This window comes from Phacochoerus africanus, chromosome 12 (assembly GCF_016906955.1).
Source record: "Phacochoerus africanus isolate WHEZ1 chromosome 12, ROS_Pafr_v1, whole genome shotgun sequence".
Lineage (NCBI taxonomy): Eukaryota > Metazoa > Chordata > Mammalia > Artiodactyla > Suidae > Phacochoerus > Phacochoerus africanus.
Window position 1 is genome coordinate 28,949,122 of NC_062555.1, and position 65,603 is coordinate 29,014,724.

Genomic DNA, 65,603 nt, shown 5'->3' on the forward strand with positions numbered 1-65,603 from the left:
GCTCCACCTGGAGGACGTGAACGTCAGCGTGGCTCAGGTGAGGCCAGATGTTCAGCCCCAGTTCAGGTGGGGCGGGGGCGGAGGCTGACAGGATGCAGTGAGCCCTCGGGGAGGGGCTGGAGGAGGCTCGGGGTGACCAGACACCTTCCTCAGGCCCCAGTTCTCCCCAGCCGGCTGCCAGCCCATGGTGGGGGTGGGTGTAAAGCCCCCTCCCCCGCAGTTCCCTCCCAGGTTCCCAGCCCTGCTGTCCCCAGCTTTCTTTCCAAGCCTCTCTGCTCCCTGCCACTGACCAGTGATGGGTTTCTAGGCGGGGAGGCACCCACGGGGGCAGCGCTGCAGGTGGAACATCGGGGGCCCATGCTGAGCTACGTTCTGGGGTAGATGGCCCCGTTCTGAGCCCAGGAGCCCAGGGGCGTGATCTGGGAGAAGCTGCACCACTGGTTTACATGGGGTGGGGGTTGGCGCGCAGGGGGCACTGAGCCAGCCATCAGGGCTGGGTGTTATTTTCGTGGGTGGGGTCTCCCAATGAACTCGGCAGTAATATCTCTGTCATAGCCAATCCTGGTGAGAGGAGTGACCGCCCAGTCAGAGGATTAAGACTCCAGGGACTCTTCTCTGAGGGGTTATTGGGGGCTGGGGAGCCAAGGGTGGGGTGAGGGCAGACGGGCTGGGAGGTGGGTCTCAGACGGTGACAGCCCCTGGGAGAATTGCTATCACCACGATCGCTAAGCGTCCCATCGGTGGGAGAAAGTGTGCAGTCCCGGCCAAAGAGCAGGACGGGCCAGCCTTTCTCCCCCACGCACCTGTTCCGGTCCTCGGGGTCATTGAGTCTCCATCCCACCAAGGCTGACCTTGCTGCCTCTGCCTCCTCTCTCTGTGCCCCTCCGGGTCTGCCCCACAATGCCTGCCCCATAAGCCTGCCCCCGTCACACCTCCCCACCCCCTGCAGTCCCCCTCCTCCACCATCGCTCCCACCCCATCACTCCCCCCCCCCGCCCCTGCTGCCCCCCCAATCACTCCGCCCCCATCATTCCTGGAGCTGAGCCCTCCTGTCTCTCCAGATTGCCCGGCCTGCCCTCTGCCACACGGCCACCGTGCTGCGCTGGTCAAAGCTCAAAGTGATATTTGCTGAGAAAGACACCTGGACGATCCTCAGAGCCCTGGTAAGTCGGGGTCACCCGCTGTCCTGCTCTTGTACCTAGAGCCCGGGTTGGGGGACCCAGCTGTCTTCGGCGTCATCTCTCTGCAGCTTCTGGGGTTTGCAGCCACAGGGTACAAAAATGAGGTGGCTGCTGGCCATGTGCTCCATGCCCAGCCCCTAGATGCGCCTCCTGCCCGCCCCTGCGTCCTGTCTGAGTTGGGGGTCCAGGCACACAGGTAGATCACTTCGGAATATTTAGGAACAGCTGAGAGAGGAGTGTAGTTCCTAGTGCAAGGAGGGGCACTCGGCCCAGTCTGGGAGGTGAAGGAAGGCTTCCTGGAGGAGGTGTCGTCTGGAGGGGGGAGTGAAGGTGAGGGAGCACCCAGATGAAGGGAAGGCAGCAGGGGTGCTTCCCTACATGGGGTGAGGAGCAGGGACCAGGCCCATCTCATCTCCTAGGATTTGATGAGAAATGAGGGTGCAAGCGCCTGGCATGTCAGGAGCCCCAAGTGGCTGGGAAGCATCAGAGCCCGAGCAGAAAAGCCACATGCCCACGGGCCACGCAGAGACATTAGCCAGAGAAGCAGGCAGGCCTGGAGGGCCCAGGGTCGTAGTCGGCTCTGGCTGTGCGTCTGGGCACCGTGGATGCAGCGTGGCCTTGTTAGAGCACATGTTTGATAACTTACTGCCATAAGATGGACTATATGGGAAATTTCATCCAACTCTGCAGACTTCCAAAATCAATAGATAGAGGGAGTTCCCACTGTGGCACAACGGAAACAAATCTGACTAGGAGCCATGAGGTTGCAGGTTTGATCCCTGGCCTCACTCAATGGGTTAAGGATCCGGCGTTGCCGTGAGCTGTGGTGTAGGTTGCAGACACGGCTTGGATTTGGTGTTGCTGTGGCTGTGCTGTAGGCTGGCAGCTGTAGCTCCGATTCGACCCCTAGCCTGGGAACTTCCATATCCCTCCAGCGCGCCCTAAAAAACAAAAACAAAACCAAACACAAACAAAAAACCCAAAATCGATAGCTGGAGAGCCCCAGCTCCGAAGGAGAAATGCAAGTACATTTTAATAGAATCAGTTTGTAAATACGTGTATCACATGCTGTCACGTGACTGGAAAACACGGCAGAACGTGACCGTGATATGAGTGCAGCCATGCCTGACCAGGCACCTTTAAGGTGATGTGACATGAGGCCTCTTGCCTGTGAAGACACCTGTCACAAATGCAGGTACAGGACTCCTTGTTAGGACACAGACAGCAGCCTGAGAGGTGTTGCTATGGAGATGTGATCTCCAAAGTGATGAACAGTTTTGGGTGTCGTTCCGAAAAAAGTACAGTCTTGCTTTGATTTATATCATAAATGTGTCCCTAGAAAAATCTGGCATGTGTTTGAACCATGAAAAAGGAATCTGTTTCTAAAAGACAGTCAAATTCTGAGCACAGACGATTAGAAATAGGGTTTGATCGGCAGAAATATGCAGTGGGACAGTAGGAATGGGTGTGCCTCCTCTCATCACCTTGATGACCAAAACCAACCCCCTCTCCCCCACCAGATGGCACAGCCTAGAAGGCTGAGACCGGCTGACTGCGCCATTGAGGGAAATTGGGCTCAGGGTTGCCACGTCTCCCACTTTGTAGGAAGTCCTGATGCTAGGTGAAATTGCCCACCTTAAATTGGCAATTAAGATAGAATGTTTAAAACACTGTGCGAAGTAAACCAACAAAATCTGCAGGCTGGTTTTGGCTCCTGGCTGCCAGTGTGCAGTTCCGGCCCCAGGAGCACAGAACAGGAAGCAGGAGATTGGACCGTACTGTATGGTGGAGGTTTGGAATGACAATGCAGAGTGAAAAGGAGAATAGCTGTAGCTGGGAAGGAAAAGCAGGAGACAGGGTTAGGGCTGGTGGCCTTCACAAAACGAAGGATGCATCGTCCCCAGAACCTTCAAGGGAGGCAGTCTGGATGAACACAGAAGTGGGTGTGTGCCCAGCCGGGGAGGAAGGTAGAAAAATACTTAATTACGGGAATTCCCATCGTGGCACAGTGGGTTAAGAATCCAACTGCAGGAGTTCCTGCTGTGGCTCAGCAGTAACAAACCTGACTAGGATCCATGAGGATTTGGGTTCCATCCCTGGCCTCGCTCAGTGGGTTAAGGATCCGGTGTTGCCTCAGGCTGGGTGTAGATTGCAGATGTGGTTCAGATCCCACATTGTTGTGGCCTTGGTGTAGGCCTGCAGCTCTGACTTGACCCCTAGCCTGGGAAATTCTATATACCAAGGATGAGACACTAAAAAGACAAAAAAAAAAAAGAATCTGACTGCAGTGGCTCGGGTTGCTGTGGAGGTGCAGGTTTGATCCCTAGCCTGGTGAAGTGGGTTAAAGGATTTGGCATTGCTGCAGCTGTGGTGCAGGTTGCAGTTGCAGCTCAGATTCAGTCCCTGGCCTAGGAACTTTCTGATGCCATGGGTTTGGCCAAAAAACAAAAACAAAAACAGAAAACCCCAAAAAACCCAACACTTAATTACACATGGCACTAGGGTCCCTGTTTCAACCAAGTGCTGTAGACACAGTGGGTTCTCCTGCAGCCTTTGACCTTGAGATTGAAGATTGTCAGCCAAGGTGTAAATCAGCAATCTAGAAACAACGAGATAGGAGGGAAAACGTGGGAGCCAAAGTTTGGGATGAATCCATTGGAGTTGCTTGCCCACCCCCAGGGCTCCATCCATCCAGGAAGCCTTCAGAGTAATAAGGCATCAGGGGTTGGGGGCAGTGTGCCCTGATGACTCCAGCGTGGTCTCAAGACTGCTGGGGGGCGAGGGCGGAAGAACTGGCCACGGGCACCATGCCCACGCAGCACCGCCTCCTGCAGCTGGAGAAGGAGGCGAGCAAGGCCCTCTGGTTTCTGAAGCAGAGCGTGACCCTCTTCAGGAGCCCGCAGGCCCCCATCCGCCAGATGGCCGTGTGGTTTGCAGGTAGGGCGCTCAGAGCCCTCCTCGCGGGGCCCCCGTGTCCTTGACCCTGCATCCTTCAAACAGCCGAGGAGCTGGGACAGCGTGCAAATAGGGCCTGGGCTGGTGACCTTGGAGGGGTCTGCACCTGCCCTGCCCTCCCCTCCCCGCAGGAAGCTGCTTGCTGGGCTGGGAGATATTCCTGCCCACAAAATGAGCCAAGTCCTGGGGGCCCAGAGACTGTTCCCCTCCCCCCAGCCCCAGGAAAGCCTCCTCTGGGCAGATGCTACCCTCCCCTTCCCCAGCCCAGCTTGCTTGGGACCTTTGACAAGCGGGGACATCACCTTGACTTCATGGAGTCTGGACCGAGGCTGGCAAGGCTGGCGGCCAAGGCCAGTGGTGGGAGGGACAGACAGAGGGCCGGAAAGGCGGGTGTTTGGGGCGGAGGCACTGGGCCAGTAGGGCCCTCTGGTCCTCTTTGGGGCCAGTGAGGTGCTGTCTGCGTCCCGCAGGCCAGATCCTCCAGACCCTGAGTGACGCCGAGGCCCGGGAGGTGGAGGAAGCCTTCACAGGTCAGTGGCGAACCCCCCCCAGCTCCGGGGGGCAGGTGTGGGTGGGGAAGGCTCAGAAGCAAGGGCCAAGGGGCAGACAGCTCGCCAAGAGCGCCATGGGGGGGTTGGGGGAGGGCTCCCCCAGGCCTTTGGCTTTGGGGTTCTCTCTGGTCCACCCACACCCCCAAGCCTTTGTGCTCCAGCAGGTCATCAACCGGGAGGGTTCCTCAAGCTTTTTACAGGAGGGACAGCAGCCTGGCATCCCCCGATCCTTGGAGCGCCCCCCTCCCCTGCCCCTGGCACCAGTCCCTGCCTCTAGGTTCCCCAAGGCTGGCTGAGTCTCCTGAGTCAGAAGCCTGCGCTCAGGGGCCCTCTCTGGGAGAGAACGGCAAACCCAGGGCTGGGGAGCGGACAGGACCTCAGGGTTTGGTCCAGGAGCAGGGAGGGGCCATGTCTCCCGGAGGCTGTGGTGGGTGTGTGGTTCTGCTCCAGGCCCGGCCGTGTGCGCTCCCGGAGGGGATTCTTGCTCTCATTTGATCAGCTGCAGTCCCCTGCCCCTGCCCGGCCATGTCTGTGTCACAGCCCTAAGGGACATGCAGGAGGACCCCGACCCCGCCGTCAGCTGCCTGGCCATGCAGACCTTCTACGTCCTGGAAGCCAAGGAGAAGAGGCCAGTCGCCAGCTCCACCTCCTGCTTTTGCATCAGGCGGCCGTGAAAGGGCTACTTCTGAGCCTGAATCCAGGGCCGACGAGACTGCAGCCGCCGTGACCGTGGCCTGGTGCCTGAGCCCTGTTGGGGATGTGGGGGTGTCCCCACAAAGCTCTGTAATAAAAGGAGAAAGAAGCGGTTGCTGGCAGGAGGTGTCCCTTGTCTGTCCCCAGAGTCCGTCCGTGCCACGTGGGGCAGTCGCCTTCCTGGCCATGAACTTCTGGGTCCAGGTTCTGCCCCTCCCTCCATGCTCTTCCCCGACTCAGCCCGGGGCCCTGAGGCCCTGAGACTCTTGAACTTGAATTGCATGCTGGGAGGAAAGCAGGCTTGGGATGGACGGGGTGTGGGCAGCGTTCCCCGGCCGCAGGCGACGGAGTCCACACTGGCTGGTTTAAGCAGGAAAGGGGTTTATTAAAGGGCATTAGTCAGCTCAGGAAATACCCGGGCAGATCAGAGAGTTTGGATGCTGCCCGCCAGGCACAGGCGGCTCGATAAAAAACACGGGTGTGGCTGTTCCTTGGTGCAGCCAGGCCACGGGCCAGGTGACAGCGCTCAGGCCTGGACACAGGCAGTTAGGCCACTGATCCTCCTGAGAGCTGGATATTCCTTCCTGACATGCGGAGGGGCCAGCTGGCGAGTGTCCACTGTCTCATGCTGGAAGCAGCCCTACCCAGTCCGTCCCAAGGTCCTGGGGCAGCTCCGAGTCCAGGCAGGGTCATTGTCTGTCCCCGCTGCCACCACTGCCCTCACCTCGGAGCTGGGGTGTGTCCTATTACCCCTGACCTCAGCAGGGGCCCTGGACAGAGCTCTGGGTGCGGGGACAAGGAGCCAGTGACCTAACGAGCAGGTCCCTGTGGTCACACCTGCTGACCTTCGTGAGCTCTGGCCACAGCAAGGCAGATGCCCAGCCTCTGTCACCTGCCCCTGAGCCCTTGCGTCTCCACCCCTCCATGCCTGCCTCTCAGGGGTGGCCACGCTCCCGTGTTATCTGAGCCTGCACAGCAGCTGGCGTCACTGTCATCCTTGCAAAGAGACCTCCGAGGCAGCGTTAAAGCCCACACTGACCTCTGCATTGGCCAGAAGGCTCTTCCACCCATGGCCCTTGTCACCGGCTGTCACTAGAGGCCTTATGGGCTGCATCTGTTGTAGATGGAGGTGTGTGGACAATGTCACAAGCCTCAGTCCCTTTGTCGCCCTCCAGAGCAGTCTCACTTTGCTATAACCAACGACAAAAGAGATGTCAAGGGGCACTGGTACAGGACCCGCTTCAGAGACTGTTCTAACACCCCCACCAATCACTCCCTGGCCCTGGTGGAGCCAAGTTGAAGGGCACAGGGGCAGAGACCAGCCAGGGCAGTGAATGGATTCTGGGGCCTTCTTGTCCCAGGATCATCTTGGCCACGCCTGAGCCTCAATTCTCTTCATCTGTAAATTGTGAGAGTTGGGAAAAACTATATTTTAAGATGCCCCCCAGCCCTGGCAAATTTTGAGAGGTGCCTGAGTTCCCGGAATGGCGCAGCAGAAACAAATCCGACTAGAAATCGTGAGGTTGCGGGTTCCATCCCTGGCCTCGCTCAGTGGGTTAAGAATCCGGCGTTGCCGTGAGCTGTGGTGTAGGTCGCAGATGTGGCTTGGATCTGATATTGCTGTGGTGTAGGCTGGCAGCTGTAGCTCCAGTTTGACCTCTAGCCTGGGAACCTCCATAGGCTGTGGTGCAGCCCTAAAAAACAAACAAACAAAAAAATTCTGGGAGTTCCTGTCATGGTGCAGTGGTTAACGAATCCGACTAGGAACCATGAGGTTTCGGGTTCGGTCCCTGCCCTTGCTCAGTGGGTTAACGATCCGGCGTTGCCGTGAGCTGTGGTGTAGGTTGCAGACACGGCTCGGATCCCGCTTTGCTGTGGCTCTGGCAAAGGCCGGTGGCTACAGCTCCGATTCGACCCCTAGCCTGGGAACCTCCATATGCCATGGGGGCGGCCCAAGAAATAGCAACAACAACAACAACAACAACAACAAAAGACAGAAAAAGACAAAAAAAAATTCTGAGGTGCCAATTCCTTCTGTCCAGGAAAGTGCCTGGGAACTTATATCCTCAACAGAAGTTTTCTTCTTCATACTCATTTGTTTTTCCAAGTTCTCTTTTCTTTCTTTTTTCTTTTTGTCTTTTTGCCTTTTCTGGGGCCTCTCCCATGGCATATGGAAGTTCCCAGGCTAGGAGTCGAATCGGAGCTGTAGCCATCAGCCTACGCCAGAGCCACAGAAACACGGGATCCGAGCCGCATCTGCAACCCACACCACAGCTCACGGCAACGCCGGATCCTTAACCCACTGAGCAAGGCCAGGGATCGAACCCACAACCTCATGGTTCCTAGTAGGATTCGTTAGCCCCTGCGCCACGATGGGAACTCCTTTCCAAATTTTCTGTAAGAAGTCGTTATTACTATTATGATCTGGAAAGACAAATCCCACATGAGAATAAAAAGGGATGTCCCTTAACACCCCGTTCCCCACCCCCAAGTGCCTGGGCATCTTCAAGTTTGGAAAAACCACCTCTCATGGCCAGCTTCCTGGGGAGTGGGCCCCTGGGCCGACCCTGACCAGTCCAGCAACGCCTGGACCTGGGTTTCCCCCCCACACTGCCCTCTCCCTGCTGCTGGCGATGCCCAGTTGTCAATTCCCAGCTGACAATGGGCTTGTCCCCCAGGAAAGGCTCCCATGTAAAGATGGCCTGTGGGGAGGAGGCTGGTCTGGGATGGGAGAGCACCAGGGTGGGGCTCGGTGGGCAGCTGGAAACTACCAGCTCCCCAGGGCAGCAAGGCCCCTGCGCCTGCCGTGGGGCTGGGGTGTGTCTCCTGTGCTGGCTCAGGGTCCCCTCGTTTCTCAAGCTCTCCCACCACGAGGACTCGTGTCTCTTGCAGACTCACAGCCCCACTGGTGGCATCAGTCACCGGCTGTAAATCCAGATTGGTCTTGGAGTCTGACAGGGCTGCTTGGTTTTGTATTCAGAAAACAGAGCAAAGGGAGATTCTATTGTCTCAATACAAGCATCATAAAGGATGGCTTTCCAGTGCAGGGTAAGGGGTGGGGAAGGTGCAGACTCTGCGCCCTGGGGCTGTGGGGTAATGTGTGATGATCCAAGCTCAGCTTTAGACACTTAGTGACTCACAGCTCGTAATTCGACCCTCGAGACTGCAGTTCTGTCTTTGGTTCGTTCACTCTCTAAAAGTCTGTTCAGCATCTATGGCCACAAGGCCATTAGCGCTGCCCCAAAGAGGGTAAGTCTTATGGGAGGGAAATTATATCTTGATAATACCGTTACAAAAATATTTTCTTCGAATCTGACTAGCATCCATGAGGACGCAGGTTTGATCCCTGGCCTTGCTCAATGGGTTAAGGATCTGGCATTGTCATGAGCTGTGGTGTAGATCGCAGACACAGCTCAGATCCTGCATTGCTGTGGCTGTGGTGTAGGCCAACAGCTACAGCTCCAATTTGACCCCTAGCCTGGGAACCTCCACATGCTGCGGGTGCAGCCCTAAAAAAGACAAAAAAAAAATTTTTTTTTCTTTTTTTTTTCTTTTTTTTGGCCATGCCCGTCATGTGGAAGTTCCCAGGCCAGGGATGGAACCTGCGCCACAGCAGTGACCACGCGGGATCCTTAACCTGCTGAGCCACCTAAAGGAACCCAGGGATCTGCTGAAAGATGTTTCCTCCGTAGAGCTAAACCTGACTGGGTGGCTAATCACACACTGGGCTGATGCAGGCTGCTGTTGCCACAAAGGCATCAGAGCACTGTGGGTTTGGAGGTACAGCCCTAAGTTACAGGTGCCGATGCCCAGAAAGCCTAAAGGGCAGGATGCGGCTCCATTTTACGCTAACAGCTCTGTGTCCTGCAGGGGGAGAGGCGTGTTCTGGAGCTGTTTGCCATCTCACAGACCCAAAGATATTTTTCTGTGAAAAAGAACGGGGCTTCTAGGCAGAGCACAGAGGGTTTTTCAGGCGGGGGGTGGGGTGAAAGAACAAAAGAATATGAAGTTTGAAGACCGAGAAGCAATGATCTGGCCATCACACCGGGCGGTGGAACTGTTCCCTCCGTGACCGTTTCTGCTTCGGTCCCCTCCTCCTGAGCGGCGGGGGAGGGACAGAATTGTGTCTGGGATGCAGTCCCCACAGAGCCTCCTGCCCAAGGAAGCAGGTCAATTGACACTGGGGACAGGGACGTCCTTGCCAGGTGGGATCGCAGACGAGATGCTTCCTGAGACTTGAACTCATTTCAAGTGAAATTTCAAAACAGAGCTCATTTCAAAAAGCCCTCTGGGAGTCCCCGTCATGGCTCAGTGGTTACTGAATCCGACTAGGAACCGTGAAATTGCAGGTTCGATCCCTGGCCTTGCTCAGTGGGTTAAGGATCCGGCGTTGCTGTGAGCTGCGGTGTAGGTTGCAGACGCGGCTCGGATCCTGTGTTGCTGTGACTCTGGCGTAGGCTGGTGGCTACAGCTCCGATTAGACCCCTAGCCTGGGAATCTCCATATGCCGCGGGAGTGGCTCAAGAAATGGCAAAAAGACAAAAAACAAAACAAAACAAAAACAACAAAAAACGCCCTCTGCCTGATCCACGGGTGGTAACCCATGGCAGGGTGCCTGGAACAGTGTGTGGAAGGGAGCAGGCTCACAGGACACACTGGCGTCCTGGCCTCCAGCTCTGCACCTGTCCCAGGAGGTGACTTGGGGGTCGGGGAGGGCCCGAGAGAGCAGCTCCCTTGACACGCCTCCTCGGTGAGCGAGCCCCCAACTCGCTGCACAGGAGACCCTTCCCGGCCCAGCGGCCTGCCCCACCTGCCACCAGCCCCTGCCGCTGCCCCCCCGCCTCCAGGGGAGGGCCAGCAGCACATCACCCGCTGCCCTCAGGGCCACAGCGCAGACTCTGGTCGTTCGTGTTTTATTTACGACGGCTTCTTAGAACACACATCCAGTCTTGGAACAGAAATGTACAGCATAAATAACATCCATACACTATGTACAGTCCTCGCAGACGTACAAAACACATATACACCGGTGCTCCCGCCCTGCGTGGGCAGGGGACAGCTAGAAAAGAGCTGGTGGGCAGGGCAGGGCTTCCATCAGGGCTCTTCTCTGACCCTTGGCTCCTCCCAGGGCTGTCCCTGCTTCCTGCGAGGCCCTCGGGGCCAAGGGCTGGCCTGGGGTGTGCTGGGGGCTCCTCTGCGCACCGGGAGGGAGGAGGGGGGAGAGAACACAGATGTTTTAGAAAAACCAGAACCATCCCTGTGGACTCTATCCTTGTACATCAGAGGCAGGGCAGGGTCCGGGAGCCACCGGCCAAGCCCCAGCTCCTGAGCCTGGACCCAGAGGCCCGGCCGAGCTGCAAGGAGCGCTGCTTCCTGCCTAGGGAAGCCGAGGGACAGAGGCTCCGGGCTGAGCCCCTGGGTGGGAAGGAGCCCAGGGTCTGGCAGGGCCCAGGGTCATGCTGGGCCCAGGCGGGGGCTGAAGGACCAGGGATGAGCTGGTATCCAGCCCAGCCTCCTCGGAGGCTGCCCGGGAGCTGGGGCCTCGCGGTGGGAGAGGCCAGGAACCTGCCATTTCACAGCAGCTGCCGGCCTGCATCTCCACCACCCTGGGCGGCAGGTCTGGATGACACAGCCTCCCTCCTCACGGTGCTTTGTGCTTTAGTCAGCCTTCTGGGCAGCAGGGCCAGACGACCAGGCTGGAAATTTTCTCGGGACCGAACAGTGGCGGGGGCAGTGGGCAGGGAGACCAGCCCAGCCCACAGACGGCCCTGCCTGAGGGCGGCTCCCTGACCCCCTCAAAGGCTTGGGTGTGCCAGCCTTGCCTTCCTTGGCAACCTCCAGCTGCTGCCTCGGGGATTCGACCAGCCCAGGAGGAGGCAGCGAACACTGGCTGGGTAACACTGAGAACAGAGGCCTGGCCGGACTGTGCTGGGAAGGCCACGGGCAGTGGGGACGGAATAGGGTTCGATCTGGGGAGATCCCCAACCAGCTTCACCAGCTTTCCTGGGGCTCAGCCCAGGGACGGGATATGGGTCCAGGCTTGTCAGGCTCAGTGGGGCTGGGATGAGCCTGGAATCAGGTATTTAAGGATCTGGGGCGTGGGGGTGGGGTGGCTCCAGGGTCCCCAGCCCTCCTTTGTGGCCTGCCTGCAGGGCCAGCCTCAAGCCTTGCGGGGAGTGGGGGGGGGCAATGAGGGGCAGGGCAAACAAGGGCAGACGTAGTAGGTTGGGTCCCAGAATTAGGATAGGTTGTGAGCCAAGCCCTGCCTGGGTGAGGGCAGCCCTGGGCAGCCCCAGGTATCCCCGGTGGCCCCCCCCACCCCCTTCAGCTCCCGGGGCAGAACCTCGGGGGAGGAGGGAGCCTCCTGTGCCCGGTTACCAGGCCACCTGCCACCTGCCGCGAGCCCTGCGTTGTGCTCCAGTCACGTTTTGTGCTTCCAACATTTAGGGTGCTTGTGCGACGAGGGGTGCTGGGAGCCCCCGACATCCCTGAAGGAGCAGGAGGACTTGAGAGGGAGCACAGCTGGGGACTGGTCCCCAGACCTCGAGTTCCATGCTTCCAGCCAGGACGGCAGAGCCAGCCTTGCCGTGAGGTAGCGGACCCGTCACAACAGCAGAAACAGGCAAGGACGCCGAGCATCTCTCGCGGCCGAAGGCTCCTCTGGGCACGGGCAGGCCTCGCAGCCACGGTCCAGTGGCCCCAGGCTGGGGTGTCTGGGCCGGGCATCCAGTCTTTTGTTTCTGTAGTTTGTAAACAGTCATGCAGATTCTTTCTTCCAGGTTGTAAAGTTGAAGCTTCCGGTAGAGCTGGGGAGGGGGCCGGGGCAGGAAGACACTGCCCTGGGGCTCCCGGCACCCCTGGGGTGGGGGGGCTGAGCAGGAGGGATTTCCAGTCCTGGAGACACTGTCCCAGGCTTCGGGCACTGAGCGTGTCCCTGCTGCTTCCCGATGTCGCCCCCGTATCCCACAGAGGCCCCTCACAGCAAGAGGGGCAGCTCCCAGCGGGGGACGATGGAGCAGGGGAGGGGACAGGCTGCGTTCTTCCCTTCTCCACCCTGTGCGCCAGGCAGCCCTGTGCACTGGGGCCCCACAGAGCCACCTCCAGGAGATCCAAAAGTCACCGTGTCCTCTGAACAGAGCTGGGGCCTGGCCCCCACACCGAGGCCAGAAAGCACGAGACCGTAAGTGTCAGAAAAAGTCTGGGCAGAGGAGGGCTGGGCACAGCGTGCTGCTACCAGGATGCAGATTTAGTAACATCCCAGGAGCAGGGGGTCCTCAGCCCCGAGAAAAAAAGAAACTCAGTAAGTCCGTCCTCACGGCCGGCCCTGGAGGGAGAGCCCCTCGCCGTGCCGGTTAAGGCGTGAACGTGTGTCCCCTGAAGAACCAGAGAAAGACGGGGGACTCTGCCAGGTTGGGGTGAGACACAGGGGATGGGGACGGCTGGGCCAGGTGCACCATCCCAGCCCCTTCCTGGGGGGACAGTCCTTCGAGCTGCTTCCTACGTGGCCACACAGGGCTCTAGGAGTGGGGGCAGCGGGTGGGGGCCCCGAGGTGAGAAGACACGAGTGGCGCCGCGGGCGTGGCTGGTGTAAGGCTGCCGGATGGGCGCCAGGCCCCGACGGAGGAAGGCACTGACGCGCCAGGCGGCTGCAGGGGGGTGGCCCCAGGGCGAGGTGGGGACGGATGGGCCCAGGCTGCAGTCAAAGGGGCGCTGCCTCCTCTGCAAACGGAGGGGCAGCCTGGGAAGGCGGGGGTGGGTCCCCCTCGGGATTCCTGCGTTTCCCCCCCCCCAGAGCTGAGGGAATAAACATGTGGGAAGAAACTTCAAGTCAGTTTCCAGGAGGCGACAGCAAAAATAAAAATAAGGAAATAAATTAAATAACTGAAGTATCCTGGCCATCTCCCCAAAGGAATCTTTCTGGCAGCTCCACCGTGGCCCCATCAGAAAGGGACCCAGGGGTGGCTGGGGTCAACGGGGAGCGGCTACTGGTGGCTGAGGGGCTACGCTGTCAGCTGCAGGACCAGCGGCCTACACCTGGTTTCCATGGTTACCTGAGGGCTAGCTTTTTGGGCTCAGAGGCAGATGCAGTGGCTGGGCCAAGGATGGAGGGGATGCCTGCCTACGGAAGGAGCATGCTGCATGCAGGCTGCCTCCCTCCGCCTCAGGCCCCCTGGGCCAAAGGGCATGGCCAGATAGGCAAGAGAAAACGAGGCCACGTTGGGGAGGTGGCAGCGTGGGTGGTACTGCAGGGAGAGAAATGAGGGGAACCGCCCTTTGGCTTCACAGCTTAATTTCCTCCCCACCTCTTTGTCCCTAAGAGGCGGGGGGGGGTGGTGGGGGACAGTATCCTATGGGGGTGGTGGTGGTAGGAGGACAGGAGGGGCAGGCCACACCCTCTGTCCCAGGGCGCCGCCCCAGTGGCCCCAGCTTCCCCTCCATGCTGTCCAGGCTGCCGGGCCAGGGCCGGACCATCCTCTGACCTCGGTCCTAGGTGGAGCCGCTGGGTAAGCGCCGGGCACTCCAGAACTTCACCGTCAGGTCACTGGGTGGGGCAAGAGAAGGCCGGTCAGCTCTGGAAGGGGGCTGGCTGGCTATCCCCAAGTTAAGGATGAGCAGGATTCCCCAGCTTGCCCGGACAGCTGGGGCGCAGGGGAAGCGTGGCTTTGGACAAGGGTGGCTGCAGGGGTAGAGGCGTGCTGGGCAGAGGGAGGGGGCCTGCAGTCACCGAGGCCCCAGCAGGATTCTTATCATGGTTTTCTTTGTTGTTGCTATTTGGTTCTGTTCTGCCCAGGCCTGAATGCCGCCCCCTCTGCCCTCTGCTAGCAGGCACCCCTCTCCTGGGGGGGGTCTGTCCCCCATTCATGCTCGGAAGGCGGGGGGGCAGGTGGGGCAAGCAGGATGTGGAGGGAGAGGAGGGAGTAAAATAATCTCGTACCGTTAAGAAGCAGCTCAGATCGAAGTGGAGAAAGAGGGGAAAGGAAAGAGGGGGAGGATGAGAGAGATGGGGGGAGAGAGGGGGGAGGGGGAGAGGAGACGGGGAGGATGAGGAGGGGAGAGGGAGAGAGGAGGGGGGTGAGGGAGAGGGGGGAGGTGGGAGAGGATGAGGGAGGAGATGGGGAGGAGGGGGGGGGAGGAGAGAGGAGGGGGAGGAGAGATGAGAGGAGGGGAGATGGGGGAGAGGCCAGGGGAGGGGAGAGGAGAGGGGAGGTGGAGGGGGAAGGAGAGAGATGGAGGTGGGGGGAGGATGAGAGGAGACAGGGGAGGAGAGAAGAGGAGGAGGGGAGAGGAGCGGGGAGGGGAGAGGGAGGAAGGAGGAGGGGGGAGGAGAGAGAGGGGTGGGGGAGGTGGGGGAGGGGAGGAGAGGGAGGAGATGGGAGGGAGGGAGGGGGAGGAGATGGGGGAGGTGGGGGAAGGGGGGGAGGGGGAGGGGGAGGGAGGTCAGGGCAGGGTGGTGGCTCGGCCCTTTATGGCCAGGACTCGGCGAGGAAGGCAGGGGGTGAGTCCAGGCACGTAATTCCACAACTTTACCCGGCAGTCACTGTTAGGGGGAGAGGCAGGAGGAGGTGGGAAGGGGAGGCGGAGAGAAGGGACGCAGTGGGAACAAGAAGGAAAAAGAAGAGACCCTCTGAGCAGCTGCCCCGGGACAGCGGGCCTGGGCATCCCGGGTGGGCGGGACCAGAGCTGGGGCAGGAGGCTGGGGCCCGGGGTGGCAGGGGGGCTGCTCTGTCTGAGATGCCTGGATGACAGGGTCAAGACGGCTGTGCTTGTGCTGAGAAGGATGGGCTGGAAGATGAGGGGGCGGTCCTGCCCGGGCGGCACCCTCCCATCCCCACCCGCAGGGGCCGCTCCATGAGGGCCAAGGGCGCCCTGGGATCTAAGCCTGTGGAGACAGCTGCCACACGCCCCCTACCGCCACCGCCCACGCCAGGGGGAGGGTGGGGGGCAGGAGCAGCGCTCGTGCCAGTGCCCACCTGGAGGCCGTGAAGATGTGCCTGGCGTTGGTGCAGATGGCGTTGATGGGGCTGTCGTGGCCCTTGATCTCGCCGATGGGTGTGAAGTTGTCCACGTTCCAGACTTTGATGACGCCAGCCCGGCAGGCACTCAGCAGCATGGGGCGGCCGGGGACGAAGGCCAGGGCGCACACCCAGTCCTTGTGCGCCGTGGGGATTTGCTGCAGGAGGAGCAGCCGTGAGGGTGGGCAGCGGGGGACCTGCCCCGGCTCTAGAGCCCTCCCCAGGCAGCATCACAGGTCCAGAAACCAGGCCTGCTGGGCTGTGCAGGGGGCTGCAGGGGCCAGAGCCTGTCCTCCTGCCACCCTCCCAGGCTCAAACCTGAGAGCCTCCAGCCCTCAGAGGGGTCAGGGGACCCCAGAACCATTCTGGAAAAGGGAGTGACTGCTCAGACCCGGGGCTGGGGGCAGCCCCTTCCTGAGAGCTGCTACATGAAGGTGGATGGTGGGGTCAGGAGAGGGGGCCGGCTAGGGGGTGGGCATGGGGGGAGGGGGAGAGGGTGCTGCCCAGGGGGTGGGCATGGGGGGAGGGGGAGAGGGAGAGGATGCCGGCCATGGGGTGGCCGCGGCACAGGGGTGGGCAGGGAAGAGGGTGCAGACCAAGCAGGCCTGGGGGGGCCCTGGCCCAGGATGCAGGGTCCCCAGGCCCTTCCTGGGGGACACCTCGCCCAGCTCTCCCACCCTCCTCCTACGCGGCACCTGCATGAGCTCCTGCTGCTCCAGGTCCCACTTCTTAATGCCGTTGTCTCGGGAGCCACTGAATAGGATATCCCCCTGGATGGCCAGACACTCGATGCCGTCGTAGTGGGGGGGCTCGAAGTTGTGGGTGGGGCTGATGGTGCCTGTCACACACTCGCCCAGCTCGAACATCTGCGCAGAGAGGGTAGAGGGAGTCCAGGGAGGAGGGGAGGCCAGGCGCCCAGAATGAGGTCCCCGGGGGGCCGGCACACTAGGGTGGAGAGGGGCTCAGGAGGTGGGGGGCTGGGGGAAGGGGGACTGACTTAACACAGGGGTGACCCACCGTCAGCACATGGCTGCTATGGAGGAAGGTGGGTTTAGGGTGTCAGCCTCTTATTGAAATGTTTACATTTTTAAACAAATACCTATGCTACTACTTGTACTTTAAATAAAGGCATTCGCCCTAATCCCACCACACTCTGCCTTTTTACCTACTGCTTCCCGTCTCTGACCCTGCAGGTCTGTTTTCAGTGCTGTAACCAGGGAGCAAACAGAATCAGTGCTGCGTTTTGTGCCCTTTGTGTGTATGTGTTTCTCCTGCGTTTTTTTTTCTTTTTTTTTTTAATGTCTTTTGTTTTTTGTAGGGCAGCATGTGGAGGTTCCCAGGCGAGGGGTTGAATCAGAGCTGTAGCTGCCAGCCTACACCCCAGCCACAGCCACGCCGGATCCTTAACCCACGGAGCGAGGCCAGGGATCGAACCCGCATCCTCACGAGTGCTAGTCAGGTTTGTTAACCCCTGAGCCACGAGAGGAACTCCTGCTTTTTGTTTTTATCATGTGATTAGTTGCACAGCATCCCGTGCGGGTTTTCCCTAATTTACTTGACTGTTATTCTACCTGTAGACACTGAAGCTCTAATTTTTCACCATTTACAAAATCACGCTGTAATCTTGACCTTCCGCACACCCCTCCTTGCTCCTTTGGAGTTACTTTTCTGCATAAATCCCAGGAATCCATTTATTTTTGATGAGTCTCAAGGCACCTGAGTGCGAGGGGCGGGGCGGGGGGGGGCGGGTACCGAGGAGGAGGAGGAGGAGCCTGAGAATGACCCCTCCCCCCACCCCAGCCTCCAGGTCAAGGCTGTCCCCGTACCTTAACGTAGTGGTCCTTGGAGCCAGTTACCACCAGGTCATGCTGGCTGGCGGTCTGGGTGACCGTCAGGCACATCACAGGGCCGATGTGGCCGGTCAGCTTGCCGATGGGCTGGAACCTGTTGGGGGAGAGGCCCAGCTGGGGGAAGTGGATCCGGGGACCCTGGGGTGGGGTTGGGGGTCCGCCCCAGGGTGAATATGCCAACCTGGGTGCTCTTCCCCCTCAGGGTAAAATCGACACCCAGGCCCCGGTCCAGACACCTGCACCCAGGGAGGGGGGTGCCTCCCCCCACCCCGCCAAGCCCTCCACCCCTCTGACCCTCTCTGACCTGCTGAGCTCCCAGATGCGGACGGCGTTGCCCGAGGCAGCGTAGAGCATGGTGCCGGAGGGGCTGAGGGCGATCTGGTTGATCTGGTGCTCCCCCTGGGCGCTGGTGATGGTGCGGGTGGACGCGGCGGCACAGGCGTCCCCTGAGACCACCTGCCCTGAGGACCTGCCCCAGAGGGAGACAGGCAGAGTCAGGAGTCAAAGCCGTCCCACTGCACAAGCCAGGAAACCTGGCAAGCCTCACGCAGGCTGATGACCCGCTTCTTCCAGGAAGCCCTCCCTGACTGACAGAAGCAACAGCTTCACCTGGGGTGAGCTCCACTGCAGCCCAGGTCGGCATGGGCCGGGGCTCAGAGAGACCAAGCCCCCAGGTGGGTTTCAATCCAGGTCTTGTGGGAATCATTAAACCTCTCTGGGTCTCCTCTCTTCTGGGAAAAGGGCTGATCACTCCTATTCTGTCTACTCTGTGCATGTTTTAAAGACTTTATTTCTTTTAGGGCAGCTTCAGTTCAGAGCAAAACTGAGCAGAAGGTAGAGAGATGCTCCCGGCCCCTGCACACGCACAGCGCTGCCCTCCTGCCCCCATGCCCACCCGACATGCGGTGATGACAATGGACAAGCCTGCGCTGACATGTCCCCATCACCCAGAGCCCCCAGGCTTCACTCCTGCTGGTACGTTCTGAGCACCTGGATGAAGAAGGTGTGAGGACCTTACAGAATCCTTTCCTGCCCTAGGAATCCTCTGTTGACACTTTGTTAAGGATCGGATTCCATAGCAAATTGGAGCTTGCAGCCTACACAACAGGTGAGACGTAACCTGTTCTGCTGAGAAACAACCTGTCCTGCGGACGCCCTCATCTCGGTCTGGTCCCATCCACCTGCCTGACCCAGTCAGGCTCCGGCATCAGGACCCAGGGACCCGTTTACGCAGCTGGTGGCCAGCACCGTGTGGGGACTGCTGCCGGCTGGTCTCACCCCGACTCCCAGCTGCTCTTTCAGGCCCACAGGGCAGGCCTGGAGCGGGATGAAGGCAGCAGCCAGGCAGGCCGAGGGCTGGACCCCCGCTGCTGGCCCAGAGCCGCCCCCAGCCCGGGATCTCACCTTGTCCCTCAGAGTCAAATCCATGGCCTTTTAAAGGGCCTCCATCCCGAGGGGTCCCCGGGGCCCGGGCCCTGGCTCCCACCCCACCGCCGGGGAACGTACGTGAGGGTCCGGATGCACTTGGCCGAGTCCCGGATGTCCCACACCTTGATGTAGGAGGTGGACACGGAGAACACGAGCCCGGAGTGGCTGCAGTACTTAATGGAGACCACGTTGTTGGGGTGACCCTTCAAAGCCGCGATCTCCTGGCCCGTCACCAAGTTCCACATCTTACAGCTGCGGTCTGCGTGGGAGCCGAGGGGCAGGGGTCATGGTGGGGGCCGGGGAGGCCCATCCTGACATCCCCTGGGGTCACCACAGCTGGGGGAGGTGGTCCTGGATGCCCAGAGGAGGGGATTCCACGTGGGGTGGCGGGGGGGAACACGGCCGCACCTGCTCCCGGGGTGCGCATGCTGGACAAACTCAGACCTTGCGACCAGGGCTTCGCAGGCAAATGCCCCACAGCCACCCCAGTTTTGCCAGCACGGCCAGGGTGCCAGGCTACAATAAAGTTCCCACGCCTGCTCCGAGCTGACCCATGAACAAGGCAAGCAAAATCTTCGAGGAAAACTTGGAATCAATCAATCTGACCCAGACCCACAGCTATGTCTCTGCCACCATGCATGTGTGTATACGTGTATTAGCCGTGACCTCGCCATGTGGGTATGTGTACACGTGTTAGCTGTGACCGCGCCACGTAGGTGTGTGGACGCGTTGTTAACTGTGACCGCACAGCTGCTCTTTCTGCTGGTAATGTTTTCTGACTTCTTTTTTTTTCATGGAAGTTCCTGGACCAGGGATTGACTCCACGCCACGGCTGCAATCTATGCCGCACCTGCAGCAATGCAGAGCCTTTAACCCACGCCGCTGGGCCAGCGATCAAACCCCAAGCCTCAGCAACGACCCGAGCTGCTGCAGTTGGATTCTTAACCCACTGCACCACGGCGGGAACTCCAACCTTTTCTGACTTTGTCGTTGTGATTAAGTAACCATGACTCCTGTTGCCAAGACCATAGGAAATGCATAGCTGTGAGGGTTGGGGTGGAGGTGGGGGCTGAGATGAGCAGACAGGTGGGGCAACTGACAAGCTTCCTGGTGTTTCTAAGGCAGGTCTGGAAGTGGGTGCTGGATGGAGCCCCAAGCAGGGGACAGCTAGGAGGGGAGGCCAAGGGTAGGGAGCTCCGATTTCCGGCCAGAGACCCGAGACAGGTGGGGAGCCAGCCAACCCCACACCCTCAGGTTCCCATCTCCATGACAGCCCGCGCTGGTGAAGGAAGGGGCGGGGCACGACCCCACCTGGTGGGTCTGGGCTCTACGCACCTTTGGACCCAGTGAAGAGCAGCTCGTCCGTGGCATCCAGGCAGAGGATGGGCTTGGTATGGCCCTCGGCCATGGACACGCACTGCAGCGGGGCCGTCCTCGCGCCCTTGGCTCCTCCGACCGGTGTGATGACACCCCTTCCCGGGAGAGAGGGGAGAGGCGCCTGTCAGCCCAGGGACCATGGCCAGGCTGTGCGAAGCTCCCGGGTGAGGGGACAGGTGGAGGGGCACTCAGGCTGCCGTGGGCTCCAGCCACAGCCCCCAGGTCTGAGAGCTGCGTGGGCAGGGGCCTGACGGCCAGCAGCCTCTTAGTCGCCATCCTGAGCAGCATGGGGAGCAAGCCCCACTGGGCCGTTCCCTTCCATTGCCTGCCTGACCCGGAACCTAGGATGCACATGCTCCAGGCCCCAGCCGGCAGGGCAGAGGCCCCAGAGCTGGAGGGGCTCCTCTGAGCCATGTCGGTGACCCCAGGGAGAGGCGAGGGGTGCAGAGAGGGAGGGCCAGCTGCCATGCCCATGCAGAGACATGCAGGCAGGTGCATACACACCCCTACCCAAGGCCTTTTGGACCAGCATGGTCAGGTCTGGGACTGCCATTTACAAAGGGCTAAGCCCCTCTAGAGACCCTGCTCAGCTCTGGGGAAGAATGTCCGGGCCTCTCTGGGGAGCTGGAGGAGCCCCCTTCCCCACGAACACTCAGGGAACTGGGCCTGTCTTGAGCGGCCTGAGGACTTTGGTACATGCCAGCCTCCCGGAGGTTCTGAGAATGAGGGTTTTTTCCTCCGTGAGGGTGTTGGGGAACCAGCCCCTGGCTGAGTATGTGCACGCCTGAAAGTATGTCCTAGTTCTTTCTAAAGAGAGCACAGCCCTGGCAGTGATGCTGTGGCTGAGAGCATCTGACGTGACCACTGTCCCACCGCCCAGGACTCCGCTAGCCCTCCCCCGAGGACGGCGCTCAGACAGATCCAGCCACCCCCAGGTTTCGCACGCACATGAACAGCACCTCCCCACCCAACCTCCCCGCTTCCGAAGCTGGTTTGGTTCCAGCCGTGTGGCCTGGGGTGGGGAGCCCAAGACGGCTGCGGGGAGAGCACGTTTTCAGAGGGTAGCCCTCCTCAGATGGGAGAGGCAGGTGCGATGGGTCCCCCCAGGTGCCTGGGAGGGCAGTGGCGGGGGGCCCATTCCCAGCAGGGCTCAGGGCTGCCAGCTCCTGGGGCTCGCTCCCATGGTGGGGGCGAGGGGTTGGGGGGGAGGTCTCCTGCACTCCTACTCAGAACCAAGGTCGGCGCATGCCACTGACACAGCCCAGCACAGCCCGACCCCTCCAGCAGCCACCTGGCCTTTCACAGGGGTCCAGGCCCCCAGGCTCCCGGCCCCGCCCCGCCCACCAGGAGACCAGCCCCCAGCAGCCACACCCTCCCCGAGCCCCCAGCTCCAGCCTGGCACAGTCAGAGGCCACGAAGCGCCCACAAGGGAGGAATCAGGGTGAGAAGGGCAGGAGGGGGTCTGGGGAGCCGCGGAGAGGGGGGGGCCGCATGCTGAGGCCAGGGTGCAGGGAGGAGGGGGCCGTGAGCCATTCTCTGTGTACCTCAGGACCTCGGACAAAGAGGAGTCGCTGTCATCAGACCTGGGGGCAGAAAATTAGCTGGATTAGGGGGAGAGAGGAACACACACGAGGGAGCAGAGGCGCGGCAGCAGCGTGAGAAGGTCAGAGGGGGGTTATTCTCTGCGGGGGAGCGGAGAGGAGAGGAAGGAGGGTGGAGGGATGAGGGGGAGGAGCTGGGGAGCCGGCCTGGGAGCTGGGGACGCCCCTCAGCTAAAGGGTAGGAAGGGGCCGTGGAGATGGCCTCGCGGGTCCCAGGCTCTTGGCCACCTCGCTGTACAAGCTGGGGGCACCCTGTCCCCTAAGCGACGCTGTGTCCACTCCCACCCGTCCGGGGAGCTGGCCACTCCCAGCAGTTCCTCTGGGTCCCACGGATCCCCATGTCCTGTGTCCCTGGGGGCTGGCCCTGCATACACGTGGGCCCAATACTGGGGCCACGGGACGGAGGTCTGCAAGCCTCCAGGACTGGGATGCCAGGGTCCTTCCCAGGACTGCTGAAAGGGACCTGTAACCGTGAAGGTGTGGGAGCCTCGGTTGGTGTGGGCTGGCTTGGTGCCCTCCTCCTGCAAGGGGAGCCAAGCAGGTTCGGGGAAAGAGCAAAGGACCCAGGATGGGGCACGTCCATGGGCAGGGGCTGACGAAGACAAGGACTAGCCCCTAGGAGCCTGGGCCCCCCGAAAGGACAGCACCACCCCATCTAACCAGATAGAGAAGCTGCTAGAGCCGAGAGGAGCCCTCTGGAGGCAGCAGAGTTGGAGGGATAGGGGGTGGGGAGCTGAGCCCCGCAGTTGGGACCAGAAGCCAGCGCTCAGCCCCGCTGGGCCACTATCTAGGTGGGTGTCCAGGGCCTCTTGGAGCCTCATCTCTTAGTAAAGCAGGGAAGACGACTGTCGTGGCTGCTTTATGGTTCCAGCGAGAGCACATACGCACAGGCAAGGTGCAGCAGGAGGTGACGCCCAGCCCACTGGGAGGTGGCCGACCTGAGCCCCCTGTGAAGGTGACAGCCTCCTGCGGCGGGGGTGGGGGAAGCTCCCAAGGGCACTGGAGTGGGGCCTGAGCATTAGCGGTGGGAGGGGCATCTGAAGCTGAAGGAAGGGCCTTCAGAGGAGAATCAGAGTCAGCAGAGGGGGTTCAGGGGCAGCTCTGGGGAGGCCACCGGACTGCCTGGCCTCAGCCTGTGGTACCTTCGCACCCTCTCCTGCAGGTCCTGCATGCTCCATCAGCACAGAAAGGGCAAGAGTGCTGGGAGAGGAGCCAGGACAGCATGGCCAGGGTCTGCCTGCTGCCTCGCCTGCCCGTGACAAGGACTGGCCCCGTGGGCTCCCTGTCCCTGTGGCAGTCTCCCCACCCCCATGGCTCCTGGCTCTTACTTGTCCAGCGCTGACCCTTGGCTCTGATTACTGGTCAGACGAGAGAAGACATTCCGGTCATTGCGGGGACGAGTGGGAGGGGACGAGGGGGGCGTGAACCCCACGTCCGTGGACCTGGCGGGCGAGTGGGACAGAGCAGCACCGTCAGTAACTGCGCCTGTGCCCACAGGCACACCCGAGCAGGGTGCCAGCCCCATGTCTGTCTGGCCGTAGGGACCACGGCACAGGTCATACTACAGCCCAGCTCCCGAGGAGCCCCCGGGCGCTGGTCCCCACTGTTAGTGGGTTCCATGTTTGGGAAGTCACCCGCTCATCACAAGGTATTTCTCACCCCAGACAATACCCGCAGGCCTTCCTGGTCACTTGCAGATGTGGGGAGGACAGCAGTGAAAAACGCGAGTCCCCAAGTGCACAGGCTCCCAGCTGAGGTCAAAAGAGGTGGCCTCCGCATTCCGCATATGGGACACAGGTGGCCTTTCCACAGTCTACTTAGTGTTGCGCTTTTTGTATTTTCATGCATTTGTTGGCGATTTCATTGTTTAAAACAGCCCCCTAGGAGTTCCTGACGTGGCTCAGTGGTAACAAACCCGCCTAGTATCCCTGAAGACATGGGTTCGATCCCTGGCCTCGCCCACTGGGTTAAGAATCCGGTGTTGCCGTGAGCTGGGTGTGGGTCACAGATGCGGCTCGGATCTGGCGTTGCTGTGGCTGTGCTGTAGACCGGCGGTCGTAGCTCTGATTCAACCCCTAGCCTGGGAACCTCCATATGCTGCAGGTACGGCCCTAGAAAGCCAAAAACAAACAAACAAACAAAATGCCCCCAAGCTTGTGCCGCTGGGCTGTCTGGGGTCTGAGCTGAAGGAAGACAGAACATGACTTATGACGAAAACACAGGAAACGTGTGAGGGGAGCTTGGTGTAGGCGCAAGTTCGAGGACAGCTGGCCTGGAGCTCAATGTGAGCGAGTTGACAGCCTAGCCCGTATTAAGTAAGACCTTTAAATAGAAACTCCTAGGCTGGGTTGATGACAATGCTGTGACCAGAGGCCCCCAGGAAGCCAACCCTGTGTGTCCCAGGGACAACGCTTCAGGGAAGTCACTGCTGGTGTTCACGGTGACCTGACCACACAACTACCGCCAGCGATGGGACTGGATCTCCAGGGAAGAGCCCAAGACCCCCAGCGCTGCTCCAACACCCACGACCCCCTCTTTGGAAAGAGGCCTCTGGTCCAGCCGAGTCCTCCCTCCCTCTGGAGGGTCACATGGGGTCAGCTCAGTCCCTCTGATGGCAACTTCAGCGTGTTCTCCCCGCGGGGGTGACGGGCGGTCTGGCCCCAGGTGCACAGGTGACCTTGCCACTTCTCCCACCGAAGTTCTGTCTGAGGTCCCGGGTGCGAGCACCTCCATGGGGGGGTGGGGGGGGCTGGCAGCAAGCCCTCACCCACCGAGGCAGGTGCACGAGGTAGCCTGGAGCCCCTGCCCTTCTGCTTCGCTGTGTGACCTGAGGGCCACCACTCATCCCCGAAAGCAAAGGTGACCCTGGGAGGCATCTTGCAAAGCCTGCGGGGCCCCATGAGTGGCCAACCGGCCTGGGTCCCTTCTCAGTCCTACATCACCTCTCTGGACTGTCCTTCTCCACTCTGCCCACGACAAGACCTTGAAAAGGACTGAGCCCCAAGGACCCACGGCCCTGAGCAGGGCTGAAGCACATCAGCCCAAGGACCAAGCCAGGCTACCGCAAAGCCGTCCACACTGAGCTCACAGCCGTAGCTTTTAGCAGCGGTTGTGCCTGCCCGCTCAGGATTGTCCCCGGGGGCCTCTGTGGTCAGAGTGGGGAGGGGGCCGTGGGGGGAGCCGAAGGCAAGTGCCCCTGCTGGGCAGGTCCAGAACACGCCTCACCTGATGGGCTGTCCTCGGTCGTATGACTTCCTCCGGGTCAGGGGGGACGTCTCTGAGCCTCGAGACTGCCGGGGGCTGGAACGGAAGGTCAGTGAGGCCAGACCCCCCAGCCATGCCCGCGCCCCCCCCTCCCCAGCCTGGCATCCTCCTTACAAGGTGCTCCCTCTGGTGGGCAGGCTGATGGTCCGCGAGACCTTGTCCCGGTAGTAGGGGTCTCGGACGGAGAAGCCCACCCCGTCCTCTTTGATCTCCACGAGGGAGGCCAGCGACTTGGTGATGTTTTTGGTGGAGGCGTCCAGCGGGGGCCCCAGGCACTCGGCCGACACCGCCTTCATTTGGGCGGACAGCTTGGGCTCACCCTGGGACAGGAAGGACGGGGTAGGCCATCCTGCTTGAACACGACGGCCCAGGATAGGGAGCTGGGGGCGGGGGGGGAGTCCCATGGGGCAAAGTGCCATCAGAGGAGCCGGGGGAGGGCCAGGCTGACATCATCCAGACGCCGTCTCCTAAGGCTTCTGGAGCATCCGAATCAGCAGGGATGCCTGTTGTGCACTGGTTCAGACTTTGCAAACACAAGGCCCAGCCTGGCCTCTTCGCTGCGCCCCAGTGAGTCTGCTCCCCCAGAAGCTGTGCTCAAGTCAGGGTTCTGCCTGCAGGGCGTCCCCTCAACTCTAGTGAGTCCTGTTCCCCGGTTCCGTCTCATCTAGGAACTGCTCCCTCCCTGTTGCGTCAGTAGTTCACACACAAGACGACTAGACACCCAGAGTTACTCTTTGACTCAGAGCGGGAGGCAGGGCCGTGGGTGGGGCGGAGGGAGATTTCTGAAAGCGGGGCCTCGGGTGACGGTGACGTCACTCCACCCACATAAAAGAATGGGCTCTGGCAGGTCACCCGTCTGCCCCCACCCCCCATTCCAGGTTAGACCCTCCCTGGCACGTGCATCCCAGCTGGAGGCAATGCTGGGTTGGGGCCGGGGGTGAGGGCAGGGCCACAGGAAGGTGGGGAGCAGGCTGCGGGTGGGTGTGGGGGGGTGCACCTTGAACTTGAAGTCATCGTGGCTGGTGGAACCTTTCATGGTGAAGGACTGGGAGAAGCTAAGGAAGAAGCAAGGGGGGTCAGGGTGCTGACAGCCCGTGTCCGGGCTCCCCTGGGCCCTCCGGGAACCCCTCGCCCCAGCCCCAGGCAGGCGCTGCGGACCTGCCCCTCCACGCCCCACCTGGAAACGTGTGCATACTCACCTGCCCTCAGAGAACTCAGACACCTCCTCATCTGTGCTGGCATAGCCGTTCTCTGCAGGGGAGGGGGCCGAGTGAGGGGCACGGGAGGGCTGTGGCCTCCTGCCCACCCCCACCCTCCGGGATCGGCCTCCACAGGGAGGCAGGGAGCCCTGGCCCCCACCCCGTACCCTGCTGTACGTTGTGGATGAGAGCCTGCAGCTCGGGGTGCGCCTCGGCCTTCTCCCGCAGGGCGTCCAGGAGCAGGTGGTTCTGGGAGGAGCCGGCTATGTCTGTCTGCCTCAGCCGGCCCTCCAGCAGCCGGATCTGGGCCTCCTTCTGTGCCACCTGCAGCCCCTGAGGGCAGGGAGCGAGGCCTGGGGTCACACTTCTCGGCCCGGGCAGCGGGGACCCCATCACGGCCCTCGCAGAATCTGCTCCCTAAGGAGGCCTGAGGGGCTCCCCGCCAGCTCCCAAGCCTGAGAGGTACCCTTGCCCCTTAACGTGCCCCACATCCACGCCCTGGGACACGCTCCCCGTTACGGGCTGAATCGTGTCCCCAGAAGGCACGTGTTGACGCTGTCATACCCAGGACCTCAAAATGTGACCGGATTAGGAGGTGGGGTCTTTAAGAGATGATCAAGTTACAGTGAAGTCTCTAGGGTGGGCCCTAATCCCCGTGGAAGGAGATCAGGACACAGACACACCCAGGGGGGGATGAGCACGTGAAAGGAGAGGCAGCGTCTACCACCAAGGACAGAGGAGGACAGCCTGCCTGCACCCTGATCTCGGACCCCCACCGCCAGGCCTGGGAGAGCAGAGGCCATGGATGCTGGTTATGGCGACTCCAGCATAGGAACACCTGAGCCTCTGAGCCTCAAAGCAGAGCTGAGAGCTCCCTGGGGGCGGGTGAGGGGTCAAGGCGGCCAGTCTCCTGACCCTTCCCGGAGCTGCCCTGCAGGCAGTGGGGTCCTCGAAGAACATGGGGCCCCTGGGGGAAGGAAGCCACTGTGTGACCAGCTCTCTGTCGGGGACAGGAACCCAAGACAGGCCACAGGACCTGTCCCAGCACAAAACCCCAGCCCCCGGGGGAAGCATGTCCATCTGTCCATCTGTCTGCTCCTGCATCCCCACTGGACACACATACACACAGGGCTCCCTCCACCTCCAAGACTCAGGCCCGGCCCTGCTACGCATGGGTCACCCCCGACACCAGGGTCACCCCTGGTAGAGACCTTGTTATGAGCTGGGAGCCATGCCAAGCCCCTCGCTGCACCACCCCAGCTTTACAGCTTCAGAGTCGGGCAGGGAGGGTGGCAGCTGGCTCTCTCCTGGGATTGATGCAGTACAGCCAGGCCGCGCGTGTACTGAGCCTCCAGGGCAAGTCACAGAGGCTTAGTGCTGCAGGGCTGGCCAGGAGGTGAGAGGCTGGCGCACCTTGTCAATGGATGCCTTGAGGAAGTTGTCCAGCAGGAGGCGCGCCTCGGCCAGGGAGCAGGAGCTGATAACCACCGAGGTGTCCGTGGAGTCCAACTCCTCCTGGATCAGGGGTGGGGGTGGGGGGCAAAGAGCCCGCATCACCGGGGCTGCCCCACCGCCCAGGTGCCCCTCCCACCTCGCTGCCCGGCCCCAAGGGCACCTTGGTCTCCTCTAGCTGCACGATGGTGGCCTGGCAGTCGCCGATGCTGTCGTTGATGTAGTCAATGTTAGCTGCCAGCACCTCGATCTCCTCTGCCAGCTCCTGCAGCCCCTTCTCCTCCTCCGGGCTCTCAGCCTGCAGCCGCTCCCGCTTCCTCCGCAGCGCCTCCTGCAGGAGGAACAGCTCCTCCCTTTTCTGGGGGATGGAGGGGGCTTCAGGCTGCAGCTCCTGAAGGGAGCAGGGCAGGGGGCGGGGAACAGAGCCAGGAACTGGGAGGGTGGCAGGGAAGGGCGCACCTTGATGAGTCGCTCCATGTCAGCTTCCAGATTGACAATGGTCATTCTCTGCATGACAATGTCAATGATCCTTCGTTCCAGGGACTGCCACTTGAGCCTGGCGGCCTTGCTGAAGCTCTGGCTGGCCCCCTTCTTCTGGAACTTCTTTCTGAGGGCAGAGGCAAAGGGCCAGGCAGGACCACGCTCAGCCTCTGCAGCTGCATGGAGCCCCCCCTGTCCCGAGCCAACCCTGAACTTGCCTCTCGCACGTCTGCCCCTCCCCGCCTGCACAGACCACCTCACCTGGCAGGGCGAGTGCCCGGCCCAGTGGGCGAGGGGTGGTTCCCCGAGAAGTGGCTGATCTTGCGGTCCCACTGACGCACAATGCTGGAGACGGAGCGGGCCCCTGACTCGGCCTCAGACGAGGTGGTGCTGGCCGACACCTCAGCCCCCGAGTCCAGCATGGGTGGCTTCAGTGCCGCTCGGCCTGCCACCCGCTCAGACATGGGCTTGGCCAGGCGCCTCAGTGCAGACACCTGAGGGCCCAGAGGAGAGGGTCCAGTGGGCAGGGCGCCCCCTGAGCCATGCAAAGGCTCAGCTTGGGGGTGCCAGGCTGGGAGAGGACAGAGGCCACTCTGTCCTAACCTGGGTTTGGCACTGAGAAAGGGCCACGGGTCTGGTTGGGATGACACGAGAGACTCCACATCTTTTGTTTGTTTGTTTGCTTTTTAAAGCCACACCTGCGGCATATGGAAGATCCCGGGCCACCAAGCTAGAGGTTAAATTGGAGCTGCAGCTGCTGGTCTACACCCCGGCCACAGCAAAGTGATGAGCCACATCTGCAACCTAAGGTATAGCTCACGGCAACAGTGGGTCCTTAACCCACTGAGCAAGGTCAGGATCCTCATGGAAACAACGTGTGGCCCTTAACCCCCTGAGCCACAACAGGAACTCCTCCCCCTCTTTTTATTTTATTTAAAAAAAATTTTTTTGTCTTTTTGCCTTTTTCTAGGGCTGCACCCACAGCATATGGAGGTTCCTGGGCTAGGAGTCTAATCAGAGCTGTAGCCACTGGCCTATGCCAGAGCCACAGCAACTCAGGATCCGAGCCATGTCTGCAACCTACACCACAGCTCACAGGCAACGCCGGATCCTTAACCCACTGAGCGAGGCCAGGAATCGAACCTGCAACCTCATGGTTCCTAGTCGGATTCGCTAACCACTGAGGCACGACAGGAACTCCTCCTCCCCCTCTTTTTTAAAATAAACACCTCAGGCTTTAGACCAGAGCCTGCAGCCTGCCCCCAGCCTTGGCTTTCTTGCCAGGGTCACCCAAATCCAGCACGTAGTGAGGGGGACCCAGGCCACAGGGGTGCTGCTCTCAGGATAGGGGGCTGTAGTGGGGGGCCCCGCTCACCTCCTGGGTTTTCCTCCTCAGGACTATCTCCTGCTGCCGCTTCTGTGACTCCAGAGCCCGGATCTGAAACTGTGGGTGGGAGAAGAGGTGGGGTTCACACTCGGGCCCTAAGCTGGTTCCGCCCGGGCTGGCCCTGGAGGAGAGTGCCTGGTTTGCAGGGAGAGCCTTGTGTGGCCGAAGCTCGCTGGTAAAGGGGACCCAGCGTTAGGTCCCAGAGGCTGGAGTGCAGGCCCCTTTCTGCACAAGGGCAGGTCTCTCGGCCTGGTCTCCCCACTGTGGGCGAGGGGCCCGGGGGCAGAGGGCTGGACCTGCTGGGGCCTCTCTGCAGGCCTAGAAGCTGCCCGTTCTGGTGCTGGCTTGCTGGTGGCTCAGAACATTGGGCGCCAAAGCCCACGTGGTCAGGAGGGGTGGCTGGGCTCAAGGGGACCTTCAAGGCCGCCCTCACCTCCTGTCGCCGCTGCTCCTTCTTGAGCTGCGCGATCTCCCGGTTCCTCTTGGTCTCCACCAGCCGCCGCCGCTGCTGCTCCTCCCGCATCTGCTTCATCAGGGCTACCTGGGACAGGCAGGGGCGACGGTGAGGCCGGGCCTGCGGGCAGGGAGGCTGGCATCCTGCTCTGAGGTCACCAGGCAGCGGAGACAGCCACCAGGCAGTACTGGCTCAAGAGTTTGGTCCCCACTTGTCCGTCCGCAGGATTTGCAGCTGCTGGACCTCCTGGGCCACCTCCAGAAAGGAGGGGCCTCACCGCCAGCCCAGCCCTGCAGGTGCAATGGCTCTGCCAGGTCCAGCAGCAGCCACCACTGCTTGGAATGTCACAGTTTCTGGGGCCCTTCACCCAAAGCCTGGGTCCCGCCACTCTGGGATCAGCCCGAGTTGCTGGAGGCAAACAGTCCTGCTTGGAAGCACCAAGTCGTCTCCACCCTCAGCCGAGCCACTGACAGGCACACTCCCGACCAGATTCCCGGGATGACAGCAAAACCCGCGCTGTTTACGGAGACCACGCTACGCGGGGCCCTGTCCTCGTAATAACCACACAAAGTGTTACGACTCCTGTTTTATAAATCTGGGCTGAGCCTCAGAGAGACAAAAATGACTTGGAGTCATAAAACTAGTAATGGTGGCCAGACCCCGGCCCAAGTCGTTCACCTCGGAATCCAGCTCTCACCACATCCACAGGGATGGCCCCACAGCAGGTGGCCCAGCAGAGAGCCTGGAGCCCAGTTCTCGGAGGCCTGGCTGCAGGCACAGAAGGCACCATCGGGGTGGCCCAAGATGTCCCAGCACTGTGAGGAGTCACACTGCCCTGTGGCACCTGCCCCCCACCCTGAAGTCCTGGTGCCCAGGGCACAGAGCCCAAAGGGCACGGGGGTCAGACTCCCTTCCACGCCACGGTAGCACGAGCACCAGGCGAGGCTGTCCCTCTCCCGCCACTGAGGCCCCAGATACCCCAGGAATGTCACCAGCCTGCCCCAGGCTGGGAAGGGAGGGGGAGGGGCGTGAAGGGGGCCTGGGCAGGTGGCTTCTCCCTCAGAAGAAAGGCTGTGGGGGGTGGGGTGGGGGGATAGAGAGCTGGCGGGCCCCAGGCTGCTGGGCATTTGGGGTCCAGAAGGAATGTTCCCCCAAAGGCCTGGGATGGACTGGACGAGAGCCATCCAGGCCTTGGTTGGAAGTGGACCCAGTCCCTGCACACCGGGAGCGGCGTGCACTCCAAGCTGGCACCTCTCTTCCGGGGCCTGGCCAGAGGCTTCTTGGTTGGGAAAATGTCTTTCTGGACAAGCGCCCAACTGCCCAAGTCTGAATGTGGGGCTGAGCCCCTGCAGGTTGTCACAGGGGTGGCCTCAGATTGGCTGGGAACACTCTAGACAGTGAAGGCACAGTGCCCGAAGCCAGCGCGGTTCTGAGACCTGCAGAAGGCAGCACCTCTCTCCCCAGGACACCTCTGCAGTGTGGGGCCCGGCTCCTCAACTGCGGTGGGAGGCTCTCGGCACTGGCTCTCATGGCGGCATCTGATTAGCATCCCTGGCTGCTGCCCTCTGTCCACCCGAGAGAAACCCTGGACCCCTCCTAGGCACCTGGGATGGCAAGGGTACTCTTTTCAGCCTTTCCCAGGCAAACTAATTCACCAGGCAGAGCGGGGTCCTGGCTCTAGGGCCAGCAAGACGAGATTGAAACCTGGGACCACACAGGACCCTCTGTCCTTCCCATGCATCCTGGGCATTGCTATATTGTCCTTTCAGGCCATAGGAGGATCCTTGTCATAGGGCTCCAGAGTAGGGTCACCTCCTACTAAGATGACAGTTCACCAGCACTGGCCCGGGCCACCTCGAGAGGTGTTAGCCTCAAGGGAGACAGAGTGCGGATGCAGGCAGACCCCCAGAACTGCTACTGGAGCTGCAGTGTGCAAATCTCAACAGGGACGACCAAGGCCCCGTCTCTCCCTCCTACCGCCAGAGGGCGCCCGTGGACCCAACTCCCGAGTCCTGCAGCCTCGCCTCCGCATCTGCAAGAGGAGCGCGTCCAGGGCAAACAGGCTCCCTGGGGCCAGCACAGGCTTGCCAGGCTGAGCAAGACTGGCCGCCTCCACCCTGGCCTGGCTGATGGGCCCTGAGCTCCCAGCTCGGGCCTGGTTGGGGATAGAGGTTGCCCAGGGGAGGTGGCTGGCGTGACGGCTGAGAGTCCACCTCTCAGAATCTGGATCACCTCCCTCTGCTGCCTGCTGATCAACACCAGCCTAGCGGGCAGTGAGGACGCAGCTGTGATGGCATCCTTGCTCCCCTTTGTGGGGACTGTTCTCAGGGCCAGCCCTCTATGGCTCGCTGGGGTCCAGTCCAGGGCCTGGCTCAGGGCTGCGGGGAGCTGGGGCCAGGTCAGGACCAAGGACCAGGCAGACGACGGAGGATGTAGCGTGAGCACGGATCTGCGGGTCCAGAAGAGAATGAGGGCCCACCCGGAAGTGGAGGCAGACAGCAGATAGAGAAGCGAGTCTGAATCCCAGCGCTGCTCTACCAGGCAGGATTCACTCTCTGAGTCCCACTCTCCCAGGCACAAAGTGGGAGCACCACCCGGGCTTCTTTTTCCAGCTTCTCCTCCGGACTGAATGTGGCTGTGGTGCAGCGGGACTGGGCTAAAGCCACATCCGCACAGCAGTCACTACTACTGCTATTATTATGATTGGCAAAGGCAGCACAGAGGAGAGGCCTCACACACTGCACGTGGACGGGAGGCTACAGTGGAGGGGGCGGGGTCCTTGGGGACCTCACCTGCCCAGCTACAGGGTAAGGTGCTTTCACCACCGGCCCCCACCAGGACAACACACTGGCTGAGAGGACAGTGTCCAGGACCAGGACAGGGCTGAACCAGGCAATGTGTGTTAAGACGATCGCCCACGCTGACAGTAATTTTTTTTTTTAACTTATTATTTTGTCTTCTGAGGGCTGCCCCCGTGGCATATGGAGGTTCCCAGGCTAGGGGTCTAATCCAAGCTGTTGCCGCCGGCCTTCACCACAGCCACAGCAATGTCAGATCCGAGCCGCGTCTCTGACCTACACCTCAGCTCAGGGCAATGCCGGATCCTGGCAATGCGAGGCCAGGGATCGAACCCACAACCTCATGGTTCCTAGTTGGATTCGTTTCTGCTGCGCAGAGACGGGAACTCCAGACAGTTATTTTCGACATGGTAAGTGGGTCTAAGGAGACACCCCATTGCCCCATCCTCAGCCCCTCACTCCCACCTTGGCCTTCTTCGCCCCGGCCCCGCCCCCCTACTCACCTTGGCGCTACTCCAGCCCTGCCCGGCCCCCATCTTGGCCCCGCCCCCCGCTGTGGCCTCATTCATTGCCTGGGCCCTGCAGCCCCACGACTGCCTTCTTCCTCTCAGCGCAATCCTCCCCTCACCTTGACATCACTCCGCCTCTTGGCCCCACCCTCGGCCCCGCCCTCAGCTCCAACTTGGGGCTCAGCCTCCAGCCCCGCTGCCGGGGCCCCCACCTTGGCCTTCTTCATCTCGGCCACCTCGGCCTGCAGCTTCTTCAGCTCCCTCTCATAGCGAGACTGGTTCTTGAGCAGCCGCGCGTGCTCTTTCTGCGCGGCCTGTAGCTTCTGCAGGTCCCGGTTCATCTCCCGCAGCCTCTTCTCATAGTCCGCCTTGATCTTGTTGGCCTTCTCCTCCGTGTAGCACTCCATGGTACCTGCGCACAGCGGGCCGCGGTCGGTGACAGGTCCCCTGCCCCAGTGCCCTGGGTGGCTGTGGGCTCGGACAGGGGAGAGGCCTGGGCTCCAGGCGCACTGCGCGACCGCAGGGAGATACAGATTTGTAAATGGGACCCAAGGAAACACCCAAGGAGCGAATTCAGGGGGAAAAGAAGGCTGAGAGGTGTCATGTTCATATGCCTGGAGATAGGATTCTAATACCTAAGGTGATGATAAAAATAATAGCAATAATAAACTGAAAACGTGGCCTAGGGTCTAGGTCTGGATACGAGAACTTTCTGTGGGTTGAAGAGCACAGTCAGGTCAGGGGCCCTGCCCAGAGGCCGAGGTAACCCTGTCACTACGCTCTTGGCCAGGAGGGGGTCTGGGGAAGAGACTGGGGGCGGAGCTTTGAGGGGGCGGAGCTTTGAGGGGCAGAGCTTTGGGGCGGGGCCTCACTGAGGTTCTGCAGCACACGGTCTCGCTCCAACTGCGTGTCCCGGATCTTGTTCTGCAACAGGATCAGCTTCTCCTCGTACTGGTGCTTGAGCGTCTGCAGCCGCCGCTGGCTGTTTTCGAGCTCGTCAATCAGCTTCTGCTTGATTTCGATCTCACAGGTCAGGTCGGCCAGGTCCGCCTGGTAGTTCACTTCTGTGGGAGCAGAGGCCCCGGCAGGGGTGAGGGGCGAGGAGGAGGGGATGGGACCTTCCCCGGGCCAGCCCTGACCAGCCAGTGGCCAATGGCGAGAGGGAATGACAGCCCACCGCGGGCAGGTGCTGCCAGGTGGGCGACACCTTTAAAGAGCAGCCCTGGAAGAGCGGGGCTGGGCTGGGGAGCTGGTGTTCCTCGCACCCCCACTGAGCCCCAGAGGCAGAAGACCTGGGAGTCAGCAGGGCTGGGGAGGGAGGGGTTTGGGGTGGAGGAGGGAGAGGACCCAGAGGGGCCGACAGGACTCTGGGTCAGAGGTGGAAGCAGGGCAGAGCTGAGGGGCACCAATCCCATCATCTAGAGGACCAGCCAGACCCAGGTCCACCACACAGCTCTGCACCTGCCACATGGGCTGTGGGGTGGAGTGGGGTGGGCAGCTTGTTCTTCGATGGCAGCAAAGGGAGGGGTCCCAACGCCTGTGCCCAGGGTGGTGGTGAGGATGGAGAGGGCTGGGCATGTGAAGGGTTCGGCTCAGTTCAATGCCGGGTATGTGGTGGGCGCTCAGTTCACTGCCAGCACCGCATCACTGCTGCTTCTGTTCTTACTGGTTTCATGCCTAACTCCGCCCCACATCCATTGCCCCGAGCCGGGTACCCCAGCCAGCAACACACACCCTTCTCCTCAGGGTCGGAGTCCGAGTCCACCAGGCTCTCCTCGCTGCCCGAGTCCTCGTCCTCGTCCTCGCGCCCCTCCTCCTCCTCACAGCCGCTCTCCTCCCGCTCCTCGTCCTCCTGGGCACCAGGCACGTCAGGAGGATGGGGAGAGAGATGGGCCTTGGTGGGGGGGTGTGTGTCTCTGCCCACCTCCCCCACAGCCTGGGCAGAACCCCTCTAGGGGAGCCTCCTGCCCCCATCACCCACTCATTTGGGACGAGGGGCTGGAGGATGGACGTCACCATGGTGACCAGCCAGAGACCATGTATAAGAATCAACCGGCGGCTGACCACAGCCCTTCCCCGACCCCACACAAGAATGTCATGGGGGACTTCCACCCCAGTAGGGACATGGGGGTAGCATGGGGGGGGGTCCATGAGAGTCCTCACCTCCTCGGCCTCATTCTCATCAGTCTCCTCGCTGTTCTCCTGTTGGAGCTTTGCCCTCTTTTTGAAGGCTTCCTTCTCTGGGCTGCCCAGGAGCGAAGGGTGGGCAGGTTAGGGGACTAACCTGCCTTGAGTGTGTGGGTGAGGTGTGGTGGGGGGCACAGGAGAGGGTGGGGGGACAGCAGTGTCTTGTCCCCAAGGCACGGGCCCGGGCTGGGCTCCAGCTCTGCAGGGATCCACTGCTTTTCTCTCTCCCCCCGCACCCCCCGCACCCAGAATTAGCCATGGGTGGGCTCAGCCTCCCTCTCCTTGGAAAAGCAGAGCAGCAGAGACAGGTGGTGGCTTCTGCCCAAAACGAAGCCTCGCACAGGGCGGGTCCTGGGGGCCACCATGGGGACCTCCCCTCACCTCTTTCTCCGCTGCCTGACCTCCTTCTTCTTGAGTCGCTCCAGGTCCTGCTTGGCCCGGCGGATGACCTCAGAGGCATCCTCCATGGAGCTGGCCGGGGCGGCCGGGGATGCGCCCAGGGAGTAGGGGCCCCGGGCCGAGGCCCGTGAGAGACTCCGACGCAGGGACTCATTCATGGCCTCGCTCTCCAGGAGCTTGGTCCTGCAGGGGGCATGGGGGTGGGGGGCAGGGCGCAGGTGAGTGGCACTGCCTTGGGCACCCAGAGCCCCTGGAGGTGGGGTGGGGTGCAGGTGAGCGGCGCTGCTTCAGGCTCCCAGCCCACCCCCCCACCCCCCGCCACTGCCGGGGTGGGGCTCACTCACCGCAGCTCCTCTATCTCCCGGATGTAGTTCTGGATCAGAGCCCCAATGGCCTCGTTGCCATCACCTGAGCGGGACAGTTCAGAAAAGTACAGTGAAGACCTTGAGCCCCCCGCCGGTGACCCTGTGTCTGTGCCTCCAACAGAGCAGCAGGCGAGCCTCTTCCAGGAGGGACCCTCTATCAAAGAGGGGCTTGCCTGAATGCACACACACAACAGCGAGCCTGGAAACAAGCCCATGTCCCTTCATAGAGGCTGTTACGATAAATTATCCATCACCATCACATAAGGAACCCTTGGGAGGCTTAAGGGAATGAAGAAGGCTTGTGTGTTTTACTACAGAAGGATCCATACAGCGGAATAACACCAAGTGAAAAGATACGTCCTAGGATGACACATATGATCGCATTTGCAGAGAAAGAAAAGGAGCGCTGGCCTGCTGCCCACTCACCAGCCTTGGCCAGAAGCAGGTTGGCCTCCTGGCTCATGAGATGGGTGACGCGGCTGTTGATGGCATCAATGGCTTCCTGCATGGCCTTCACCCGCAGGCGCAGTGCCCCGTTCTCCTTCTGCAGCATGGCGTTCTCCTGGAACAGGTCACTGTAGCCCTCGGTGCCGTCCTCCCCGATCACCCTCTTGCCCTGGGAGGGGGGCAGTGGGGGCAGTCAGGGGCGGGGAGGGGGTGCAGACACTCTCCCCGCCCCACCCAACCCTGGCCTCTTCCTCAGTGTTGCAGCCCTGCCCGTCTCCCTCTTGCCCAGGTTTTCCTAAAGCACAGCTCCTGTCTCCTGGTGCTCAGACACCTTACATGGCCCCTGTGACAGCAGAAAAGTCCAACTTCTGTGACCGGCCACTCCAGGCCACCGCGGTCTTACTCCCGCTCCCCTTCCTGCTCACGTCCTGTCTCCAGAAACACTGACTCAGGGATCAAAACCTGAAGGGCCCAGGCATAGGGCCCATCTAGGTGTAAAAGACTCGGGGGGGGGGGTGCGCTGGGGTGGGGTATTGGAGCAAAGTGTCACACTCACTCTAAAAGGGGCACCATTGTGCCACTCTAGCCAGCTTGGTGCCAAACATGATCTTCAAAGTTTGATAGAAAAGGAAACTCCCTAAGGTTCAAAAAGGTTGCCAACTATGTTGCATTCTTTGAAGTCAAAGGGCAAGTCAAACCACAAGCCACTTCTGGGCCAGGTTTGGGGCCAGAGGCCACAGCTGATGACTTCTGTCTTAGTCACATAGAATGGGACACTTCCCCAAAGGCACTCATCTTTCCCACCTCTTGTTTCTCTGCGTGTGACTTGTTGGCAGCCTGGGATGCCTGCTCCACTTCCTTTTGCTGGTATCTCATTCATTTCTCAAAATCCATGTAGAGGGAGTTCCTGTGATGGCTCAGTGGTTAACGAATCTGACTAGGAACCATCTGAGGTTGCGGGTTTGATCCCTGGCCTCGCTCAGTGGGTTAAGGATCCAGCATTGCTGTGAGCTGTGGTATAGCTCTCAGATGTGGCTCAGATCCTATGTTGCTGTGGCTGTGGTGTAGGCTAGCAGCTACAGCTCTGATGAGAGCTTGGGAACCTCCATACGCTGCAGGTGCGGCCCTAGAAAAGACAAAAAAAAAAAAATCCATATAGGCCTTCCCTCACTCCCCTCTGCCCTATAGCATCCCCCGAACACACTGGACCACTCACTCACATGGCCCCATCCACTATCCTCACTCTGTGCTGCAGCCTATGAATCTCACCTGGTTCAACACAGCAGTTCAGCACACAGGAAACCGTAGCAGAGTGTCTGCCCTGTGCATGAGATCCATGCAGCCAGGAGAGCACTCTTCCTCTCTATGTTCTATGCCCCGAGGGCTCCCGGGAGTCATCAGGGGAGCCCCGCACTGGGCACCAGACCTCGACAATGTCCAGGGAGCAGTGAGGTGGGGCTGGGAGGGGATGGGGCCAGCTCACCGCCTTGTACTCCATCAGCTCCATCTGCAGGCGCGCGATCTCAGCCCGCAGCGCACTGATCTGCTGGCTGGTCTTGTCTTGGTTCACCACCACCTTGTTCTTGATGTTGCGGGCACGATTGGCATACTTGAGCGTGTTGAGCGTCTCCATGAAGTCCCGGTCCGAGGGGCTCACGCAGGCGATCATGATGGTCTGGCTGGGGAGGGAGGGTGCGCAGTGAGCGATGAGGGCACTGCCAGCCTGAGGCGCGTCACTTCACAGTGGACTCCTGCTCCTGCCTGGAGGCCCCGAGGACCTGGGCAGAGCCTGGGACTCGGACCATCTGGGCCACGTTTCCATGCCTACAGCGGTGACCACGGGGAAGGCGGCTAGCGCAGTGGGGAGGTTGTGGTGTGTTACTGCCAGAGTCACGGCCCTGCATCTCCTTGGTTTCCCATCTAGTATCCCCTGGGCTTCCAGCCCTTCCATTAGGACTAACTCTGCTGTGTAGACAAGGAAGCTGAGGTCGCCTCAAGGCCTGCAGCCTACAGGGGCGGGAGGGCTCCCTGTCCAAGGGGCACTCACTCCACCCCACCTGACCCATCGCATGCTCCTGCCCCCGCCCTTCCTCCAGGCTAGTGGCCGGGTACCTGTTGCCACCCAGTGAGTCCTGGAGGAGCCGTGTGAGCTTGGAGTCTCTGTAGGGCACATGGACAACCTTCTTGCTCTGGTCCCCCAAGGCGCTGATGACATTGCCCAAGGCCAGCTGCAGGAGACACAGATGCTCGAGGGGCACCGGGGGAGGGGGTGGGGACAGGCAATCCCTGAGCTAACCCCAGCACCCCTCAGGCTCCCCGAGGGTTTAGAGGTAGATGTGGTCACTGGTGACACTGGGCAGACAGGGGCAGGGAGGGTGAAGGGCCAAAGGCCCAACAGTAGTGGCATACGGTGCCACAGCCAGCAGCTGGCCAGAGGCCCAAGGGGGACAGGGCAGCTGAGTGTCGTGGGGCCTGGGGAGGGTCTGAGGCTGAGCGGCGCTGGCCCAGAGGGCCTACCAGGCCACAGTTGATGGAGATGCCCTCCTTGGCCCGCTCGCCGGTGGCCCCCGTCCGCTTCAGCCGCTCGGAGCCAGCCAGGTCCACGAAGTGAAACTTAGCGGTGAGCGTCTCATATTCACCCGCGGAAGCGGTCCCCTCCGGAAGCCCGGACTCATTCACCTGCCAGGAAGATGCTGTGACTCCCCGGCCCCGCCCACCTCTGCCCCTCTGCTCCCAGCCCCGCCCTCTGACGGCTGCGTGGATTTGGGGCGGAGCGTGGGGGGCCTCGCGAGCGCGCACGCACGCAGAGCATCGCACAGCGTGCGCGTGCCCGGTTCTCATTCAATCCTCACAACGGCAGAGGTGCTGCCCCCCCACTGTACAGATGAGGCGACTGAGGCTTAAGAAAAGAAAGAAAAGTCTGCAAGGGGCAGGGCGAGCCTGGGTCCCCACCCTGCCCCACACCTCAGACGTCGGGGGCTCCTCACCAGGTCAGGCCGGGCGCACAGGCGCATCTGGCACACGTGGATGGTGAAGATGGCGTGGGAGCGGGAGCTCTGCACGTTCATCTGGGTGCTGGCCGTGGTGCGTGACAGGGCGCCCTGCTTCAGGCACTGGATCAGCTAGGGAGAGGCAGGCGTGAGGACCCTGGCCACGGGGTCCCGCTCCCCCGCCCCCCACCCCTGCGGTTCCCAGATGCTCACCTCCTCTTGGGAGCTGATGAGACGGGCGGTGACGCCTGTGGTGTAAATGCCGCCGTTGGCGTCCTCGTGGATCTTGATGTTGGACCTGCGGTGGCGGGCGTCAGGGTCGCGGGCGCTATCGAAGAGGTCGAGGATCTCCTCGTTGTAGAGCTGCGTGGGAGGGGGACAGCTGCTGGGCACACCTGGCGCGTGGCCCAGGGCCCACTGGGCTTTCCCGTGTTACACCCCAGCTCTGCTTTTCAGGTGTGGCCGCCAGGCTCTGGGAGACTACCTGGCCGCCCCTGGTCCTCTCTGGGCTCTGGGATATTTGCCCTGGACGGGGTGGGGGCAGCTGGGCGCTGGGCAGAGTCCCACCACTCCCCAAGGAAGCAGCATTCAGCGCTCAGCCCTGGCAGGGGTTAAGGACCTGCAGGGGACAGGGGGCTGGAATCCTCATGGAGATGAAGAGGATGTGACAGTGGTAAGGGGACATCCTGTGATGTGACTGGGTGGGAAAGAGGGGGTGGGATGATGGCTCCGGAGAGGGGTGAGGGTGCTCAGTGGAGACCTGGGGATTGGGTAATGTAGGATAGAGGGCCTCTGGGGAGCCTGGGGACACCCGTGCAGGAGGTGGCATAACCAGGAGTGGCCACCCCACTTGAGATGTCTCAGTCTTGGCGACTCATGCCTTTGGAATCTCTGGCTGGGAACAGGGAGGGGCGGGGAAGGGGCGGGGCAGCGGCCCACAGAAGCCGGTGAGGGGAGGGGGGAGGCCATAGCCCTTGGACTTCCGAGGCTTTGATGACCTTAAAGGGACAGAAATACCCCACAGGAAGGGGAAGAGGAAGCGGAAGGGATCGGTGCAGATGTAGAGGGCTTGGTGTCTGTCTGTCTATTGGCATCATTGAATCCCTGTGGCTCACCCTTTGGCATGGGGTTTCTAGGCACTGCCCTGCTCTTTGGGGTGTCTATGGCAGAAGGATGGAGAGGGGGAAAACAGAGATGAGGGAACTTACACACACACACACACACAAACACGTACACACATATACACACAGAGACACACACATACACATACACACAGAGACACACGGACACACATAAACACACAGGGACATATACATACACACAGAGACCCACGGACACACATACACATATATACACGCAAAGTCACAGACACACAGTCACATTGACAAACACACATATACAGACACACACTCACATAGACACACACATGTACACATACACACATGTACATACATACAGACACATATACACACACAGACACACACACTGACACACACATGCACACATACACATATACGTACACACAGACACACACGTATACATACACATACACACGGAGACACACATACACACTTGTATATACACATACACACACTTAAACGCCCAGACACACACTGACACACACACACAGGCAGACTCTATCAGAAGGAGGACAGAGAGAAACTCTCAAGTCTAAATACAGGTCTGCTAAGGGGAAGCAGCCATGCTGTATGCCCCGGGGTGGGGCGGGAGGAGGGAACACAATGCTGGGGCAGAGGGGGCAGGGGGCAGGGGTGGGACACGGGGACCTAGAGAGGGCTGGGGCCACGTCTGTCCCTCAGAGGAGGACAACTCGGGTGCAGTCCCAGCACAGGACATAGGGGGCGAGAGCTCAGGGCAATCCCACACCCAGCAAATGCTCCAGGGCTGGGCAGGGGTCTGCCGGGAGGGGTTTCGGATGCTGGGGCTGCCTGGCTCAGGGGTCCTAGAGGGACCCTGGTCAACCTGGCATTCATGAGGAGTACCCAGGTCCACCGGCCTTCCTAGATATGCTTCCGAGTGGCCCCTTTGCAGGCCAAAGGTCCCCTCCCCGCCCCCAAAGCCCAGCTCGGTGCCCTGATGTTCTCCCAGAGAGAGAGGCAGGGCCGGATGCAAGAAAGGCCCCTCTGGAGCACTTTACAGCCCTGGGGTCAGAGAAGTTCAGAGTGTCAGGAAGGACCTGAGCCAGAAGAGACACAACAGGGCACTCCGAGGCTGGGAAGGACCCAGCAGGGGCCAGAAGAAGGGGTGAGAACCGGAGTTGTCACCAGGTGCTGGGCATGTGTTTCCTTGTCATCCCCTAAAACCCCCAAGGAAACAGACATCACCACCTGCATTTTGCCGAGCAGTGAAATGACCTGCCCAAGGTCACGGGGCTAGTAAGTGTCACAGCTGTAACCAGTCAGGATGTGAAGAGATCCTACAGGTCCTCACTGACTGAAACTCATCACTTGCAGATGCCCCGTGGCTCCCAGGGCTCTTCCCATAGCCCTGGCGGGGAGCCCAGCTTCCATGGTCCTGCCACCCCTGCCTTCCCCCCGCGAGGCCACGGTACCTCCAGGAACTGGGCGCTGACTTTGAACTCAGGCCCAGCCACGCCCTGCTCCTGTGCCCGCCGCTTGCGCTCAGCGATGCCCCCAAAAAGGTGCGCGATGGCCCTGGGAATGATGCCCTGCTCCTCCTCCGACGTGGCCATGTCGAAGCCAGTGCCCATGGTATATGTCTTCCCGGCCCCCGTCTGCGTTGGCAAAGATGGAAGAGATGGAAGAGGGAAGATGGAAGGAGGGTTACCCAGCACCCCGGGGGGTGGGGTGGGGGGGAGGTGCCAGCGAGCCCCAGACCCTGGCTAAGTTCCCCCCTAGCCAGCGGGGGTCCCCACCCAGCCCGGCTGCAAAGCCACCCTCTGCGGAGTCTGCTCTGACCGTCCTCCGGCCCCGTGGCCAGTTTGTTCGCACGGACGGGCCCCCCCCCACCCCCCTGCCCAAGCCCCCAAGGCCAGCGGCTGCAGCCCCTTGACCACAGCCAGAGCTGCAGCTGCGTCTCAGCTGCTCTGAGGGCAGCTCTCCCCCACTCTCCTGCTCAGAGAGCAGACCCAGAGCTGGGGTGGCCTCAGTGGAGGAGGCAGCTTACCTGCCCATAGGCCAGCACCGTGGCATTGTAGCCCTCGAAGCAGCCCTCCACGAGCTTGCTCACGCAGGTGGAGTAGACCCGCTCCTGCCAGGTGTCCAGGTCGAAGACAAAGTCATAGGTGAAGGCCTTATCCTTCCCCAGGAGGACCTGGGGCTCCCCCGGGGTGACCGAGGTACAGATGTGGCAGCCCTCGATCTTCTCTTTTGACAGCTGGGGCCGGATCCTGCCAGAGTGGGCGGGGCCTGGATCAGACCCAGCAGCGGCGGTGGGGGAGGGGGGGATGTCAGCGGCCCTCCCTGCTCCCCCTGCCAAGCGCCTGCTCCCCCAGACCCCTCCTGCCCCACAAGCGGGAGGAGGAAGGAAGCTGAGGCGGAGGGTGGCTTTGTAATCATACAATAACAGGGAGAGTAATAGTAATGTCATCATGGCCCAAGCCAGCAGCTGCTCACATTTTAGAAGCACTCTATATTTCGAAGCGATGTCAGAGGTATTTGACCTACATGAATTCAGATATTCTTTACCATAAACCTGGCAGGTAGGAATTACTTGCCTGATTTTACAGATGAGAAAACAGAGGCTGAGAGCGTTTTTGTTATTCGTTTTTTTCTTTTTTATGGCCGCACCCGTGGCATGTGGAGATTCCCAGACTAGGGATTGAATTGGAGCTGTAGCTGCCAGCCTACCCCACAGCCACAGCAACACAGGATCCAGAGAGCTGTGTCTGCGACCTACGCCACAGCTCAAGGTAACACCGGATTCTTAACCCACTGAGTGGGGCCAGGGATTGAACCGGCGTCCTCAAGGATGCTAGTCAGGTCTGACTGACATCAAAGCACATGCCTGAGACTGAACGGGGTGCCCCCCCACCAAGCGGGGGACAGAAGAGGGCTGGTTCCTTCCGGGGAGGCAGAGCCCAGGATCAGTGTGGAAAGGAAGGGCCAGGCCCAGGGCTGCGTTCTGGAGGAGGCCAGGGCCTCTGCAGGACTGCGGGGCTGCAGGATCCTCCAGCTCAGAAGCCCCCTGACCCCAATGCCAGAGGTACACCTCAGGCACAAGCTCTGGTTCCTCTCTGGGAGCCAAGAGGGCCAGACAAGGCACAACCCTGCAGTCCCCGTCGAGCACGAGTCAGAGGGCAGGGACCTCTAGCAGGGGCACCAGCCACAGGGAGGCCCACATCCCAGACCCTGGGGACTCCCTGGTAAAGCGGCAAGAAGTGGCATCAGGGCTAAGTGGGCGCAGCCCGGGACAGAGCCGCCTCCGTCCCCCACTCCTTCCCCTCTTCAGAGCAGCCACTGCTGGATGGGGTCCCCATGGCAACCAAGTGTGAGTCAGTGAGCATGCGTGTGTGGGGCGGGCAGAGAGTACCCCCCAGCGCCTACAGTAAGGGGCTTGGTGCAACTCAGCCCCTCAGCCGAGCACTCACAATGGGCTGCTTGTCTGCCGCCCTCTCCCTAAGCCAACGTTTACAGAGAGAAGAAAAGAGTGAGGGCCAGGCCGGCAGGCGGCCAGGGTCCAGGGGCGCCTCGGGCAGAGCTGGGCCCTCCCAGCCGCCATCCTGTCCCTGTTCCCAAGGCCTGCCCAGAGCCGCAGGCCAGGTGAGGTGCCACCTGTACTCTGCTGTGAGGGGCTGGCGGCCGGGGGGCCAGGGCGGGTGACACCAGGCCTAATTCACACCCTCGGATGGTGGCCTGGCCTTCCCCATGGAGGCTGCGGGGACCTGATGCCCAGGGTGGTTCCCACCCCTCCCCACCACAAGCTGTTCCAAGCCAGGCTGAAGTTAGAACCCAGCTTCTCAGTCACCACCCCCCGCCCCCGAAATGGCTTTGATTGGGAAGGGAGGCGTGGATTCCACCTGTCACTTCTGGACCTGCAGACCAGAAACTTGACCCGCCAGTAAGACCCTCAGCCCACAGTGCTCCCACCGCTAAACGCTGACATACACGACCACACCCAAGGGGGCGTTCCTGTCCCCATTGCACGCGAGGAAATGGACAACGCCCAGGCAGCAGGGACAGTGCGGGGTTTGAGCCCAGCACATGCCCTGTCTCTGCAATGCTCCTGCACATCCAGTGGCTGAGGGGCAGGGCCCAGTGTGCCGAGGGGAGGGGCAGGCACACCTCAGAGGGGACTGGGCACCTGGTGGGAATCAGGAGCTGGGCCTGTGCAACCCAGGACCAAACACTTCCTCCCCAGAGGAACCGAGGGTCTGGTGGGGGCAGCCTCTGAGGACCCTCCAGCTTTGCTGGTCAGAAGCAGCTCCCAAAGACACTCCCCTGCCATGCGGGCCGCCTGCAATGAGATTTCTGGATCCAGTTCAAATACCATTTAATTACCACAAGCAGATGGCAATCCTGGTGATGGGAGGAAATTGAATCAGGATCCCTAGAGACAGTGGGAGTGGGGTGGGAGTGGGTGGGAAGCAGCAGGCCTGCTGGGCAGAGCCTGTCCACCAAGGGCCACCTCCTGCTCCACCCACCAGCCTCAGGACCAAGAAAGTGGCTAGAGGAGCAGTTTGTGGACAGAGCGAGGAGGTCGGGGCCCCAGGGGGTCTGGGTGTTGGGGGGTCACCCAGGTGGTTCACCCTGGGGCCCTCAGCCGGCCCAGCACATTGGCACAGGGTCCACTGTGGTCAGAGAGCCGGCCAGCTACACGCGGGCCCATTTTAAGCACCAGCGTGCTTTGCAGGTGCCAGGGGGTGAGTACTATTACCCAGAGAACAGGGACCAGCTGGGAGACAGAGGACAGGAGCCCAGGATGAGCCACTGACCGGGACAAGGGAACAGGCCTTGAAGGAGCAGCTGGGGACAGCAGCAGAGTGGGCGAAGATGGCATGGATGTCAGGTACCTGTCCCCCATATTGAATGCGATCTCAGGATTTCAACACCCATTGTCCAGAGAGGAAAGTCGAGGCTTGAAGCAGTTAAGCCACACACAGCAAATAGAGGCAAACTGGGCATCGGCTCTTGCTAGGGCTGAGCCTGAAGCCTGGCTCCTCATGTCTCCAGCTGCCTCCTGCCCGGGAAACTTGATCCCCAGATTGATACATAAACTTCCTCCACAGCACCACTTGGAGCCGGAGCCAACTTGCATGTGTCAGCCAGGGCTTGGGCACCAGACCTTCAGGGGCCCACAGACCAGCTGGAGTTTCTCACCACACTCTGCCCTGGGGAAGCTGAACTCCAGCCCCAGCCCCGTGGGCAGGAGACCGGGCTGGGAGAGAAAGGTGGCCCCGACGCACCTCTGCCCCACCCTCCTGTGGTCCAGGAGCCCCTGCTTCCTCCTGGGTAATCTGGACCATCTCCTCTCCATCCTAGCTTTCTTTTCTTTTTCTCTCTCTTTTTTTTTTGCCTTTTCTAGGGCCCCTCCTGTGGCATATGGAGATTCCCAGGCTAGGGGTCCAATCGGAGCTGTAGCCGCCAGCCTATGCCAGAGCCACAGCAACACCAGATCTGAGCTGCATCTGCAACCTACACCACAGCTCACGGCAATGCCAGATCCTTAACCCACTGAGCAAGGCCAGGGATCGAACCAGCAACCTAGTCGGATCCTAGTCAGATTCGTTAACCACTGAGCCACAACAGGAACTCCAGCATCTTAGCTTTCTGAGAACTCCATCACCCTCCCCTCTGGCAGCTCCTCTCCTGCCCCCGCCCCCAGAGGTCACTTATGTGGGCTGCCCTCTGCCAGCAACAGCAGCCCAGATGAGGAGGAGGAGGGGGCTTTCCACCCCACCGGATGGCAGGAGGGCAGGACCCCCACCCCCACCCAGTGCCCTGCTCCAGCCCTGTTCATCCCTGGGGTGCTGGAGGGCCGCAGGGAGGAAAACCAGGTGCCAGGGGCATCCAAGGAAACCGTAGGCGCTAGGAGCTTCGGGGCAGATGCAGGACCAGGCTGCAATCAGTGAGGTACCCACCTCCAGGGCAAGGTTTTTGGGGAGCGTGAAGAAACTCAGTGACCCAGATAATTTACAATTTAATGCACTATTTGCAAAACTCAGATTGACAAACTGTGCTCCCTGTTTTTATCAGTAAAGTGCTGTGGGTGCAATGTCCAGGGTCATTTCTGTCCAGAGGCCCCCGAATGTCACCCATGGGCACCTCACCCCAAGCGCCACCTCTCCCATCCCTCCTCCAGGTCCCGCAGCGAGGGGCCGGCGGATAGCCCTGCTCAGAAAGGCCCGGAATCTCGCAGAACAGAGCTGGGTCTATTCGCCACTTAGCAACCCCACGAGGGTGGTGGGGGAGCAGGCGGGGGTGTGGGGGGTGGGTGCGCAGAGAAAGGGGACAGAGCTTTTCAGAGGCGGAATCTGGCACAGGCGCTGCCGGGCTTCCTCTGTCCGCAACTGAGGCGGAGCTGCTGTGCTGGGGTCAGTGGTGCCCCCCGCCCCCACCACGCTCTGTCCCTGTGGCGGGGGACAAAGGCCCTGAGCCCCAGCCCAGCGCTGCGGGAAGAGCTGAGCTCAGCAGTTTCTGGGTTCCTCGGGGAGCCATGAGGACAGAGCGGAAGCAGAGGACGGAGGGGACAGGAGGAGGCGGGAGGGGGCGGGAGGGATGCTGAGACTGCCTAGGAGAAAAAGCTCCCACCCCCAAAGGGTAGCCGGGGAGCCCCGCCCCTCCCCTCCCCCCACTTAGGAGGCCAGCTCCCCTTCCCCCACCCCATCCTTAGTGACATCACACAAAGCCGGCCAATCATACCCCAGGGCTCCGCCCAGTAGCTTTGGGCTGGGGGAGGGGGAGGAGCGGTGGGTGTGGCTCAGCCTCTCAGGTGAAATCCGACCTGCCCAATCAGCGCGCTACACTCCTTCCTTTGATCCCTCATTGACCAGCCCCCAAATCTTTATCCCAAGCTCCCAGGAAAGCCGCCCCAGGCGGATGCAGAATGCGACTTGTCGCTAAGAGGTCACAGGCTGTGATAGGAAAATAGCTAACCAAGAACTGGTCCAGAATCCTAGAAAATTTATGCAATTATGGTGTATGGGCTGTGATTCCTGATTTCTTCTTTGCTGGCACCTGGAACACCCCCGCCCCCCCCCCCCCCAGCCTTCTGCAGACTCAATTCCCCAATGAGTAACCACCCCGCACTTAAGGAGCAAGACGTCTCTTTGCTAGGCGTTGTACCTAAGATGCTTTTCACACATTCCATTGACAAATGAAGGCTCAGGGAGAAATTAGCTCCAGGTCACAGAGGTCATCAGTAACATGGTCTAGGAAGCCCACCTCTCCTAGCCCTTCTGTGCAGAAGGAGGGTCGGGGAGAACCAGCCGTTTGCAGCTGGCAGCTGGTGAGGAATATCACTCTGACTTCCAGGCTGGGAGACACTGTCCAGGCCCCACCCTGAAGACTCTGAGAAGAACCACGGACCCGGACCAGGATCTGCCTTAGATGGCCAAGATCACTGTCTCTCTGGAAAAAGCCCAGGGGTATAAGCCTATCTGCTCTTCCCTCCTTCAGGACCCCCTAATTCCTAGCTGGGACCCTAAAGAGCCTCCAGGCGAGAGGGACAGCCCAGGGGTGCCGGAACAGGTGAGGGTGTGCTGCCTCTACGGCTCCCAAATTCCACAAGCATCCCGCCTCACAACAGCCTGCAGTCGGCATGCTTGAGCTAGAGCCGGGCTGTTGCCTCCTTCGTGGAAGTGTGTGTGTATGTGTGTGGATCAGAGGCACGGGGAGGGTGTGTGTGTGTGTGTGTGTGTGTGTGTGTGTGTGTGTAGCGGGGACACCAGGAGGAGCCCTGTGACCTCCTGTCTGCCTGGCACGTGGAGTCACTGAGTCATGGCTCGATCTGCCAGGGACCAGCTTGTCCTCATCACTGGCAGAGCCGGCCTGAAAGGGAGCTTGGCTCCAGAGGGAGGGATTCAGATAAGCCAGCAGAAGGGCCTTCCTGCCTGGGAAGAGGGGTGCTGGCGTCTGCAACCCTTCTCCCCTGGAATCACAGCCACTGATACCACGCGTGCTCATCTGATGAGGACAATGCCTGGGACCTCTGGAGACTCTACATGTGGTCCTTTGTGTGGGTGAACACATGTGATGACCATGTTACTGAGGCTCAGAAAGGAGAATTTTAACAAGCCCAGAGTCACGTACTTTTTTTTTTTTTTTTTTGGCCACCCCGTGTATACGGAGTCTCCGCGCCAGAGAGCAGATCCAAGCTGCGCTTGTGACCTCTGCCCCAGCTGCAGCATGGCTGGATCCTTCAACCCACTGTGCCGGGTGGGGGATCGAATCTGCATCCTGGCGCTGCAGAGACACTGCACATCCTGTTGCGCCACAGCGGGAACTCCCAGAGTCACACACTTCAGCGGTGGAGATGAAATTCAAACCAAGCCTGACTGTGCCTGCCCCACCGCATCCTCTAAGCAGCCCCGGGCCCGGAGAAAGGTTGGCTGGCATGAAAGCATCCTGCCCATAGCTGCCCACAGTCCCAGGGCTGGCTGCTGGGGGCGGGAGTGGGGGGTGGGGGGCATTTTCCCATTTTGCAGAGAAGAAAGCTGGGGCCTGGGCAGCGGCGGCAGGGGCTGAGGACCCAGGAGGCTGCCTCGCTACTGAGTCCTCCGCGGCACAAAGAGGCCGCGTGCACCCACTTTAAGGGCATCCCCTCCCCCCTCCCTCCCCCATGGCAGCCTGCCAGCTCTGGGAAGGCGGCTGGAAGCAAAATCCCTGCTCTCTCGGGGGAGTCTGGCTCCCAGACACCCGGGGGCTTTAGCTGACTTGGCAAAGGGGAGCCATCTTCCCCTGGAGGTGGGTCCTCGCTGCAACATGGACCAGCGTGGGGCACCAGCCCTTTCAGCTGCAGGGGTGCAGTGTGGGAGCCCCGAGAGGGTCAGAGGGCCTCGGTGGCCTCCCACCGGGCTTCTTTTTTTTTTTTTTTGCCCTTATTTTTGCCATTTCTTGGGCCGCTCCCGCGGCATATGGAGGTTCCCAGGCTAGGGGTCGAATCGGAGCTGTAGCCGCCGGCCTACACCACAGCCACAGCAATGCGGGATCCGAGCTGCGTCTGTGACCTACACCACAGCTCACGGCAACGCCGGATCCTTAACCCACTGAGCAAGGGGCAGGGATCGAACCCACAACCTCATGGTTCCTAGTCGGATTTGTTAACCACTGCACCACAATGGGAACTCCCCACCGGGCTTCTAAGGTCCTCTCCCAGCCCAACTCTCCTGAGGCTGCCCGCGGGGAGAAGACTGGCTCTGAACCCCCAAACAAGAAGGCTCTGTACGGCAGGGTCAAAGCATGGGTTTCCAAGGCCCTGGCCTGCCTGGTGAAAGGGGTCTGCCTGCCCCTCTGCCTGGCTTCTGCCCCCATGCATGTTCCCAGAGTAGGTGGAGGGGTGCGGACACTCAGAGGAAACCTACTCAGGGAAGCCTCAGACCTCCCTCCCCCCTCCAGGATGTGGGGTCAGAGCCTTGAACCTTGCCCTCTCTCTGTGCATCCCAGGGCTCTGGCCACTGACTTCTGAGGAATGCCTGGGACCAGCGGTCCAACGGGGGAGGGCCAGGGAGTCTTCCCCCTCCCCCCCATCACCCCCACCCCCGAACCCCTGCCTCAGGACCTCAGCTGGGTTCAGGACCTCAGCTGGGTTCAAGACCCCAGAAACGCTAAAGTGGGCACAGGGGAGGAAGCAGGCAGGCAGAGTGGGTGGCGTGGCAGGGGCTGGAGCAGGGGTGCAAGAAGGAGCCAGGGTGGGGGTGGGGGGAGACCCTGTCCTGTGCCACGCAGGCAGCCGGGCCTGGGAAGGGGCGTTCTGCTCAGACTTGCTCAGCATCACTCTCCGCCTCCCCCCGCCTCCGGGGCATCTGGCAGGGGTTTCCCATGACCTCCCGGGAGACTCTGCAGAGCCCTGAGCTGTGCCGGCATCTGCATCTGGTGGGGACAGCTCAGTGGGGACTGGGCCCTGGGGACCCTCCCCTGCTGAGGAATGCACAGCAACAGGCGCCTGGCCTGAGCAGCCAGCCGTGCGGGGCCTGGGCCTCTCCCCATCCACTGGCCCTGGTTCCCTCAGGGCACCTTAACTCCAGCCTCAGGAAGGACCAGTCCAGCCTAGAGGAAGGAGAGGTGGCTGTGATGGAGGCTTCCAGTGAGGACAGCAGAGGGACAGGACTTGGTGGCACTGCATTCCAGAGCAGCTGAGGGGAGAGGGCCTGCCCCAGAGGACAGGACCCTGCAGCCAACGGTGCTGCCACCTGCCAGCATCCCCCACAAGCTCTACGACCCCCTCACCTCCCATCCCCCCACTCCCCATCCCTTCCCCCACCAGGGGACAGAGGTGCAGCTGATCAGCCCAGCCCAGCAGCCTCAGGCCCTGCTTCCTCCTAAGTAGCTGCCTGTCTGGAGGTTAAACCGAGAGGGGCCCAAGGACACTGGGGTTGGGGGCAGTGAGAGGACACTTGGCTATCCCAGAACTTCCTTGGGGAGGGGCAAGGTGGCACTCAGGTAGGAAAACAGATTCCACGGGCAGCTAGCTGCGTGGAAAAGGGAGGCTCCCATGCAGTGGAGAGGGAGGAGCACCCCAAATGCAGGCGCGACCAGCACGGGTGGGGAGCCAAGGGCACGCGGGGACAGGCAACCCCAAAAGGAAGGCCCGGACCTCCTCACTCGTCACATGTGCACAGCCCCACAGGCCTCCCCGAGCACCTCCCACATTCACAGTCACAGCAACTGTGCGCAGAAAGCATCGGAGGAAGGAGGAATCAGTGGCACAGGGACCACAGCAAAGAGCTAATCAGCTGTGCGAGGAGCATGTGCCTAGAAGGAGATGGCCTGCGTTCACATTCAAGCTCAAGTTCAGATGCCTCCATTGGCGCTGTGAACCTGTGCTCATCTCTCCAATGGGAATGACATCCCGACAGGCTCCCATGGGGCTGAGTGGGACAACACCACGACGTCTGGCACACATGGAGTGTGCAGGAAATAAGTGCTCAGCCCTCTCCCAGCTCAGTGTCCCTCCTGCAGTCAGTCAATCAATCAATCAGTCAATCAGTCAATCCCGGCTCGAGGTGAATTCTTTTTCTTTCTTTTCTTTTCTTTTCTTTTCTTTTCTTTTCTTTTCTTTTTTTTGTCTTTTTGTCCTTTTGCCTTTTCTAGGGCTGTACCCACGGCATATGGAGGTTCCCAGGCTAGGGGTCTAATCAGAGCCATAGCCACCGGCCTACACCACAGTCACAGCAATGCAGGATCCGAGCCGTGTCTGCAACCTACACCACAGCTCATGGCAACGCTGGATCCTTAACCCACTGAGCAAGGCCAGGGATCCAACCTGCAACCCCATGGTTCCTAGTTGGATTCGTTAATCACTGTGCCACAACGGGAACTCCTCGAGGTGAATTCTTTTTACCTAACAGTAACTGTGGATTAACCCAGATACCTCTTAGGTATGCTTTAGGTTAGGGCTTATTTTTATTTATTTATTTATTTATTTATTTATTTATTTATTTATTTGCTTTTTAGGGCCATACCCATGCCACGTGGAGGTTCCCAGGCTAGGGGTTGAATCAGAGCTGTAGCCGCCAGCCTATGCCACAGCCACAGCAACATCAGATCTGAGCCGCAACCTACACCACAGCTCACGGCAACGCGCCGGATCCTCAACCCACTGATCGAGGCCACGGATCGAACCTGCGTCCTCATGGATGCTAGTCATAGTCATTTCCCCTGAGCCACAATGGGAGCTCCAGGGCTTATTTTTAAAACATTTCATTCAAACTCAACTCCCCAGGACTCAGCCTTTAAGGATCCTACCTTCCCTGCATCCAAAGTGCTGCTCTTCCCAGACGAACAAACCAGATCAAGCCGGCTGTTCCCATTCTACAGCGGGCAAAACTGAGGCCCAGAAGGAGAAACAGAAAGGGAACCCCATGACCCCCATGACCCAGGGAATGATGCACTTCGTGGGCCCCAGCCCTGCCCTCTGCCCCAGAGCCCTAAGGGTAAGGGTGCCAGGCACATGTCATTCTGCCACTTCCTCAGCCCCTGCCGACCCCGCCCCCATGAGGTCTTCAAAGGCTGAGAGCCAATCAGGCATGCAGGGCAGGGGCACGTTTCCGGGGCCTTGTGGTTTCTACACTCCGCTTCCTGGTGATGACATAAGCCCTATTTCTGCCGCAGGAGGCCACCCCGAGACGGCTCAGGTCTCCTCTGCCTGGGCCTCTGTTTCCCAGCTCTGTGAACTGGTCAACAGGGGCCGCAGCGGGCACTGGGTGGCCCTGAGTGGCTCTGGGCTCTGTCAGAGCAAAGGGGGAGCTCCAAAAGCACCGCAACCCCAGCCTCACTCAGTTTTTTCTGTCTCCAGTGTCTTTGTCTCAAGCCATCAATTCTCTTGATTCAAAATTCAGACACTGACTTCACAGGAGCCTGGAGCCAGGGCACTAACTGCAGGTGGAACCCCTGGGAGGCAGCAAGGGGGCGGGGGGAGGTTGCCATCCAGCACTGCCCCTGGGCTCCTGACTGGCGTGTCCCAGCCCCTGCCTGACCCTGTGGTGTCCAGGGATGGAGGGCTGGGGGCTCCAAGAGCTCACCCCCCTTCTTAGCTGACGAAGGAAGGAAACTTAAGGAAACCAGGCAAAGATAAGGGGGGAGGGGGTTAGGCCACACTGAGGGCTCCCCTCGTGCTGGGGGCTCAGAGCTGGGGCTTGAAAGGGTCTTAGTCTTAAAGAAACACACCACGTGACCTGACTTCCTTCCCCAATCTCGACTTTGCCTGCTTGCATTTCTTCACCGCCACCCCCTTCCCCTTCCCCTTCTCCCCCCACCCCTACTAGGCAGGCCTGCATTTCTGCAGGCAGGTCAGCTCTCCCCAGCATCACCCCGCAAACCCCCACCCCAGGTAGAGGCTGCCCCCCCACCCCCCCGCCTCCCTGGCAGCCAGCTGAGGGCCCAGGGAGCTGAGTCCTTATCTACAAGGGGATTAATGGATAAAGGGATCACAGGGCAGGCTGGAGGGGCTGGCCTGCCAATCCCTGGTGCAGAGTTCAGGGGCAGCCGGGTAGACGCCAGGGTGGCCTGGGGTGGGGCGTTGGGGTCTGCTCACATCTTAACCTTCTCTCTTATCCCACTGCCTCAGGTCCCGAGAAAGTCCTGAAGTGGCCACCCCTGGCCCTGCCCAGCCTTGGCCTCCCCCTCCTCCACAGCGATCTGCAGACAGCCAGCATTGATCCTCATCCAGAGGTGACAAGGCCAAGGGCCCTGGGCATGGCACTTCTTCCCTAGGCTAGCAGCCCCCGACCTCCACACACACACACACACACACACACACACACACAAACACACACACACCAGACCAAGTCTGTCTCCTTGCAAGCCTCCCGGTTTTAAGAGTTCGGTCCCAGGGCTGGCCATAAATTATTCTCATGAGGACTCAGAGATAAGAAAGGGCTTTCAGCAAGTCAGAAAGACAGCTGAATGTGGTGCCCAGCAGGCCCTTGGCAATGCCAAATCCTTGGCCTTCCCAGCAGTGCCCTGCTCTGGCCCACCACCCAGCCCTTTAAGTGGGACAAGTGATTTCCGAGGGTAGGGAAAGGTGGGGATCCCAAGGCATGGAGGCCTCTCCCCTGCAGCCCCCCAGTGGCACCATCTGCTCCCGGTCCCAGCCCCAGCCCCAGTCCAGTCCTGTCCTCAGCTCTCTGATTGGAAACTGGGTGCTGTCCAGGCATTGTCTGCCTTCCACGGGCAGCTGCCCACTGAGGTCTGGCATGTGCCAGGCTGGACACTCTGCTGGGGTTGGAGGCGGGCATGGGCGGGGCCTTCACCTTCCAGGAGCCCCTGAAAGCCTGGCTCTTCTGATGCTCAAACCTCCTCACCCTTCCATCCAGATCAGCAAGGGAGGTAAGGGGTGAGGGCATCTGGACCCCCAGGGCAAGTGAAAGCAGAGATGATGCCTGTTGCTGGGAGATGTGGGCAGGCACAATGCCCTCTAAGTGGGACGGGTCCTGGGAACCTTCCGGTGATGGTGGTGGGAAGGGGACACCAGCTGTCCCTCACTCCTGTGCACAGAGGGCCAAGGCCAGGGGCTTCCCCCCACCTTACCACGCCCAAGTCGAGCCTGGGGGCCCTGACGGAGGTGGGGGAGGGGGGCTTTGTTAGGCTCTCTCCAGTAAGATGGAGTCTGAAGGAAAGCCCCTTGGGAGGGGCACCCCGAGCCCCCTTCCTCCCAGCCAGATTTCACTTTCCCTTTTATGATGCCCAGGATCCCCCACTCTGCTGCAGCTGTCTCATTTACATTTCTCACTCCCAACCCCACCGTGCACATGGCCCTAGGCTTCTATAGGATCCCGACACCAAGTCAGCCCTGCAGCGGCCCCGCCCTGGGCGGCCCATCAGGCACCTTGCGGCCCCTCTTTGTCTGGGGCTGTCCAGGGCCCAGCGATACTCTGACTGCAGCGGGGAGTGCAAGGGGAAAGGCACCTGGGCAGCTCTCCTTCAACCCCATAGCTACGATCAGCGGTCCACTGACCCTCTCTGGGCTGCAGAGGGCTGGCCAGGTGTCTGGGGTTGGGGGGAGGGGCACCTGTCCTGGAGCAGAAAGGGCATCTCAGAGTGATGGCCTCGGAATCCTAGAATCTGGGTCACTTACAACCAGGGAAGCTTAAAGACCTGTCTCAGACCCACCCTGGACCGGGATGCAGACCCCACCCTGTCACACAGGGCTGGGTGATGCTCTGTACCACTGCCTGTGCTGGTGACCAGTCCCAGATTGGCACTCTCCCACCAAGAGAGCCTCTCAGAGAGAAAAAACCAAATCAAAAGCCGGAAGAGTGACGCCCGTGGTGTGAAGCATCCCCACCCAACACAAAGAACACTGTCTCTCTCACCCTGCACCTCTGGGTGTCTTGTCCTCTGCCCACCTCACTTCTGCCAGGATGTCCCTTTAAGTCCCAGGTAAGCCACTGAGGCTCTCCCCTAGTCGGTTCTGTCTGAGGGCCTTAGGATGGGCATCAGCATCCTGCCCTCTCAGAGGCAGAACCTCGGATACACCCCATCCTTCCTCCCCGGCCCCAGGCTCTCTCCAAAGCCGCCACTCCCCTAGGAGGGCCAAGGCCCCATCCCAGCCCTCCCATTCGTCCTGCACTCGATCTTTGTCTGTGGAACCAGCCCCGGGTGGCGCGCTGCCTTCCCAGCTGGAAAGAGCGGACAGAACCGGCTGGCCCATGCAGATGCGGGGAAATATCCCCCCATCCAACGTCCCCGCATGAGACAGCAGCCCGTGGGGAGGCGAAGAGGAAACACACAGACGCTCTGGCCTGGGCCAGGGCTGGGTGTGAAATACCGGATTTCCTTGTTTATTCGATTTTCTGATCATTAAGGGCTCCCAAGAGGGGCTCGAAATTACCACCCAAACAAAGCCACCTTCAGCCGCCCCCGGGACCGCGGATCTCTGCGGGGGCCAGGCCAGCACGAGGCGCCCTCCAGCCCGCGGCGCCTTCCAGCCCGGCCCGCCGGACCTCCGCGGGCGCCGGCGGTGGGTCGAGCGGTGCCCCGGGACCCCGGGGTCCAGTCCCGAGCCCACGCGAGACAAAGCCGAGCCCTCGGCGCACGCGCCCCTCCGCCCGTCCTACCTGACGGCCACCTTGACGCAGCAGTCCCCCTGGCCGGCCATGGTGCTCCGGCGCTGGGTCCCGCGTCGATCAGGGGCGGGGGTCTGGGGGCCGATGCCCCGGGCGGCGGCTGCGGCTGCGGGAGGCGGGGGCGCGGGTGCTGCGGACGGAGGCTGCTGCGGCTGGAGGTGACATACTCGCGGGGGCCGGCGGAGGGCTCACCCGCGGCTGGGGGAGGCTCTCCGGGACCAGGCCCGCGCGCCCCCTCGCGCCATCGGGCGGCGGCGCGGAGCCAGATGACAGCCCGCGGCGCGACCCGCTCCCAACCGCGCGGCTGCCGCGCGCGCACCTCCGGCCCCGCCGCGCCGCCTGCAGCCGCGGAACAAAGGGGGCGGGGGCCGGCCCGGTGAAGGCTCCGCCCCCGAATCAGCCTCGGCTCCGCCCTAGCTCCGCCCCCGGGCCCGCCCCACCAATCGTAGGCCAGAGCCGGCAGCAGGGGCTGGCCTGGAGCCTTTAAAGGGACCCCTCGGCTCGCGTCCACGCACTTGTTGGGGGGGTTGGTTGGATGCCCAGGGTTGGGGCTTGGAAGGACGCCGGCCGAGAATTGACCACGCTGGAGCCTAGGCCCCCAGGGATGCACACCTGCAGCCTCTGTGGGACCCCCGCTCCTAAATGCGGAAGCCCGGACGTAGAGAGGGGAACTACCAAGGTCACACAGGAGTTAGTGGCTAAGCGTGGGTAAGAACCCGGTATCCCGGCCTAGGGCTTCTCTGCTGAGCGTCTCCCAGCGACTGGCGGTTTTGTGTTCTGAAGGCGCCCGCCGGGAAAGCCTCCCTTCTGCATGTATTACAGTGAATTGCCAACTTTTACGGAGGGGGTTTCTTGCTACTGTCTCACTGAAATTCCCTCCACCCACACCCTGCAGCTTTTTAAAGTTCATCTCAGGTTGATCTGGGGCCAAGTTCCTAGCCCCGATGGCCCCTCCCTCCCTTCGGCGAGACCACGAGGCTCCAGTGACTTTTTTGACCAATAGATGACCCCCTTCCCCCTACCCCTTTGCTTGAGTGGCCTTGGGGCAGAGGGTCAGTGTGGGAGGCCTGAGCTGCCCCTGGGGGACAGAAACAAAGGGAGCACTCAGCTCCAGGCACCTGAGTAGAGGCTGAGGGGGAGGCAGTGGGAGGGGGTACTGAGGGCTGCTGCCTTCTGCCTTCAAGTGGGTTTTAAAGACTAAGGGAGCCCCAGGCCCGGTGATGGAGGAGACTGCCCTGGGAAGTCGGAGGTGCCTTTCCAGTCCCCCTCTCCTCCCTCTGAGCCTGCCCGTCTCCCTGCCCCCCACCTCCAACATTGGGACCATTCACAGGGCCCCTCACCAGCTGCCCTCCCTTTTCTCACTTCAGCCAGCTCCCTTCCCTGGAAGGAGCCCAAGAGGAGGACCCAGCTGCAGCTCCAGATGTGGAAGGAGCTCTCTAGGGGAAGGGAGGAAGGGGAGCCTGGCTCCAGGCCTCTTGCATCACCCTCAGCTGATGAAACCACATCGGAGATTTTGAAAAGCCTGTGGGTTAGGGGATGAGCGGTGTCTGGGGTGCCACTCTCCTCTCGTTCCCTCCCCCCACCCACCCCACAGATGACTGCTCCATCCCTAGCCCCCAAACCAAAGTAATTTCAAGAGCAAACCCATTGCCCACCCCCACCCCATCCTCCGGCAAACAGGCCGCAGCTGCCAGTAGTTTCCCAGGATGGAGGAGGGGCAGGGGGATAGGGATGGTCCTGGGGGGGACCCCACACCTTTCACTAGCATTTGAATCTGGAGGAAGGGCTCTCTGGGGCCAGCAGTTGCCCCTCCCGGGGCAGGAGGCCAGCAGAGTGTTGAGTCCATCCAACCAAAGTGAGAGATGGGCGGAGACTAATATGAGAGGAGCTTCTCCAACCAGCAAGGAGCCTGACGTGGATGTTCTCATTTCATGCTCCTGACCTTGTGAGCTAGGCTGTATTCTTTTTAATTTTTGCCGATGGGGAAACTGAGTCTCACCCAGCATATAAGCGGCAGATCCCGGATTTGAACTTTGCATCCGGTTCCAGGCTTCCCAGATCCCTTGCAGTAGCTGTGCAGGGACGGGAGCTGGGCTGGTGGACAGAGCTGGGCTGACACAGGCTTTGACTCCAGGCTTAGTCCTCTTGGAGGCTCGTGTGGTATTTTGCAAAGCTGCTCTCCTACCCACAAGACTCTGGGCTTCTCCAGGGCCCAACTCTGGTTTCCTGCCTCCAGGAAGTCCCCTCTGACTTCTGAGAGTAGGTGACCCTTCTGACTCATAGATTCACTGCTGGGAAATGGCGCCAGAAGCACTGCCCCCACCCCCTCCACATCCCTCCAGGTCACAGGGGTGTCGAACCAGGAGGAGCTGGGAGGCACGTGTGCTGGAAACTCAAGCCTCCCAGAGGTCAGGGCCTCTGGGCGGCTGCCTCCCGGGCGCTGCCGCTGGAGGCGAGGAAATCAGACAGGGATCCGAGTTGGTAGTGAAGAGGCTTAAACCGCAGCCTGGGCAGATTTAGTTAAGAGAGTCAGCGTGGGGCGGGGTTGGGGGGGCTGGCACTAGGATGTGCCTGCCCTGTCAGCCTGTGTCCAGCCTCAGCAGCGCCTGGCTTCCTCCTCTGTGCATTCCCACTCCACCCCCTCTGCCTTCTGTCTGCTTTTCCTTTTTCCTCCTTCCCAAATCGTAAGGCTTCTCTATATCAGCTGCCCATATGCATGTGTCCCTCCACCCCCAACACACACACACACACACACAGATGCATGCATGCTAGCCCGTGTTTGGCCCTCCTCCCCCCACCAGACAGGAGTTGGGGTTGAGCCGAGCTCCTCCTCCAGGCATCCTGGGCCCCCATCACCTCTTCTGACAGGAGCTGTTGGCAGGGAGCGGTGGGCGTCTGGGCAGATGGGAGCCTGCGGAGTTGGGGGGCCCTCTCTGCGTTGGGAAGCTCCCACGCTGCTGTGTTGAAAATACTCCAGCAGCAACTGGGGGCAGCCATCCAAGAGCCCGGATCCCTCGGGCTGGGCCTCGTTCTCACAGCAACCCTACAGTAACAAATCCGCACACCCAAGAGCTGTCCTTAGGCCCTAGAAATGATGCAGAGGTGGTTTCTGAACTTGAATCCGTCCTGTGGTTCCCCTTTAGAATTAGCACCAGGCACTGGCATTGGGGGGAACTCTGAGCGCTGACTTCAACTTCTAGGGATGGGGAGTTCAGGGTTCCTGGCTTCCAGCCCTGCCCGGCACCTGGGCTCAGAACCCCAGACAGGGGCTATCGGGGTGCAGACACAGGGGCCTCAGCCCAGCGAGGGCTCAGCCTGACTTCCTCTGCTACAGGAGACAGACTTAGAGGAAACCAGAATTTGTTATAAATAGCAGAGAAGAGAGAGCCCTGTGGATTACAACTACCCGCCCCAGGCTTTAGGAAAAAATAGAGAAAAAGCAACTATTTTTGGTTTCTAATGTTAGCAAGGGTTTGATACACCACATATCCTCAAGCACGGGATCGCTGTCCATCTTCCCGCTCTGCAGCGCTTTCTCAGAATGCAGGCTTAGGGCCACCGAGGATGCAGGTGCAGGCAAGTCGCCACGTCCCAGAAACTTGGAGCCCAAGAGTCTCTGGTTCAACCGTGTCATTTTCAGGTGCAGAAATGAGGCCCAGAGAGGAGACAAGACGGGTCCAGAGTCTCACAGTGACTGCTGAGCTGGCCCTAGGCGTCCCCGAGGGGGCAGTTCCCACCACAGCATGCTAGGACCTCAAGGCTGAACACGAGATGGGGCCACATGTGCATTTACGGTTTGCATGAACCTGAGTCACAGAAGACGGAGCTGGAGGGTGGCGTCTCTGGGTCAGAGATCTGGGCTCGTTCCAGCTCTGCTACTTGGAGCTGTGGGACCTGGGGCAAGTTATGTAACTGCCCCTGGCGACTGTTCCCCTCAAAATGAGGACTGCCACACCCGCTCATCACAGGGCTATTATGAGGTCAAAATGGGGTGACCTGGGTTGGGCCACCAGCTCAAGGCTCCTCTCACAGGATGGAGATGAATTTCCTTCGTTTCCCCCAGATGCTCCATTGCGTCTGTGCGCCCCTGCCCTCTGACAGCACAGAGGGCGAATCTGTCACAAGACATCCTTTGAGGGACAGGAAGTGAGGACATGGGGTGAAGTCTGCCTGCCCGAGGGGTCAGTGCCGATCTGGGAGGGGACAGAGTCCAGGCTCCGCTGGCCTCTCCATGGAGGGGCCCTTGGAGGCGGGAGGGTCAGACCACGGATGGGGGCCGCCGGGGAGGCATCTGAGTTTTATTTTACTCACCCCGGTGCCCCACTGTGTCAAGGGTTTCCTCTTTGAATCCTCACAACAATCTGGGATCAAATACTGTTTGCCCTCATTTTGCAGAAGAGGAAATGGGCTCAGAGGTCACTTGGCTGGCGTCGTGGTCATTTTGCTTTCCACCAAATATTTCCGGCCCTCCGCCTGTGGCACAAGGCGGGCTGGCGTGGCCTCCCTGTCATGATAGGGGTGGCCTGTGACATCCTTAGCCCAATGTGGGCAGGACTGATACCACGTCTCCATGGAAGCTCCACACCCTGGCACCTTACGCCAAGTTCATGTTGTTTCTGGAGCGTATGTGAGAAATGAACTTATTGTTCGAAGCCTCCGAAATCATGAGCTGTGCGCTGCCTTGGCAGAGCCAGCCCGCCCTGCCCTGACTGATGTTCATCCTGAGTAGAGCTCGGAGCCAGAATTCCGGTCTGTGAAGGTGCCAAGGGGCTCAGAGCGTTCCAGGATGCTGCCTGCTTACCTCAGACGCACGGAGGGCGCTGGGGCTCCTGGGCAACTCAGACCCTTGCAGGCAGGCGGAGGGGACAGCGACCTCTCTGCCTCCACCTGGCCCCATCCCCATAATGCTGGCAGATTGCTGGGCCCTAGGGACTTAGAAACGAGCACAGTTTCGTGTCCACCTTCTGGCCAGCTGGGCTGTGCCTTGGGGGACCCTCGGAATCCACTCTGAGAAGCAACTAGAAAAGTCTGGGAGTTCCCGTTGTGGCTCAGTGGTTGACGAATCCGACTGGGTACCATGAGGTTGCGGGTTCAATCCCTGGCCTTGCTCAGTGGGTTAAGGATCCGGCGTTGCCGTGAGCTGTGGTGGAGACTGCAGATGTGGCTTGGATCCCGCATCACTGTGGCTCTGGCATAGGCTGGCAGCTATGGCTCCCATTCGACCCCTAGCCTGGGAACCTCCATGTGCCTCGGGAGCAGCCCAAGAAATGGCAAAAAGACAAAAAAAAAGAAAAAAGAAAAGTCCCATCGCTGGTCCAGGAAGCAGTCCTGCAGGTGGATGTCAAGAGGCACCTGTGCTGACCCCAACCCAAAGCCTGGGCCTGGTCACATCACTCTTTCCCTTGGCACTCAGTCCTCGGTGAACAGGGCACTGAAAAGGGTTTCAGTGGCTCCCCAGAGACCCCAGACTGACCCACCTCCTCAGAGGTATGTGCCAACAGCTACCATTTTTGAGCGCGATGCTGGGTGCTTCGCGAGCGCTCCAGATCCGTACCTTTATGGGACAGAGCAGCCTGAGGTGGGGGGGTGGGGTGGGGGACAGTGATCATCTCCATGAAACCAAGACCACTGAGAATTGCCCAAGGTCGCACCCCCAGAGGCAGAAGGGGTTCCGACCCAAGTAAGCTGGTTTCCTGCTTCCTCCTGTGTCGGATCCCAGTGGAGAAGGATGGAGAGGCCTTGGCAGCTGCTGGGCTGGGACAGTGAGCAGAGGGTCCTAGGAAGCCACCTGCTGCCAAGGGCCACATGGACTCAGATGTGGATGCTCTAGCAGCTTTTCATGGCCCCAAACTGGAAACAGCCCAAATGTCCATCACAGATGAAGGGTAGATTCTAGCTGTCACACAATGGATGCTACTCAGCAGTGGAAGGGACAGGACAAGGGTACCTAACATAGCAAGACAATCACAGAAAACCTGCCCAGGAAGGAGCCAGGCTGTATGAGTCCTTGGTGTGAAAGCTTAGAAGATGCCAACAGGGAGCAGCCTGGCAGGGGTGCCCATCAGGGGAGGGGCAGGTTACAACAGGCCCCAGAGATCGTGGGGAGGGGTGGGCATATCCTTTCCAGTGGTGCCCATGTCTCCGCCATCTATACATCTTTCAAAACAACCCAGTTGTGGAGTTCCCAGTGGGGCTCAGCAGAAACGAATCTGACGAGCATCCATGAGGACTCAGGTTTGAACCGCCTTTGGCACCATGTGATGGAAAGGGATGCTGTTTAAAGACTTGTCCAGGCTCAGCATTAATGAACCTGACAAGTATCTATGAGGTTGTGGGTTCGATCCTGGCCTCGCTCAGTGGGTTAAGGATCCGGCATTGCCATGAGCTGTTGTGTAGGTTGCAGACGCAGCTTGGATCTGCTGTAGCTGTGGCTGTGGTGTAGGCTGGCAGCTCTAGCTCTGATTTGACCCCCAGCCTGGGAATTTCTATATGCCACGGGTTCGGCCCTAAAAAGACCAAAAAAAAAAAAAAAAAATCCAGTTGTGCCATTTGTGCAGATAATGATGTTATCACTTACCAAAATGATTTCAAAAGAGGTCACTTTTTAAAGTAACACAATACCGCAAATCAACCATATTTCAATTGAGAAAACACTCCTTCCCTTAGAATGAGGAAACTCAATCTTTTACTAACTCATGTAATAATCTACAACTTTTCACTGACTGATTCTTCATATGTATGTATCTTCCTTAAGAATAGAAGCCTAGGAGTTCCCGTCGTGGTGCAGTGGTTAACGAATCCGACTAGGAACCATGAGGTTGCGGGTTCGGTCCCTGCCCTTGCTCAGGGGGTTAACGATCCGGCTTTGCCGTGAGCTGTGGTGTAGGTTGCAGACGCGGCTCGGATCCCGCGTTGCTGTGGCTCTGGCGTAGGCCGGCGGCTACAGCTCCAATTCGACCCCTAGCCTGGGAATCTCCATATGCTGAGGGAGCGGCCCAAGAAATAGCAACAACAACAACAACAACAAAGACAAAAGACAAAAAAAAAAAAAAAAGCCTAGGAGTTCCCATCGTGGCTCAGCGGAAGTGAATCTGACCAGCATCCATGAGAAGGCATGGTCGATCCCTGGCCTTGTTCAGTGGGTTAAGAATCTGGTGTTGCTGAGGCTATGGTGTAGGCCAGTGGCTACAGCTCTGATTTGACTCCTAGCCTGGGAATCTCTATATGCCGCAGGTGCAGCCCTAAAGAGACAAAAAAAAAAAAAAAAAAAGGAAGAAGAATAGAAGTCTACATATTCATGAATAAGCATGTAGCCATATGTGCATGGTAAATAAAAATAAGATTGAACTGCTATTCTTTTTTTTTTCTTTTTTAGCTTTTTTTTTGTCTTTTCTAGGGCTGCACCCATGGCATATGGAGGTTCCCAGGCTAGGGGTCTAATCGCCAGTCTACGCATCTGCAACCTACACCATAGCTCACGGCAACCAGGGATCGAACCTGCAACCTCATGGTTCCTAGTTGGATTCACTAACCACTGAGCCACGACAGGAACTCACTTCTTGTTAACAAATAACCCCCCCTGCCTCTGAGCATTGATTTCCAGTCCCCAAGGACGCATCATTTCCTTGGATTTTAATAGATACTTGCTTCAGCCAGACACTGCAGAGCAGGCTGCCGGCAAAGAAGCATTTCCCACTTTAAAAATAGGAGGAGATGGATGGGGGTGGGGGTGGGGGGGACCCACACAGGATTAACCTCTGAAGTGCCAACTAGCCAAACCTGCAGCCAGGCTGAAGGCTGTAAGGATGGCACCACAGGCAGCCTGGGCAATAAATCTCACCCGAAGGTCCTGGGGACCAAAGGACCTTTGGCCGTGACAGCCTGCATTGGCATGGGGTGAAATTACCTCTTGAACATTTAATCTGGAATTCCCATGATGACTCAGCGGTAACGAACCTGACTAGGATCCGTGAAGACGTGGGTTCGATTCCTGGCCTTGCTCAGTGGGTTAAGGATCCAGTGTTGCTGTGAGCTGCAGTGAAGGTCTCAGATGTGGCTCCGATCTGGTGTTGCTGTGGCTGTGGTGTAGGCCGGCAGCTGTAGCTCCAATTTGACCCCTAGCCTGGGAACTTCCATATGCTGCAAGTGCGGCCCTAAAAAGCAAAAAAAAAAAAAAAAAAATCCATCTGTGTCCTCGGGTTGCCCAGCCACCAGCTCCCCCACATTCCTGATGCTTGGACAGCTGACAGTGGGGACCTTTGCCTTGAGGAAAGTTAGGGACGGGGGCGGTGGGGGGGGGGGGTGGCGGTCTGAAGATACATGAAGTAACTTTCCTCCTCTTTGATTTCCAAGCTGCCATGGAAGCTCCAGAGAGAAGGCCAGCACTGGGTGGCACCACTCTGAGTCAGAACCCGAATTAGCAGGAGCCCGGAGGGAGGGGAGGCCCAGGTCTGTCCCCGACCCCAGACCACGCAGCCTGGGGGTGGAAAGAACAGACGTGGGGGCCCTGGAGGGAGGAAGAAGCCTCCTGGATGGACAGTTAAAGTCACAGTGCCATGTCCCTGTTCCCCCACCCCCCTGGTCTTCTCTCTCAGTGAATACAGGTACTGAGCTTCCCCCTCACTGCCACCTGCTGGGTGCCAAGAACAGCCAGTGAGAGGCCCAGGATGCCTGTGAGCTCAGCTTCCTCCCACCTTTTCTCTTTTTGGCCACACCCAAGGCAAATGGAAGTTCCCAGGCCAAGGATGGAACCCACACCACAGCAGCGACAATGCCAGATCCTTAACTCCTAGGCCACCAGGGAACTCCTAGCCCCCTCCCGTCTTAACATCTGGCTCCTTCAATAGCCAGCCTCTGAAGGAATCAAAACAGCATCGTCTCATCTCACAAGGGGCTGGATCGTCCCAAGGTCACAGTCATGCCTTCCAGGTGCCTGGAAGTAGCAATCGTCCCCATTTTATAGAAGGGGGAGCAGCAGCTTGAACGGCTCTGCTCTGTCACCAGGCAGAGGGCAGCCACACCCCTCCTCTGAGACTCTCTCAGCCTGTCCAGGGCAGGACTTGGAAATGCAGCCCAGAGCCAGGGCTCTGTCCCTCTGAGGATGGACTGGCACTGGGGCCTGGGCTCCTTGGCCTTCCAGAGATCTGAGCTCTGCCCCTTCCAGGTGGGAGGGAGGGCTGCCCTGGTCCCTGTGCCCAGCTTTGTGCCCACCCCTCCCGCCAGTTCACCCCGCCCCTTCCGGCAGATCACTTACCCAGCAGCAAGTCCCCAAGTCTGCAGGGAACTGGAAGGGAGAAGCTAGGGGTGCAGCAGACACTG

The 65,603-nt window shown here is 60.3% G+C and overlaps 1 protein-coding gene across 5 annotated transcripts; it reads right to left on the reverse strand.

The window, feature by feature from the left end:
* Positions 1 to 10,277: 10,277 nt before the first annotated feature.
* On the reverse strand, positions 10,278 to 56,580 carry KIF21B (kinesin family member 21B). 5 transcript variants are annotated; one of them, XM_047754586.1, is made up of 35 exons: positions 56,277 to 56,580; positions 42,728 to 42,950; positions 42,153 to 42,335; positions 39,794 to 39,943; positions 39,578 to 39,712; positions 39,108 to 39,269; positions 38,703 to 38,818; positions 38,074 to 38,269; positions 36,570 to 36,759; positions 36,123 to 36,186; positions 35,761 to 35,961; positions 35,356 to 35,437; positions 34,927 to 35,044; positions 34,065 to 34,256; positions 33,405 to 33,604; positions 29,865 to 29,972; positions 29,420 to 29,488; positions 28,306 to 28,538; positions 28,024 to 28,171; positions 27,728 to 27,922; positions 27,526 to 27,627; positions 26,280 to 26,445; positions 26,113 to 26,164; positions 25,911 to 25,968; positions 25,028 to 25,233; positions 24,875 to 24,949; positions 22,978 to 23,091; positions 21,593 to 21,631; positions 20,007 to 20,143; positions 18,750 to 18,930; positions 17,548 to 17,712; positions 17,220 to 17,337; positions 16,089 to 16,259; positions 15,352 to 15,551; positions 10,278 to 13,922 (listed from the first exon to the last, which is right to left on the reverse strand). In XM_047754586.1, the coding sequence occupies exons 1-35, from the start codon at positions 56,315 to 56,317 to the stop codon at positions 13,868 to 13,870; spliced, it is 4,845 nt and encodes a 1,614-aa protein (XP_047610542.1). In that variant the 5' UTR covers positions 56,318 to 56,580; the 3' UTR covers positions 10,278 to 13,867. The 5 variants fall into 5 exon arrangements, with proteins under 5 accessions (XP_047610542.1, XP_047610543.1, XP_047610540.1 ...); XM_047754584.1 differs by lacking the exon at positions 10,278 to 13,922 and adding an exon at positions 14,798 to 14,918; XM_047754587.1 differs by lacking the exon at positions 21,593 to 21,631 and having other exon boundaries at positions 56,277 to 56,579.
* Positions 56,581 to 65,603: the final 9,023 nt, after the last annotated feature.

Coding starts and splice junctions, on each gene's coding strand:
- KIF21B (XM_047754584.1), bottom strand. CDS start 56,317: ATGGCCGGCCAGGGGGACTGCTGCGTCAAGGTGGCCGTCAG. Junction 35,438..35,760: donor GTCAGGCAGCGGAGAAAGAG/GTGAGGGGAGGT, acceptor GCTCCTGGGCAG/CCCAGAGAAGGAAGCCTTCA. Junction 26,446..27,525: donor TCAAGGCATCCATTGACAAG/GTGCGCCAGCCT, acceptor CCCTGCCCTCAG/GGGCTGCAGGTGGCACAGAA.